The 72,089-nt window shown below is 46.0% G+C and overlaps 1 pseudogene; it reads right to left on the bottom strand.

The window, feature by feature from the left end:
• Positions 1-42,648: 42,648 nt before the first annotated feature.
• Positions 42,649-47,559, bottom strand: LOC141026824 (uncharacterized; annotated as a pseudogene).
• Between the last annotated feature and the right edge of the window lie 24,530 nt (positions 47,560-72,089).

Here is a 72,089-nt window from a genome sequence, read left to right as displayed (position 1 = left end):
GACTTTTGTTTTCATAGTTTCATTTTCTCTTTCTTGAGTCATAGGAAACACCGTATTGTTAAAGGGGGTCGAGGAAATACTAAGGAAAAATTTCCATGTGATGCTCAACTCAAAATCCTACACTTACCAATCCCTTCGAGTGAAGTCATTGGAAATGTCATACAGTTCAGTCATATTATTCAGTGACAGAGACGAAGTTCTTCTGGTCTCTGAGGAATTTGTTCTGACTGAGGAGTTAGGAATTCGCCAGTGCGGATTGCCTACACAGTGAGGAACATGATAGCCCTGAGGAATTTGACACTCAAATTTCCGACCGTTGCTGTGCCTTGTGCCGGCTGTCCCAAAATATCTACCCACCTAATGGTCATATCATTGAAGGGCATTTATGTCTTATCATGTCGGGCTGCTCCCTAGGCTATAAATAGCAGCCCCCTACAACCACTAGCTGGTTGGCTGCTCTGAGAGAAACTGACACCTGTCATTTGAGAGCATCCCATCCTCCGAGGACTTTGAGAGAAAATCATCAAGTGAGGAAAACCCAAACCCAAACACCTACAAACCCAAAGTGATTGAGCATCACTGAAGAGATCGATCCTGCGTGGATCCGATGCTTGTTACCTTTGAAGACTGTCCTTCTTCCAGACGGTTAGGCGTCATGGTCTAGAGCATCCAAGAGGAATTGTGGATCGCCGAGTGACCGAGTCTGTGAAGGTTTGGAAGTCACCTGAAGACTTACCACGAGTGATTGGGTGAGGTCTGTGTGACCTTAGCTCAAGGAGAATACGGTGAGGACTATGTGTCCTCAGGTTTAAATACCTAGCTGCTCCAACCAGACGTACAACTGAGACAGCAGTTGGAACTGGTCTACCAAATCATTGTCTTCACCAAGCTTACTCGTCCTATTTCCGCAACTCTTTCATTTCCTCAAAACTGTGTTGTGGACTTGTTCATATCTATGTTTGAAGACTTTGACTGAAGACTTTCTCAATTTCCTCAGTTCAATTTCTTCAGTCTGTTTGCCTTCATCCTGTGCTATCATGTGTTTACACTTTCTGTACTCTATGTTTGTCTTCAGTTCATCATGATGACCATGCTTGTGTTCTGTAATGCTTACTTTTGAGTACTTATTCCGCTGCAAGTAGTTCTTCGCTAAGGAATTTCCCCACCTGCAAATTCCTCAGTGAAGAATTCATAAAAATCGCCTATTCACCCCCCTCTAGTCGATATAACACACTTTCAATTGGTATCAGAGCAAGGTACTCCCTTGTTCTGTGTGATTTTGTGTAAACGCCTGGAGTTTTAGTTATGTCGACCGCAGGTATGATCAAGGTCTCTGCTGGGTGTCCTAGCTTCGATGGGACGGACTACCCCTACTGGAAGAATAAGATGCGAATGCATATTGAAGCAATTGATAACGATCTCTGGTATGTTGTGGAAAATGGTGTTCCCTCAGTCACACCTTCTCTGAATGCTGCTGATGTGAAGAGATTCAAGCAACTCGATTCTCAAGCGAAGAATATCATATGTGGCCATCTGAGCAAAGGATAGTATGGAAGAGTGAGTGCTTTGGAAACTGCTAAGCTTATCCGAGATAGGCTGTCCAAAGTCAATGAAGGAGTCTCAACACAGCGTGACTCTCGAGTTGATGTTCTTCACAATCTCTTCAACCGCTTCAAAAGACTCGACAATGAAAATGTTCAACAAACCTTCGATCGCCTCACTGACATATCAAATGAGCTTCAAGCACTTGGTCCCACTGACATCACCGACCATGATGCGGTGAAGAAATTGCTGAGATCGCTTGATTCCTCATTTGAAACTATGGCACTGATGATACAAGAGTGTGCTGATTACAAGTCACTTGATCCCGCTGATATCCTCGAGAGGCTAAATACTCATGAGTTCCGGCTTGCTGAAAAGAGAGATCTCTATGGTCTGAGCTATGGCAGATCACGTGCCCTGAAGGCCAAGGCAGTGTCTGAGTCTGAAGATGAAGATTCTGGCAGCAGCCTTGGTGATCCTGAAGAACTGAGCTATGAACTAGCATTGCTCGTGAAGAAATTTCAGAACTTCTCCAGACGTGGTTGCTTTGGAAAATGCTCAAGGAGCAATGATTCCTCATCCAGTGACTACAAGAAGAGACTGTGTCACAAATGCAGGAAACCTGGTCACTACATTCAAAATTGTCCTCAGTGGGAAAAGGAATCAAAGAAGAAGAAATACAAGGATTACAGTTCTGATGATGCAAAGAAGAAGAAGAAATCCTCAAAGTCTTCATCATCAAAATACTCAAAGTCTTCATCTCACAAGAAGAGCAGCTCCAAGAAGGCTCGGGCATTCATTGGCAAGGAAATGGACTCTGAGGCTGAATCCGAGGAACATGAGGAAGAGGAGGCATCTGAGGAGTCCGAGTCCGGTGTGGCGAGCCTAGCCCTCGCTACTGCATTCATCAGCAAGTCTATCTTCAATTCTGAAGAAAATGACCTCACCAACAAGGCTGATGAAGGCAATGATGACTATGCTCCCACCTATTGCTTCATGGCAAAGGGTGCCAAGGTACTCAAATATACCTCCTCTGAATCAAGTGAGAATGAATCTGATGAAAACCTCAAGCCCAGCTACTCTAAACTTGCTAAGATTGATGTGAAACAACAAAAGGCTTTTGAAAAGGTTCAAAACATGCTAGACAAAAGTGATGATATGTTGGGTGAAGAAATGGATCGCACTAAAACCTTGACTGAAAACCTTCAGAGACTTCAGTCTAGGTTTGACAACCTTCAGGGTCATCATAACACTCTCCTATCTGATCATGAGAAGCTTTCTTATGAATTTTTTCAAAGAAAGCAAGATCTTGAGAAGCTAAGAGTGAGTTATGAAGATCTTCAGAAGGAGCGCGATTCATTACTTGCTCAACAAATCAGCGCTGCTAAGGAAGAATTTGTTCCTCCATGTTTGAAATGCATTGAACGTGAATCTGCTAATTCTTCACCTGAATGCTCAAATGCTTCTAATGCTACAAATTCTTCAACTGTCTCTGCTATCACTAATTCCTCATCTGAGGACATTGCTAGTATCACTGATGATGCAGGGCTGAAGGAATTGTACATGACAGGCATGTACAAAAACCTCAAAGGGCATCAGACTCTTTGTGATGTGCTTAAAAAGCAGATCCTCAACAGGAACCCTAGGAAAGAGGGTATTGCCTTTGAGAGGAAACTCAATGCTGATGGTACTTATTGGAAGCCTGAGCAGTACCCCAAAACCTCATGGGTTGATGCAAAGGGACCTCCAGTTGATCCATCCAATTTATCTGGCTTTACATGTGAATCTCCTCATTCTTCTGATGAGTCATTTGACTCCAACTATAAACTGTTCAAAAATCCGAATGGTGAAGTATTTGCTAGATATGTTGGCACTAACTGCAGGAACGGTTCCCCTATGAAGAAAATCTGGGTTCCCAAAAGATGCCATGAAAATCTTCAGGTGAACATCCTCATGACACCACCTGTGAGGAATAGGAACCCCAGATCAAATTCTTCATATGGACCAAATTCTTCATATGGATCCAAGTCGTCATACAGACCAAATTCCTCACGTCGATCAAATTCCTCAAAAGGATCAAAGTCCTCATATGATTATCATCACGCTAACCCCTCTGTTTCGCAGGGAAGAGCCAAGGGCTATGAATATGAGCATTATTCTTCTAATTATTATGTTCATAAGTCTTCGAAGAATTTCTCTGCTTATTCATATGCCTATCCTAACTTCTCTTATGTGAAACGAAATGGACTGGCTTCTATGCCGCCTTTCTCGTATGGAGCTCGTAGAGTGATGAAATCTTTGCCACCCCTTCAGATGTGGGTGGTGAAGAAAAAGAACTAATCTCTTATGCAGGGTCAGGTCTCCAGACATGTGAAAACGTCTGAAGAATTTGCTGGAGACCTGAGATTGCCTGAAAGGACGCAGGCTAATCATGGAAGAAATGAACTTTCATTTCTCACGTCCTCATACTGTTTTATCTGTTCTATTGGTTGATGAAATTGATCTGATGAATTGATGTCATATTCTTCACTGATGAAATATATGAGTTCGTAAGTTGCACTAATTCATCTGCAGGATGATCAACCCAAAGCCAATGAGTGGGTCCTCGATAGTGGATGTACAAATCACATGACTGGTGACAAGAATCTATTGATGGATGTTCCCTTATCTCCATCGCATCTGAAGCATATCATCTTCGCTGACAAAGGCAAAAGTCAGGTATTGGGTCTAGGTAAAGTTGCGATCTCGAAGGATCGACACATGGACAAAGTCATGCTTGTCGAGTCCTTAGGATACAACCTCATGTCTGTCTCAATGCTTTGTGATCTAGATATGGTTGTTGTCTTTGGCAAGTATCGTTGTGTTGTGATCATGGAAGCTGACAATTCCAAAGTCTTCGAAGGCTTTAGGAGAGGAGACTTGTATATTGTTGATTTCTCTACAGGACCACAACCAGCCGTGTGCCTACTTGCAAAAGCTTCAGAAGGCTGGCTATGGCATCGACGACTTGGTCATGCAGGCATGAGGAATATGCACACACTTGCGAAGAAGAAGCATGTCATTGGCATCGAGAATGTCAAATTCCTCAAGGATCACTTATGCGGAGCCTGTGAAGCTGGAAAGATGACCAAGGCTAAGCATCCAGCGAAGACAATCATGACTACCACTCGCCCATTTGAATTTCTTCATATGGATATCTTTGGTCCTAACCATTATTCTGCAGTTTCAAATGATGCATCTCAATATGGCTTTGTTATTGTTGATGATTACTCTCTTTACACATGGGTACACATTGTTACTTACAAACATGAAGTGCAGGAAGTCTTCAAATGATTTTCCTCGAGGGCTTCAGCCAACTTTGGTGTGAAGATCAAGCACATCAGAAGTGACAATGGAACTGAGTTCAAGAATTCTGGTCTTGATGACTATCTTGATGAACTTAGTATTACTCATGAGTTATCTGCTCCTTATACTCCTTAGCAGAATGGCGTCGTGGAGCGCAAGAACATGACTCTTACTGAGATGGCTCGCACTATGCTTGATGAATACAAAATGCCTCATCGTTTCTGGATTGATGCAATTGATACTGCATGCCACATCATCAATAGATTATATCTTCACAAATTCTACAAGAAGACTGCCTATGAACTCCTCACTGACAAGAAACCCAATGTGAGTTATTTCAAAGTCTTCGGTGCTAAATGTTGGATTAGAGATCCTCATCACAACTCAAAATTTGCACCGAAAGCACATGAAGGTTTTATGCTTGGTTACGGAAAGGACTCGCACACCTACAGAGTCTTCAGCAACGTTCTTTACAAGGTTGTTGAAACTATAGATGTGCGGTTCGATGAAACTAATGGCTCGCACAGAGAGCACCTACCTTCTGTGATAGATGAACCAGCACCTGAGGAAACAATCAAGTTCAAGGCTACCGAGGATGTCATTCCTACTGACGAATCTGCTGAAGAATTCATTCCAGAACGTGAAGAACGTCTAGCTGAGGCACCTGAAGAAAATGGTGCTGAAGAAAATGCTGATCAAATTCCTCAACGACAATCAGCTCATCCTCGCGTTGCAAAAGAAGTGCAGATTGAGAAGATCATCAATGACATTGAAGCACTAGGTCCTCTCACATGCTCAAGAGCTTCACATTTGTCTAACTTTTGTGGGCGCTTTGCTTTTGTCTCTATGACAGAGCCCGCTAAGGTAGATGAAGCATTTTTGGAGCCTGAGTGGATTCAAGCTATGCAAGAAGAATTACATCAGTTCGAGCTCAACAATGTCTGGGAACTGGTCAAACGTCCAGATCCTCGCAAGCACAATATCATTGGCACAAAGTGGATCTGCCGCAACAAGCAAGATGAAAATGGCCTTGTGGTGAGAAATAAGGCACGGCTTGTAGCTCAAGGCTACACACAGGTTGACGGAATTGATTTCGATGAAACTTTTGCACCTGTTGCTAGACTTGAGGCTATTCGAATATTACTTGCTTATGCTAACCATCATGATATCATTCTATATCTAATGGATGTGAAAAGTGCATTCCTCATTGGTAAGCTTGAGGAAGAAGTATATGTTGCTCAACCCCCAGGTTTTGAAGATCCAAAGAATCCTGACAAAGTCTTCAGACTTAATAAGGCACTCTATGGCCTCAAGCAGGCCCCTCGGGCATGGTATGATACTTTGAAGAAATTCCTCATGAAGAAAGGCTTCAAACCCGGTTCACTCGAGCCTACTCTTTTCACTAAATCTTATGATGGTGAACTGTTTGTGTGCCAAATATATGTTGATGATATTATCTTTGGCTGTATTGACCAACGTTACAGTGATGAATTTGCCTATATGATGAGTGAAGAATATCAAATGTCTATGATGGGAGAATTGAAATTCTTCTTAGGTCTTCAAATTCGTCAACAGCGCATTAACATATTCATATCTCAGGAGAAATACCTCAAGGATGTATTGAGGAAATTCGGCATGCAAGATTGCAAATGGGTTAAAATTCCAATGCCCACAAATGGCCATCTATGCACTGATGAAAATGGTATTGACTTCGATATAAAAGGTATACCGCTCCATGATTGGTTCTTTATTGTACTTATGTGCATCTAGGCCAGATATTATGCTTAGTGTTTGCATGTGTGCCAGATTTCAAGCTACACCGAAGGAATCACACCATAAGGCTATGAAGCATATTCTTCGATATCTAGCTCACACACCAACACTTGGATTATGGTACCCCAAGGGCTCGGCTTTTGATTTCATTGGATATTCTGACTCTGACTATGCTGGTGATCGTGTGGACCACAAGTCAACATCTGGCACATGCCATTTCCTCGGGCGTTCTTTGGTCTGTTGGTCCTCGAAGAAACAGAACTGCGTATCACTATCTACTACTGAAGCTGAGTACATTGCTGCTGGTTCTTGCTGTGGTCAATTGTTGTGGATGAAGTAAACTCTCAAGGACTACAGCGTCAACGTGAAGAATGTGCCTCTCTTCTGTGACAATGAGAGTGCCATCAAGATTGCTCACAACCCAGTTCAGCATTCGAAGACAAAGCACATTCAGATTCGTCATCATTTTCTTCGTGATCATGTGTTGAAGGGCGACATTTCTATTGAGCATGTGAAGACTGAAGAACAGCTAGCCGATATCTTTACAAAGCCCTTGGATGAGAAGAGATTTAGCAAGTTGCGGTGTGAGCTAAATATCTTAGAATCTTCGAATGTTCTTTGAAAAGGACACTCATCCTAACACTTATGCAAAATTGATGACTTAGATGTGGAACACATGAAGAAACGTTTTTCTTCAATAAATGAGGAATAATACTCTAAGTGTGAAGAAATTAACGAACAATTGATTCACAGAGCCCTACGACAATTGTACGCGGTGTCTGAAATCATCATTCTTATACAGTTGGTCACGCCACCACCAAAAGTTGAAAATCTTCAATTTGAGTTTTTCCTCAGTTTTTGAAATTCCTCAGTTGTTCATTTTCTTCAACTTTGCATTGTCTTCACTGTTTCCGTCGTTTTTCTTCATTGACTATATATATATATATATATATATATATATATATATATGAGTTTATGTCCTATACAACATTCACTTATTGCTAATTCTTCAAGTTGCTTTTTCTGCTAAGTGAATGTGATCGGACCCTTCCCCCTCTATTCTAAACTCAACCCAATCTATTCACAAATTCTTCATGTGCGTTCTACTTGAAACTCGTTCAAAATCTTCACTGTGTCCTTGTCAGCTGAAGAATTTACGAACGGAACTTTTAACTTAACTTATCCAAAAAATTTGGTTTTGCCGCTCAAACCGTTCCGCATCCCACGAAAACACTTATCTATTCACCCACGATCTCACACGATCTCAACTTCTCAGTATGTGGGTGACACATGTCAAGCGAATGAGAAGGGTCAGGGGCACGTTCGTCCAAATTCTTCGGGCGAACAGTTTTTCACCGTGGCTATAAATAACCCTCCCATTCTTCACTTCTCCTTTACTCTGCTCGACCTCACTCCAGCTCGAGCTTCTCAAACCCTAGCGCCGCCGCTACTTCATCGTTGCCGGTGAGGAAGAGCTTCACTGCCTCGACCTCGTCGCCACCGTACTCGCGCCGACCGCGGATTTCTTCCCCCCGCCACCGCCGTATCTATCTTCCTCAGTCAAGTTAGGGTGTGGAAGATCTGAACTGACGAACTTCACATCTACACTTCCTAGTTCGTCGTGTTCTTCGTCCAGGGTAATTAAAAGTTACTTTTACTGCCCTCTTTGATTCAAATGGTTACTACAAAATCTTCAAAGGTGTTTTTCTTCAAATCTTCACACACTAAACACCTCACATGTCATCTGTCCTTGATTCATTTCTCTAAGCTACGCTTTTCTTCAAGATTCCTCAATGGTGTGGATTCTCAATCTATACAACTCTGGAACCTAAGAAAAAGAACGCTTAGTGAAATTCTTCAAGACTCATCAGGTCAAATTCCTCAAACTGGTCAGTTTTACAAAACCTTCTGAGAACGCATATGACCTCTCCAAATTCCTCACAACTATACTCTGTTCACAGGTACTCATGTCTGCTGCTGAATCACTAGGTTCTCATCAACTTAACTCATTTGCAGCGTTCCTCGAAGAAAAGTTGCATACATCTTCAGAGAATTCCATTGTTTAAATTCCTTATATGAAGAAAATGGCTGATGGAAAGAAGCCACAAAAGGGAGGAAAGAGGCCTGAGGTCAAAACTGCTTTTGAAATCCCTGATGACATATATGCGGATTACTGCACTCTGATGAGGCCAAGTTTGGAAAAGAGGACAAAAATCAGCGCAAGGTGCGCATCCAGAGGATAGAGAGGAGATGGGCAAGAGAGTGGAGGGAGTACAGGTATGTTACTCCCAAGTACATGAAGAAATTCGCTCTAAATCCTCCATGCCCAAGACCTCCGTTGGCACCTGGCCAAGAAGCAGATCCCACCAGCCTCAAGCGCGGTGAGGATTATCCTGATGAATGGGCCAAGCGCCAGGCCAAGTTGGCCAGACAAGCAAGAGAAGCAGTGAGGAAATTCAATGAAGACTCTGCTGCTACTGCCCTTGCTGAGCCCTCTACTAGCAAGCCGAAGAAGGCCATGGCAAAGAAGCATGCGCATAAGCCAAGTGCTTCACCTTCAATGCCCTCACGACTAGATTCCTCAATGCCCTCACGCGCAGATTCCTCAAAGCCCTCACGGCCAACTCCTCAAACTGCTCCTGCTCCTCCAAAGTCCTCAGCTCCTCCGCCAAAGTCTTCGGCTGCTCCGACCAAATCCTCAGCACCTGTGCATCTCGCCACGTGCCAAAGGATAGGAGGCATATCTATTGCCTTATGAGCCTCTGCAAGTTCCTCAGCCGCTCGAAGTTCCTCAGCTGGCCCCTCTCTACTGAAGAAAAAGGCCGCTGCTGGACGAGGTCCTCGACCAAGTCCTCACAAGAAGCAGGTCGCCTTCCAAGTGCCCTCTAATGATGATGAGGCTGATGATGAAGAACTAGCCGAAATCATCAGGGACAGGCAGCACAGGGCCGCTAGTGCCAAGGGAAGTGTTGTGCCTCTTTTGCTCGATCCGAAGAAGATCCTGGATTTCATTGATCTGTAGCACAAAGATCCAAACACTCCCTTGCCTGAACTGAATCTCTCTCCTGGTCAAAGTCATATGTTGTCAGCTTTTACTGCTGAAGAAAAATGGAAATTTGAGAAGGCCAGGCAGCTGAAGAAAGCTCAGTACAAGAAAGAGCGCTTTCTGAAGAAAAACGTTGTCAAGATGATAACTGACGAACTTGTGAAGATCCAGGCTGAAATCAAAGGCCTCAGCGATGACTTCAACGCTTACTATGTTGATTGGAAAGGAGCCAAGGTCAGGTTTGTAAAACTGACTGAGAAATTCACTACCAAGGTTGCAACTCCATCGCAACCAGAAATTCATCAAGACGAAGCATCTGCTCAACTGACAAAAGAGCATGCCAGCATCGCTGATGAAAATCAGGCTGCTGAAGAAAATGTGAGTTCTAGGGCTGATGACTGCATTCCAGCCGCTGAAGAAATTGCTAGTGCATCCACTAGTGGTGCCCCTGAAGAAAATGAAGAAGTCAGGGCAACTGCATCAGTTGTGCCTGAAGAAATTCAACCAAATTCCTCTGCTCCTCCTGCGCCTACCCCAACTTCAATCCTTCCATCTGCATCAGATGTGAAGAAGACCAAGGCTGCAGAGCGTGCAGCTGTGAAGAAAAGGAAGGCATCAACTTCATCAGATTCTTCAGCCCCGAAGAAGATGAAGGCATTGACTAGCTCATTTGACAACCCAATTGATGCTGTTCCTATCTCAACCATGCCATCAAAGGACCTTGTTCCTTTTGATGAAGATTATGTGATTCCAAGTGAATCCGATGAAGAGAATCCTTCTGCTGCTTCCTCAGAGCAGATGGATGAATAAATTGAAGTGGACACAATCCCTTCAACTCCAATTGTCTCCTCGCCCATGCCTCAGTTCACTGCTGAAGAGGTCGGCGTTGAGGAATTGGATGAACACAACTCTGACGTGGATGTTGCGAGTACTACTCCATTGATGAATGATGACTTTTGGGATAGTCAGCACCCCAGCTCTCAACTGTTCACGCCATTGCAGCGAATCCCTCAGTCCCCAGCACATACTGTTCTAATGGGCTCTGAAGAAACTCACCGTACTTCATCTGTTCATGAAGAAATTCCGGCCACTAGTGCTGAAGAAACTGCTGTTGCTGAATCATTGAAGACACAGACTGCCACTGAAGAGGAACCAGAAATTCCTCAGCCTGAAGAACCTGAGATTGCGATTCCTGAGGTTGTGATGCAACTGACTGACACTCCTCAACCCAAACCAAAGGATCCATTCTCCAGGAAACAAAAATTCAAGACTGATGATTTCTTCGGCGAGCGTGTATTCTTCACGGATTACCACCCCTATGACTCTGCTCGCATTAGGAAGAGGCGTTTCTGGACTGCCAGCCAGGAAAATTTCTATTCCTCAGTGTTGTTCAACAAAGACAAAGTCTTCGATCATGAGCACATTCCTCACGTGGATATGGAATCTCTGCCATGCTTCGTGCCAGTCCTCAGTGTTCTTCACGACACTGGTCTGTTAAATTTCTGCACTGATATCTGTGATTGGAATGAAGAACTCATTGTTCAGTTTTATACAACGCTGCACATCACCGGAGACTCTGAAGATGTGAATTCCTGGGTGTTGGACTGGATGTCTGAAAAGACTCACTATAAGGCACCAGCTACTGAATTGCTTCGTGCTTTGCCTCTCAGTCCTCCCCATGAAGCTGCTCGTTGCTTGTACCAAGAGCCTGAGCTTACTGCTCACTATATGCAAGTGCTGATGAAGCCATTGAAGCCAGGTCAGGCCCCAAGAACCAAATTCCCCATGAAGGAATTGCTATATGTGCCTCGGACTGTCTATCGCATTTTGACGAAGACATTGAGTCCCATCAAGGGCCATGACTCGAATGAAGAAGAAGTCGTTGGTATCATGAAGAATCTGCTTTTCAATATCATGCATGGCGTTCTGGTCAAGTTCCATGATTTCTTCATGAGGACTCTGGCCAATGTCGCAATGTCACCATTTGAGTTGAAGCCTTATGCTCCGTGGATTATGAGATTCTTTAGAACAAGGTCTTCACTCAACTACAAAACTGATACACTGAACCATTGCAGCTACTTGCCCCCGATTGAAGTCCTCAAACTGACATATTCTTCAGCTGATGACAAGGGCAAGGCCTCTGCTATTATTGATGAAGGCATTCATCAATTGGATGGTCAATTTCGCAAGGCTGCATCTTACTCCACCAATAATGACTCTGCCACTCATGACTCTGCCGCCAACGCATCCAAGCAAAATCCTCAAGGCACAGCTCCTAGGTTGATGACTGATCGTCAGTTTCTCCTCAGTCTTCACCAGAAAGTTGATCGCAATCACAAATGGGTCAAGCATCAGTTTGGTTCAATTCTTGACAACATGACTGCTACCCACAATGCAGTGAAGAAAAACCATTACTACATCCATGAAACCTTCAACCGTACCTGGGCTGTTCTGTCTCACATCTATAGCGAAGAAGATCTGAGGAAAATGGGCCTCAAGGAAGATTTTGACTGGTCTGCACCCCCACCGAAGAAATACAAGAAGGTCAAGGTTCCTTCCTTGGTGGCCAGCTCATATTCTTCATCACGCGACACCGACGAGCATGAAGACTTGGACGACACTACGGCAGGCCCAACATCAACAAATGACCCCACCAACGCCGACGCTCCTTCAACAACTTGATACTCTTCAGGGGCGTTAGTCCTCATTTTCAATCCTTTTGGTCATTCGATGACAAAGGGGGAGAAATTTGAGTTAGTCTTCAAGAGGGTCTATCTATATGGGCGTTTTTTTGCTAAGTTACAACTCCCGTTCTTTTGAAGACTTTGCTGGATTGAGTTGTAAACTTAAACTCTATGGTGGTCTGATACTTTTGCTGTGTTTTTCTGCATTCTTATTCCTTGCAAATGTTAATGCATGCATGCTGAATTACATCAGTCACCATATTTCATCATGCATTTCAAATTCTTAATATATTATGTCAAATGCGTGTATGAATTACAAGATATAGGGGGAGATCTCCATGATTCTACTCTTCAAGTGTGCATTGCTTCAAAAGCAAATTCCTCACTATGCACATATTCAGGGGGAGTTCTTCTATATCATGCAATCAAATTCATCAATTTCAGTATTTACACTTCATATGTTTATCCCCGTTGAAAACTTAACCTATATTGTCATCAATCACCAAAAAGGGGGAGATTGTAAGTGCATCTAGTGCCCCTTAGTGATTTTGGTGTATTGAGGACTTATAGGTTAAGGGACTAATGTCTTTATGAGTGTACACAGGTCTATAAGTCTATGAGGAGTTTGATATTTACAGAGAAAATCGACCCCTAAAAATGAAGTTCTTCACCTGAAGACTTTGGATTTCTGAAGACTTTGAAAGTGAAGAAATTGGTGTGACCTTGAAGATTTGGTATTCATTCGAGGAACATGAAGCGTGAAGACTTTTGTTTTCGTAGTTTCATTTTCTCTTTCTTGAGTCATAGGAAACACCGTACTGTTAAAGGGGGTCGAGGAAATACCAAGGAAAAATTTCCATGTGATGCTCAACTCAAAATCCTACACCTACCAATCCCTTCGAGTGAAGCCATTGGAAATCTCATACAGTTCCGTCATATCGTTCAGTGACAGAGACGAAGTTCTTCTAGTCTCTGAGGAATTTGTTCTGACTGAGGAGTTAGGAATTCGCCAGTGTGAATTGCCTACATAGTGAGGAACATGATAGCCCTGATGAATTTGACACTCAAATTTCCGACTGTTGCTGTGCCTTGTGCCAGCTGTCCCAAAATATCTACCCATCTAACGGTCATATCATTGAAGGGCATTTATGTCTTATCATGTCGGGCTGCTCCCTAGGCTATAAATAGCCGCCCCCCAACAACCACTAGTTGGTTGGTTGCTCTGAGAGAAACTGACACTTGTCATTTGAGAGCATCCCATCCTCCGAGGACTTTGAGCGAAAATCATCAAATGAGGAAAACCCAAACCCAAACACCTACAAACCCAAAGTGATTGAGCATGACTGAAGAGATTGATCATGCGTGGATCCGACACTTGTTACCTTTCAAGACTGTGCTTCTTCCAGACGGTTAGGCGTCATGGTCTAGAGCATCCAAGAGGAATTGTGGATCGCCGAGTGACCGAGTCTGTGAAGGATTGGAAGTCACCTGTAGACTTACCACGAGTGATTGGGCGAGGTCTGTGCAGCCTTAGCTCAAGGAGAATACGGTGAGGACTGTGTGTCCGGGACTGTGTGTCCTCAGGTTTAAATACCCAGCCGCTCCAACCAGACGTACAACTGAGACAACAGTTGGAACTGGTCTTCCAAATCATTATCTTCACCAAGCTTACTGGTTCTATTTGCTCAACTCTTTCATTTCCTCAAAACTGTGTTGTGCACTTGTTCATATCTGTGTTTGAAGACTTTGACTGAAGACTTTCTCAATTTCCTCAGTTCAATTTCTTCAGTCTGTTTCTCTTCATCCTGTGCTATCCTGTGTTTACGCTTTCTGTACTCTATGCTTGTCTTCATTTCATCATGATGAACATGCTTGTGTTCTGTAATGCTTACTTTTGAGTACTTATTCCGCTGCAAGTAGTTCTTCGCTAAGGAATGTCCTCACCTGCAAATTCCTTAGTGAAGAATTCAGAAAAATCGCCTATTCACCCCCCCTCTAGTCGATATAACGCACTTTTAGCACTTATTCGGCCTCATCCTGCTACTCGGCCTTGTTTGAGGGATCCACGACCTCCGAGCATTGGCATCTCGTGTGGAAATCTGGAGCAACCCTGCCGGTGAAGTTCTTCTTGTACTGATGACCCACAAGTATAGGGGATCAATTGTAGGTCTTTTCGATAAGTAAGAGTGTCGAACCCAACTAGGAGCAGAAGGAAATGACAAGTAGTTTTCAGTAAGGTAATGTCTGCAAGTGTTGAAATTGTAAGAAGCGTAGTAGTTTGATAGCAAAATAATTTGTAATGAGCAAGTAACGATAGTAGTAACAAAAGTGCAGCAAGGTAGAGCAATCCTTTTGAGGCAAAGGACGGGCCAAAACGGTCTCTTATGATAAGCAAAGCGTTCTTGAGGGTACACGGGAATTTCATCTAGTCACTTTCATCATGTTGGTTTGATTTGTGTTCGCTACTTTGATAATTTGATATTTGGGTGGACCGGTGCTTAGGTGTTGTTCTTACTTGAACAAACCTCCTACATATGACTAACCCTCCCGCAAGCATCCGCAACTATGAGAAAAGTATTAAGAAAAAATAGGGGCAAGCACCACATGTTGAAGGATCTATGACAATATGACTTCTATGTGAATATAAACAAACATAAATCATTAAGTTGTCTTCCTTGTCCAACATCAACAATTTTGGCATATAATATTTTGATGAGGGCTCACAATCACAAAAGATTTCTAGGATAGTATATTTATATGTGAATCTTCTCTTCCCTTATTAATTCTTTCATGAGTTGCATCGTTGACTAATGCTATGTTTGTCAATCTCTAATAAATTTTCTACATATACTTTTCCTTATGTGGTGCCATCACCTACCATAGGATTAGTATATGATCTATTGATTTGTTTCCCTTTCTTTTATTCATTCACTTTTTCTTTCTTCTTTCTTTTCTTTATTTGCAACAAGAAGGTAAAGAAAGCAAAAACTGATACTAAACATTATTATATAACTTGCACACGATTACAATGGTAGATCAGTAAGCAAACTCTCGAAAAGAAATGATTGAACTAAACTTTATTTCATCTAAAGCAAAAAGATCAAACTAAGATAAGTAAACGCAAAAAGATAGTGGGATGATACGATACCGGGGAACCTCCCCCAAGCTTGGCGGAAGCCAAGGGGAGTGCCCATACCCAATACTCAATTCTACTTTGGTGGTGAAGAAGATGGTGATGGTGATGAAGAAGAGGTCTTATCCTTCTTCCTCAGCTTACGCTTGAGGATAGAATTTTCCTCATTCAACTCTCCGATCTCCTGTTCAAGCTCTAGTACCTTTTTGCATAATTCCTGCTTCTTTTCTTGCAAAAGGCAAAAGGGAATAAACTGAACCTTAGGCCTGTTTGGTTTGTCCCGGAGGCTTGACTTCTTGAATTCCACATGCATGTCCCCAGGTTGAGGCAGCGGGGTTTCGTCTTCATCTGAGCTCGTCTCCTCCTCTTCCCTAGAATAATAGCCTTCCTCCTCCTCCGTAGTCCAGCCATAGTGTTCCACATCCCCATAGGACTTGGGGTTTGCGATGAAATCAACAACATAGCTCTCACCCTCAGAGTCTTGGGATGACATATTTCAGATCTGTCAAGAAAACAGCAAGAAAAGAGAACAGAGGATTTCTCCGCGATACGGTGGTTAACAGGTTCGGGAAGTATATATAGATTTTTTATCTTAGAGTGTCACAACCCTAGAATTTGCTTGTAGCTAATTACATGAGTGAGCATCTTGCATCATGTCTATATTCTGAAAGTTGAATTGAGGTTAGTTGAAACCCTCATAAATAAGTTTAGAAATAAACAACCTTAAAATCTCATCAAAGAAGGCCAAGAAAATGTTCCTGTTAAACCGTGAAAAATATTGGCAAGAATAAAATTCAAATCAATATTTTTGGAGGCTTCAAAATATTTATTTTGGGCCTTTGATTTAAATCATAAAATATTTGAATTGGATTAATTTCTGTTATAAAAGAAATACATGTCCAATAATCATGAAACTTTATGAGTGACTCTGGTATTATATCTACAGACCACATGAATATTTTTAGGAGCAACAAAAGTGGTTTAGTATTTTTGCTAAATCAGAAAACAAAGACAGAAATAGAAAATTGAAACAAATTAGTAAAGAGAGAGAGAGAGAGAGAGTGGACTTACCTGACGCAGCCCACCTAGCGGCCCAGCTGCGGCCCAACACTATAGAGGGCCCAGCTCACCTCCGCACCGCATCGTCTACCTCCTACCAGTAGGAGCAGGGGCGCGTGGTCGCTGTGCGCGCGCCAGCTCCTGCTTCCACCGCGACGCCCGGCTCTTCTGAACGCGCCACGGGACGCCCAGAGACCTCTCTCCCCTCCCCCTCACTCGCTGCTCTCTCTCCCTCCTCTGTTTTCTCTCGCACGCAGCCACCGAGCGGAGCTCGTCGCCGACATCCACTGCCACCACAGCCATTGGCCCTCCCTAGTCAAGCCAGCGTGACCAAGAGAACCGCCTCGGCTCCGTCTTCCTCCTCGATGCCCCACGCAACCGGGAACACGCTGCAGTGCCTACATCGCCCTCTTCTTCAACCTTGGTCCGCCGAGATTACCGGCGACCTCCTGCCATCACCAGCCCTTTCCCGAGCTCGCCGAGGCCACCGCTGCACTCGCCGTGAGCTCCTCTTCCTTCTCCCCCTATCCACGTCACTCGAGCTGCCCCCTAACCTCGTTGGCCATCACGAACGAGAGCTCGGCTCCGCCGGCCATGCTGCCGCCGTGGCCACAGACGCGTATGCTCGAAACCGAGTGTGTCACCGTGCTCATCACATCACCAGGAGGCGGTAGCACCCGGCCGTTCGCTCTGCCGTGCCCCACAGCACCATTCCCAACCTTGTCCGAACTCCGGCGGCCGCAAAAGGGCTCGCGGCCGTCAGCTCCGTCCACCCCAGCCCCTTCCGCTTGCACTGCTAGTTGCGCACGAGCCTCAGCTGCGCGTAGCAACAATCCGCCGTCCAAACGGTCGCCTGTGGGCGATTTCCGACGCGCTCCGCCGTGTTTGGACTCGCCGGCGTCGAGTCACCAGTGGGTTTGACCCCGCTGACCAGGGGTTTGACTCCCCTCTGGGTCACTGACGTGTGGGCCCAGGTCTCTAACTAAATTAGGTTTAGTGTTAACCCAGTGCTAATTAACCTTGTTAATTAGATGTGAGGCTTGACGTGTGGGACCCAGCCGTCAGGTTTGACCTGGGCTGGCGCTGTTGACCTGCTGACATCACGCTGCCGTCAGGCTGACATAGTAAATCATTTTCTGGATTAATTTAATTCAGGAAATTTCAGAAATAATTAAAACTTCTAAAAAACATATAAACTAATCTATAACTCAGATTGAAAAGATTTATATATGAAAAATGATCAGAAAAATCTAATCTTTCCATCTGTACCATTTCCATGCATGTTAGAACAACTCCTAGCTACTGAATTGGACAAATCAAATAAGTGGCATTTGAATATTCACATATGGATTTGAATTTGAATCTTTGATTCAAACCAACTTCATTTAATCTGGTTGCTAGTTGCATTAGCTCAAATCACATCATATTGCCATGTCATGATCTTGCATCACATTGTTGCATTGAATTGATTGTGTTTTTTCTCTGTTGCCGGTGTTTGTCACCTCTCAGTAGACGATGTTCCGACGATGAGTTCGATGACACCGATGAAGAGCTATACTATCTTTAGAAGTGCCAGGCAAGCTGCTATGGATGGCGTCCCGTAGGGAGACGGGAGCGGATCCATAGTGGTGTGTTGATTGGTGAATACGTGGACTCGTGTGCACCACCTCAAAAGAGTTACCAGCAGTCGTAGTTTAGGATATCCACTAAGTCAAAACTGACTTGCTGCAGTTAAACCCCACCATCCCTTTGTTGATACTGATGCATATGTAGCTAGTTCTGATGTAAGTCTTGCTGGGTACATTTGTACTCACGTTTGCTTAATTTATGTTTTTGCAGATAGACTTCAGTCTCACTATTAGTTCCGCGTGGACTTCGACGTTTAGCTTTTTACCTCAGCTACGATATTGTACCCTTTGGAGGATCTTGTAGCTAGTCAGGCTTCTCAGCCCTTTTCATTTGTAGTTATCTGTGCTCAAACATGTTATGCTTCCGTTGTTTGTATGCTCTGAATGTTGGGTCATGAGGCCCATGTTTGTAATGCTTGGCTCCTCGGAGCCTATTGAATAAACACTTTGAGTCATAGATTCTTGTTGTGATGCCATGTTGTATTTGCACATGTCGGGCATATTGTGTGTATGTTATCGAAATGCTTGGTATGTGTGGGATCCGACAACCTACTTGTTTATTCTTGCACTAGTAGAAAAAGGGTCAAATGTTCGGCTCATTAGTCACGGTTTGTATTTGAGCCGGCAGTAATGTGACCATTAGTGCCGGTTCCAATGGCTAGACGGGCTGCTCTCATTAGTATCGGTTCGTGCCGAACTTTTAGCACCAGTTTGTGCCACGAGCCGGTAGTAAAGAGAGTGGTGGCAGGATGTTGTCAGTCTGGGGCCTCTCCAACACCTTTAGTACCGGTTCGTGCCTCGAACCGGTACTAAAGGTCGTCCTATATAAACCCTTCATCCACCCGCGCTCTGTTCTTCCCCCTTTCCCCTCTCCTCTCTGTAACACCCCAAAAATTTGACCTTGTTTTATTGATTAAAATTTTGCCAGGATATTAAATTTTTATTTCTCTGGATTTATCTTTGATTTCAGAAACCCCTCTGCACTTTAATATTGTGGGTTTTTACCTCAAGAGGAAACTTTCCAAAAATATTCTTGGACTTGTACGCCCTCTTTATAAAAACAAATTATTTATCAGTGGATTTATTTGCATAATTATTTTTCATGAGATTTATTCTTTTAAAATGATCTTTCATAAATTTGGAGCCCCTTTTTTGCACTGCAACCATTTGATAAATGCTTTTAAAATTTTCACCAAAATTTGGGGATATCATGTGAGGTTCCCACATCACTTTTATGCAAAAATATCTTTTGGTTATTGGAGATTTTGAGCTCTACATCAATTATTCAAATCTGGTCCAGTAGGTATTTTTGCACTACAACCTACTTCATTCTGCTCCAGTTTGGTGATTTGTACTGCAACCCTAATTTATTTTGCTCTGGTGCCCATGACCTTTTTCCTACTTATGGTCCTCCCTACCAAACCCTTAAGTCCAGGAGATTGGACCCATTGGAGTATTTTTGGTACATGCAATGATAGCCTTTAGTTTCTGCCCAAAACTGGTTTTCTCAAAATCTTACACTAACAAATTTCTGTTTTTGCCAAACTAACCTTACCACTTTCTTTATTTCCTAAAGAGACTAGGATCTGGAGATTTTTGCCACCCCAAGAGTTGCCTAGATGCCCATGGCATTCTGTCGAACACCCTGTGTGCAGGGACAGTTTTGGCATGATTTCTAGTTTGCATTGTGAGCTTGAGCCCCTGACCCATCCAGCATGTCCACTAACCTCCTAGCTATCCCTAACCCTGGCCTGTTAGCTGCCAGCCCCACCCAAGCTCTGTAGCACGCGCTGGCATTTCGTCGAGCACCTAGTGTGCGTGCTCTGGGCGCGGCCAGAGCGCGCGTTTTGCACGTGCGTGCGCACGGGTCGCCGCGTCGCACCCCGGCCCTTGCTCGCCTGCAGAGCCGCGCCATGCACTCGCCCACTCACCAGTAACCTCCAAGCCGCACTGGCGCCCTACAGCGCCGCCGTCAGAGCTCCCTTGGCGGCACGCCGGCGTCAGCAGCGGGCTCTGCCGTGGACGGCGCCGCCCAAGCCACCTGCGCGCGCCAGCTGCCCCCTGGGAACAGCGCGAGCTTATCCGCAAGCCGTCGGCACGCGCTCGTCGCCGCCACGTAGCCGTGCAACCACAGTACAGCGGTCGCCGGTGATCTTATCCTCGGCCGCCACGGGACCAAACTCGAGCGCCTATTTAAGGGGACCCCGAGCTCAACCTAGCACTCAAGCAACCTCATTCCAACCTCATAGCCCACAGCCAGCAATCGACGGGGAGGGGCCTTCTTCCTCGTCTCCGGCCCGTTCGGCCGCCGCCGAGCTCCGGTGCAATACGTCGCAGCCAGGCCCTCCCCCGCCCATCCAACGCCACCAAACGTCTCCCCATAGTCTTGTGGAGCTGCCTAGCGCATCAGCCTCGACCAAGGACCACCACAGCCCGAAGCTCACTTTGCTCCCGAACCGCCGTCCGCCGCGGAGCTCGCCGCCGGTGACTTCCTCCGTCCCCACCTGCCTAGCGCCCACCGGGAGGACCGCCCCGGTCTGGCGGATCCATCCCCGCCCTCAGGTGCCCTCGGGGAGCTGCCGTTCGCCGACGGCGATCGCCGGAGCCCCGCCCCGTTCGGGCAGAGAGAACGGAGGGAGAGGAAGACCAGTCAAACCTGACCAGTGGGCCCCCTGGACCCACTGTCAGTGACCCGCGCGCCCGTCCTCTCTGGTTAAGTGAAAGCGCAAAATCCCGAGTACGTCTCCTCTGCTTCGAAAGTGTAGTCTCCCCCGAAGCGTTTTCCTTTTTCTGATTTTATTAAAACAGAACTTTGACTAATCTTTGACTAGCTATAACTTTTAAAATAAAACTCCAAATGAGTTGATTCTTTTTCCTACCTCTCTCAAATTTCATCTAGTTTTTTTTAAGTTTTTTTAATATTTGGGACAACTTTTTGTACTGTTTTTGAAATATGTGTTATTTGAATATTTTCTCAAAATAGGATTTTGGAGTAAAGGCAACCTTCAAAAGTGCACCCCCACATGCATACACTTGAAGGCAAGCATCCTGAACCCTGGCTTAATAGTTTTGGATGTTGTTGATACAGTTACAACATCACCTTGACTTGGAGCATACGCTATTTATTGTGACGATAAGATCATACGCATGATTGCATAATGGAGATTTCTTTGCTGTTATAAATGGATATGCTGGTGATAGTGATCATCCTCGTAAGCTTCTCATGCATACCGGAAGGAAGACGGGAAAGTCGCGGTCTTGGGTAGACACGAGCTTGTCCCTAGTTCCTCGTTGAGACGAGTAAGTCCGGTATGGCATGGTGAGGCTTGATGAGTGGTGAGCTTATCTGTTATTGAAAATATTTTTGTTATGCTAATCATGCAGGGAACACTTGAACCTCCTGAGTCGGCCTTAGATCGAGTCTTGTCCAGTAACCCCCACACTTGCTTCGTACTACCACTTGTCCCTGCCATAGGTAGGGTACGGTTCAGTAAGTTGTCAACCCCTTTGTAGCACACACCGTACAGAGAGGCCGTGATGAGGGTCCCATGGCCATGGATTAAAGCCAGTCATCCGGTCCAGGGGCATGGGTGTTTCGGTTGTAGCCGAAGGGGTAGCTCCCCTAGTTTGCGCGCGGTATAAATTTTGTGATCCCATGCTACGTCGAGGTTGTAGCCTCCCCACTTAGAGTTTCGCTTGACAGGTGTCGTGAGTGATTCCAGACACAGATAAGTTAAGCTGGTGTGTGCAGGTCAGGCGTGTTTTCAATCAAAAGACCATAGACGGAATTAGTCCCGATGGACTACAGAAATCCGTTACCCGTGGGTAAAGGGTACCCCCTCTGCAGAGATTATACATCTATTCGAATAGCCGTGTCCATGGTTAAGGACTACAGTCTGGGACAGGTCAAGTGTCGGTCTTAGTGTCGGTCTTCGGAGGAAAAACTGTTAAACCAGAACTTGGATCATGACTTGTGACTTGTGACGATTATGATTACTATTATTGTGGACTAACCATTTACTTTATTTGTATTATTGAGTATCCCTGGGATGGTTCTACCTCCTGGATACCCACTGCAACTATTCTATTATAAGCCCTTTATGTGGTGTCGCATAGACGCCCGACTGCGGCATGCCTGCTATTTTCTTTATGTTGTAAGCCCTTTATGCGGTGTCGCTCAGACGCCCGACTATGGCATGCTTGTTATTTCTTTTAGTTATAAGCCCTTTATGTGGTGTCGCATAGACGCCCGACTGTGGCATGCGTATTATTTCTTTTATTTATAAGCCCCTTATGTGGTGTCGCTCAGACGCCCGACTGAGGCATGATTTATTTTACTTTCCTTTCGAGGCGTCACTTTAGACACTCGATCGGTGCATTCTATGTCTACTCCCGTAATACATTTTTAACTTACATGCGTGCATCATGAATATTTTGTTTATCTCGTGACTGACGTTATGGTCATAAAATATTTCAGAACATGATTATCTCTTATTATATTATACCCGTGTTCTTGATGTTTGCGAGTACATTCAAACGTACTCACTGGCTTGTCCCTGGCTATTGTCTTGGCCAGATTTATTGCGTGGAGAAGAGCGTTACGACGACGGCCCCGGAACCTACGCAGTGTTGGCAGCAGCCTCGCGAAGATAGGAGTTATCCTGGTCAGCTGTTCTTGTGGGAAATGGAGTCCCATAGACGCAGATGAACCACAAACCGCTTCCGCCATCAACCACTAGAAACCAAGTGTTGTACTCATAGGCCACAATGGTCTTGTACTTCATATTTTGTGCTTTGCTTGGAATTCTTGTATCAAGTTGGTGCCTCATCAGCTAACAGTAATCCTGGGGCTGGTGAGCACAAGGGCCATTTTCTGGAGAATTAATATCCCGAAAATCCGGTCCTGACACTCTCTATTCTTCCCTTCTTCCTCGAGCTCATCACACATTTTGCCCAAATTTTGTCAAGATTTGAAGGCCCCCATCCATTCAAATGATCACAAAGGTTAGCAACTTTGTCCTTTCATCTCTCATTGCTAGATTAGCTCTTACAATGGTTTATATAGTGATTAATTTGTGGGTTTTAGTAATTTGGGAGGAATTATATGTGGTAGTATTTGATTTATATGCAATTTGAGGTCAAAATAACAGTTAGTTTGCATATGTAGGTGTGGTTTACTTAGTGCCTTCTAAATCTCCGCCGTAACCACCGTCGATCGCCCGCACCGTCCCGTCGCCGGCCCCACCTTGTGGTGAGCCTATTGTTCTTATCTTTTTTATATAAAATTTTTATGTTTGTGTGATTTGGATATATAGTTACTCGTATAATTATCTTACCCGTACGTTGTTTATTATACATAGTGCCATGGTTTTGAAATCTATCCCCGTCGGCCCTCGTCTGTGTTATGATTCGGATGTGGTGTATTCTCTTTTAAAACTATTTGTTGGATCTTGTGTTTATGACAAATTATGCCCATCAAGTTGACATAGATATTTTTATCTAGTAGGTATGTGAATCGGAAATTCCAACCGACCCTATTGTCGAGAGGTTAAATTTTGTTGAAAGAGAAAACGAGTATTTGAAAGAAAAATTGAAAATAATTGAGGGGGAGAAGTTGAAATTGGAGTTGCATGTTTCCGATGTCGTCGATGATCACTAGATCAAGATGGAGAAAATGCGCTTGAAGATTAGAAATATTAGAAAATATGCCATTGATAGTGAGGCTTGGTATCATTATGCTGTTGGATCAATTGTTACCTTAGTTGCGATCTTGATCGCATTTGTTGTTGCATTTAAATGCTTTAACTAGAGAGTTATTTGTTTGTTGCATTTAAGTGTTGTATGAACTTGTATTATTTTGGTTTTTTCGGTGTTGTGTAATGAAGATGAGCCGACAATGGATGTATGATGATCGATGCTCTCCCGAGTTCATTAATGGTGTGCATAATTTTCTGCTTGCAACTGAGGCAAACAAGCGGGCGGATGGTTTTATGCCTTGTCCATGTGCAGGCTGTAAGAATGATCACAATTACTCTAACTCAAGAACCATTCACATCCACCTGTTTGAGTCCGGTTTCATGCCCCACTATAATTTTTGGACCAAGCACGGAGAAAGAGGGGTTATGATGGTAGACAATGAAGAAGAAGAGGACGACGATAGCTATCCTGGCCATGGGTTCCCTGAATACGATGATACAACAATGGGGGAAGAAGCTGAGCCGGCAATGGGGGAAGAAGCTGAGCGGGCAATGCGGGAAGAAGTTGAAGAAGAGGCATCAGATGAGCCCGCTGATGATCTAAGTCGGGCCATTGCCGATGCAAAGATAAACTGCGCAAGTGAAAGGGATAAGAAGAAGTTGTTGTACCCGAATTGCAAAGCTGACAAGAAAAAGTTGGGCACCACACTGGAATTGCTGCAATGGAAGGCAGAGAATGGTGTATATGACAAGGGATTTGGAAAGTTGCTGGTAATGATAAAGAATATGCTTCCAAAGGACAACGAATTGCCCGAGAGTACGTATGAAGCAAAGAAGGTTGTCTGCCCTCTAGGGTTAGAGGTGCAGAAGATACATGCATGCCCTAATGACTGCATAATCTCTTCATCATTTTCTGAAAATTTCTGAAATTTTTAGTAACTCAAAACAAAAGTGAACTAAACTCAACAAAATTGATAGCAACTACTCCCGCAAGTGCCTAGAGACTATATCATGCATTAGAACTACTTGGGACCATATAAATTTGACATGCAAGCTCAAGAACAGGTTCACCTAGGCAGCAAAAATTTGCAATGAATGAAGCACTAGAACAAAGAATAATTGGACCATTGGAGGAGTCACATAGCGAAGAACAATCCCCCAAAGTAGTTTTGTGAGTGGAGCTTTGAGCAAGGAGATCGAAAATCGCAGCAAAACGAGCTAGAACACGAGTTTGAGTTGTGTGGTGATTTTTTCTGGAGGAAGACGAAGTGTGTGGGTGCTGGAATAAGTGGAGGGGGCCACGTGGGGCCCACAAGGCAGGGGGCGCGCCCAAGGGGGTGGGCGCGCCCTGGACCCTCGTGGCCAGGTGGTTCCCCCCTCTGGTGTGTTCTGAGTGCCAAATTCTTAAATATTCTACCAAAAATCATATTTCAATTTCAGGGCATTTGGAGAACTTTTATTTTCGGGGTATTTTTGTATTGCACGGATAATTCAGAAAACAGACAAAAAAATACTATTTTTTCTTTATTAAAACTAAATAACAGAAAGTAAAAGGAGGGTACAGAAGGTACAGTTGTGCTTTGTAACTTAATCCATCTCATGCTAATCAAAAGGAATCCACTAACAAGGTTGATCAAGTCTTGTTAACAAACTCATTCCGAATCGCATGAAACCGGAGAAATTTCGAATAACACTAAGTTACCTCAACGGGGATATGCACGTCCCCAACAATAAGAATATCATATTTCTTCTTGACAGTAGGAAGAGGAAATTCAAAACCTCCAATAGTAATCGATGGAATTTTTCCAATAGAGTTGCTACTGTGGACTTTAGGTTGTTTCCTCGGAAAGTGTACCGTATGCTCATTACCGTTAACATGAAAAGTGACATTGTCTTTGTTGCAATCAATAACAGCCCCTGCAGTATTCAAAAAGGGTCTACTAAGGATAATCGACATACTATCATCCTTGGGAATATCAAGAATAACAAAGTCCGTTAAAATAGTAACGTTTGCAACCACAACAGGCACATCCTCACAAATACCAACATGTATAGCAGTTGATTTATCGGCCATTTGCAAAGATATTTCAGTAGGTGTCAACTTATTCAAATCAACTCTACGATATAAAGAGAGAGGCAAAACACTAACACCGGCTCCAAGATCACATAAAGCAGTTTTAACATAGTTTCTTTTAATGGAGCATGGTATAGTTGGTACTCCGGGATCTCCTAACTTCTTTGGTATTCCACCCTTAAAAGTATAATTAGCAAGCATGGTGGAAATTTCAGCTTCCAGTATCTTTGTTTTATTTGTAACAATATCCTTCATGTACTTAGCACAAGGATTCATTTTAAGCATATTAGTCAAACGCATACGCAAAAAGATAGGTCTAATCATTTCAGCAAAGCGCTCAAAATCCTCATCATCCTTTTTCTTGGATGGTTTAGGAGGAAAAGGCATGGGCTTCTGAACCCATGGTTCTCTTTCTTTACCGTGCTTCCTAGCAACGAAGTCTCTCTTATCATAACGTTGATTCTTTGATTGTGGGTTATCAAGATCAACAGCAGGTTCAATCTCTACATCATTGTTATTGCTAGGTTGAGCATCAACATGAACATCATCATTAATATTATCACTAGGTTTGTGTTCATCACCAGATTTGGTTTCACCATCAGAAATAGAAATATCATTGGGATTCTCGGGTGTGTCAACAATAGGTTCACTAGAAGCATGCAAAGTCCTATCATTTTTCTTTTTCTTCCTCTTAGAAGGACTAGGTGCATCAACATTTGTTCTCTAAGAATCTTGCGCAATTCTCTTAGGATGGCCCTCAGGATACAAAGGTTCCTGAGTCATTTTACCCCCTCTAGTCATAACTCTAACTGCATTATCATTTTTCTTACTATTTAATTCATTGAGCAAATCATTTTGAGATTTAGGGACTTGTTCTACTTGAGTGGTGACCATAGAAGCATGTTTACTAATAAGTTTAAGTTCACCCTTAACTCTAGACATATAATCACTCAAGTGTTCAATCATAGAAGCATTGTGTTTCAATTGTCTACCAACATAAGCATTGAAGTTTTCTTCTTTAACAATAAAATTATCAAACTCATCTAAGCATTGGCTAGCAGACTTATAACAAGGAATATCACCTTCATCAAATCTATAGAGAGAATTTACCTTTACTACCTGTGTCGGGTTACCAAGACCATGTATTTCTCCAATAGGTGGTAAATTCTTAACATCCTCAGCTTTAATACCTTTTTCTTTCATAGATTTCTTTGCCTCTTGCATAACTTCAGGACTGAGAAATAGAATACCCCTCTTCTTCGGGGTTGGCTTAGGAGTTGGTTCAGGAAGTGTCCAATTATTTTCATTAGTCAACATATTATTCAATAGCAATTCAGCTTGATCAGCAGTTCTTTCCCTGAAAACACAACAAGCATCACTATCTAGGTGGTCTCTCGAAGCATCGGTTAGTCCATTATAAAAGATATCAAGTATTTCACTTTTCTTCAGAGGATGATCAGGCAAAGCATTAAGAAATTGGAGAAAACTCCCCCAAGCTTGTGGGATACTCTCTTCTTCAATTTGCACAAAATTATATATTTCCCTTAAAGCTACTTGTTTCTTATGAGCGGGGAAATATTTAGCAGAGAAGTAATAAATCATATCCTGGGAAGTACACACACAACCAGGATCAAGAGAATTAAACCACATTTTAGCATCACCCTTTAATGAGAACGGAAATAATTTAAGGATATACACTACTAGGGAAAACCCTAGCAGTAGCGCGGGTATTTTGCCTATTAGTAGCGCAGGATGACGCGCTACTGATAAGGCACTACAGCTAACGTGTAGCAGTAGCGCCTGTCGTCCCACGCTACTGCTATACATGGCTAGCAGTAGCGCGCTTTAGTGCAGAGCGCTGCTGTTAATATCTGCAGCGCTTTTTAGCAGGAAGCGCTACTGGTAAGGGAGCGCTACTGCTAACTTTGTTCCCCTCGCTACTGCTAGTTTTATTAGTTTCTTTTTTTTTGCATATTTGTTTTGTATTTGAATAGGCTTTATACAATAATCTTTAGCATATCATACACGTACAAATGTAATCATAGCATATACATACAAATAGTCTCATCAAATCATGTCATCATCATAATCAGCATCCAACACAAAGTGGTCTCTCATCATCATCTAAAAAATAGTGATACAAGTCTCGATTACTTGCAACTACATCGTCATCCATCTAAACAATGATATACGCGAGAAGAGCTATCACTTTGAGTGAGAGCGGAACTATACAGAACATGAGTTCGTATCCCTCTCTCGCATTAGCGTGAACCTAAACTAACTACTGCCTGTCGCTCGGAAACCGGAAACCGGTACACCTGGGCCTGACATTCCGGCCACTCGTCGTATACTCCTGGCGTAGCACTTCTTCGCCAACGATGATCTATACACCTGCATCGTCACATGAGTCTATGATATGCAACATATATAGTTGAGCAACGGAAAGAGACAGACTTGGCAAAAATAGAAGCAACGTATCATAAGCATAAATAACAAAGTTCATCGTACCCAAAATGCCCTAACTAGAGTGATCTTCGCTAGTCGAGAAGAACGGTTTAATTACATCACAAATAAAGTTTCGTCGTGCATAACTCAAAGTTTCATCATACAGATAGTATGGACTAAACGGACACATTGTCATATATCGACAATCACTCCAACATGTCGTGCCATCCATCCAAGTCAGGGAGATAGTCCCCGAGCTTAGTGAAAGGCTTCAGATCGAGACGCTAAGCGGCTACGCGTGTTCGGACGTCTTCCCGCGACATTTTTCCTTCTTCGTAGAACATCCCAGTTTTTCCGACGACCTCCTTCATGATGATTTGGGCAAGTTCGCGCTGGATGTGATAGAACTCAGCTCGAAGTCGATGATCCTCAATATCTCCTAAGTTCTTTGCCCATTGTAGAATATGGGCATCGCCGGATCTAGGTGACATGTGAAGGTTCTGGTGATCCCGTCTGTACTCCAGCATGTGGTGTAGTTCATAGAATTCATCATTAAGAGAATCACTCGGTTGGTGGATGCAGCAGAAGTCGGTCTTATGGCCGAAGGCGGGCCTGCCGTCCCTTTTCTTCTTGTCCTTGACCTCTCCACCCCGTGCACCGTAGTAAAACATAGCACTGTCAACAACAGACTTGATGTGGGTGTAATCCTTTTTGTTAATGTTCTTCGACGAGTCCAAGTAAAGAGCGTGGGAGTATCGAGGGTAGAGGATGATGAGGACAGCGCGCCCGCCGCTGCGCAAAGTAAGTACACCTCAAATTAATTAGCCTCCACCGTGCAAATGAATGATTGAAATCAAAGAAGGTTATCCGCGCGGATGACTTACAGGGGATGATAAGGCATGAGAATCGCCTCCTTGTCCTTATTGGCGAGCATGAAATTGGCGATGTGTTCCCTCGCGTATTCACGTTGCTCTGCGCAGACTCCCAAGAAGCCCTCGTGCATGAAGTACGGGTCAGCGACACAGATATGAGGTATCTGCTCAACCCCGATGAGGTAGTTCATGTGCAAGGCATAAAGGCGGACAAACGTAAAATCCAGCTTCTTCAACTGAAACATGTCGAAGATGTAATCGAATCGAAGGAAGAACTTCTCCGCTGGGAATGTGTCGACGTACGACAATTGCCGCGGCACGTTAACCACGTAGAGTGGGTATCCTGGATTTTTTGAGGCGATGAGGCCTTTCTCTATCCGCAGCACATCGTCATGAAGTCTCCTTAAATCACCAAATCTGGCCCCTAGCACTGCTTTAGGTAGGATTAGTTGACCGGGGATATACCATTTTGCCGCACCGGGGATATCTATGCGGTCTTGAACCCGAGGCTGCTGAGGCGGCTGGATCATAGAAGCAGCTTTTTTGCCTTTCCTCAGTCTCTACCTAGACTTCTTTACTACCGGTAGGTTGTCTATAATACATTCAGACTCTGGAGGCGGCAATTCAGGCACCGACTGATGACGCTCAAACCCTAAGTAGGCGCCAGTATTGACATACTATTGAGTGTCATCCTCATCTATGGAGACGTCACCAGCGACTAATGGAGCCTCTTCCTCACCCCCTCCGCTATCACCCAGCACGACAGCCGACGCTAATTGGGTAGGTGAGGTGTTGATGTTCATACCTAACTGTGTGCTCGTGGGTGTGCTCCCGGCCGCCTCCAGACGAAGCAGACTCTTTGCCACAACAGGACCCAGCCATTGCAACAATCACCAAGCCGCCGCGGGGTCTCGTCGTCATCCCCCACTAGTACCAGAGGAGCCAAATTCTCATGGCCCGGTTTGACCTAGGCCACGGAAACCTTGAAGACGTCCGGGGGGATCGGCCGGCTGTGGAACAATGGTTCCTTCGGCTCCATTATCGTCGCCTTCCCCACATCCACCTTCTGGTCGCCGATGGTGTACAATATGGTGCACGGGGATTCGTCGTCCTGCAAAGAAAAGTCTGCGACATGAGACATCCGAAAGGCAACGAAAACGGGAGATTATACATTTACTGAAGGGGGCCGGTGTGACAGATACCATGAGGGCGTCGAGTTCAGCCAAAGATGAAGCACCGCCAAGCACGTCCTGTGCGGGAGCCGGTGCCGGAGCAGGTGCAGGAGCCGGTGCGGGAGCAGGTGCAGGTGCAGGTGCTGGTGCAACGCTAGTCGAGCTGCTCCCGAAGAAGTCAGCAAGGGGAAAGTCCGCTGCATTTTTTTTTGGATTTTTCCTGCTCCAATTGAAAATGGCCGGAACCAAGGTAGTAGACATATCTACAAGCACTTGTTTTGCGGCAGCTACCGCTTTTGCGACTGTCTCAGATGATTTCTTCTCAACCGCAACCTCAACATTCTTGTCGATGTTTTCTTCAGTTAACCTCCGTCTTTCCTTTCTATCCTCTGTGGTATCACGGTAGTACTTCTTCCACCTGGCACCGTCTCCGACACCGTGCACGCGCCCATACGATGGTCGAGTCTCCACCGGGAGTCCTTTCAATATGTTCAACGCCCGGTTGAATGGAGTGTCCCACTTGGGCCTCGCCAACGCCTTAGATGGCGAGTCGCTTTCGGCCGCAATCCTGTGCTGCTCTCTCTAGAAAAGGCACAAGGATCATTTACAAATATGACTAACGTGCTGTCGAATTGATCAGAAACTAAAATTACCAGCAGTCTCATGAACTCCGTCATGACCGCGTTTGTCTCGAAAACCTTCTTCACTGGGTCCCAATGGTGCCGGGCCCTGAGGACGTCACGCTCCTGCGGGACGGTGAACTCCGCCAAGGGATATGGGATGCCCAGACTCACGGCTTTCGCATCCTCCTTGGCCCATATGGACCTCTTCCCGCCGTAACCACGGCTTCCAAGGTGGTGGCACCCAATGTTCCTCTGTTGAAGCCCCTTCATGTACTTCGACTTTTTTTGGCAGCTTCGGCCTCGCAAGCCGCCTTGAATATTTGAAAGTGCTCTGCCGTGATTGTCGGATTATTCTTTACAATCTCGGAGTACGGTTCCTTTTTGTTGGCGATCCGATATTTCACCCTTGATTTCCAGGCGGCCAACGCGCCGCTAAACTTGGTCATGGCATGCTTGTTTATCTTCTTCATTACCGGGTCCTAATCTGGATCTTTATAATCCTTTTCATTCCGGCCCGGGAACAAGAATATCTGGTGCAGCTTCTTTAGGAGGGAGGGCCTCATATTATCTATCTTCTCTAGTTTCTCATCGTTAATGGTGGCGGTTGTCCGTATGATGCAGCCTATTTGATTGCCGTAGCACGGGCGCGCTTCCTCGGGCGCGTTTGGCTCAAAATTGTCGTCATCCACCTCCGTGACCACCAGTCTAGTAGTCCTGAGCTTGTTAGGAAGCCGTTGTCTCTTTGCTTTTGGTTCTATACCAGCTCAGCTAGTCTCGGCGTCGGTCTCAGTCTTAGCGCCGGTCTCGATGCTGGTCTCAGTTTCAGTGCCGGTCTCGATATCGGTCTCACTCTCTGATGTGACAGGTGGACCCAGCAACATCAACTCTTGATCGTTGGCTTCCCTCAAAAATTCTTCTGCCGCCAGGTAGACGTTGTCGCAGTCACCAGAACCCTATCCTCCATCCTTGCTAGCCATGTTTCCTACGATTAAATCTAGTCAATTAATTCTAGACCTAAAAAAATGAATAATGACATAAAAAGGCCTATGCTTTGCAGGAACGTTGACTCCTTCCCAGTGTGGCAAATCCTGGGCACTCGATATGTCCTAGTTTGTAGCACAAGTCATGCATAAATTCACGGAAAATTTCGGCATGACTTTTGCTAAAAAGTGGACAAATCGAGAACCTGAAATTTGCCGGAATGGAAATGAATCAACATTCCGGCAAAACATAGGCCACTGGCTTCATTCCCTGGAAACAACAAAGCCACTTGGGCACAATCGAACCACTTCAATGAAAAGATATAACATGAGCAAACACTATTGAGGAATTTGCATATAACATGGCCACTTCAATGAAAAGATATAATCAACAATAATGGAATATGCAAATGAACATCAATGACATATATCATATAACAACAATCTTGTTTTTTGTTTACATAGCAACAATTAGTTTAACCAAGTTTTTGAAAAGAAAAACAATTCTGTTTTTTGTTTATAGCTAAATGCCATAGCTACTATTTTTTATTTATAGCTAAATACTTTTGTTTTTTGTCTAAAGCTAAAAGTCTAGGAACTCCATTTTCTCTAACCCTTCTGACCTCACCAAAATTTCCACAGCAAGACCTTAGTACCTACACCCAATTTCTTCAAAAAAAATCTTCAAAAATATTCAGGTCCATAGTCCAAATAATTCAAATTTCATTTGAATGAAATTTGGAACAGATTCAGGTCCATAGTCCAAATAATTTTTTATAGCTAAGTGTTTTTTGTTTATAGCCTCTATTAATTTAAATCTAAATGCTACTATTATTTACATACCCTCTATTAATTTAAAGCTAAATGGAATTACTGTTTAGGCATTTTCATAATAATTTGCCCTAGCTAATTTCCTAAAAAAAATTGCCAATAATTTTTCCTAAATGCTAAAAAATGCCTACTGCCCTAAACAAATCTAGGGTTCATATGAACACCTAGGGTTCATATGAACATCAACACAGCATCAACATATATATGAATTGCCCTAGCAGAGAGAGAGAGAGGGGGGGTAGGGGAGAGGAGAGTCAGAGCCTTACGGTCGGCGGCAAGGGCAGGCTCTGGCTTGGGCGGCGGCGGTGAGGTCGAGGGCGGTGGCGACGAGCTCGAGGGAGGTGACGGTGAGGTCGACGACGGCCTCGGGCGGCGGCGCTGTGGTCGAAGGCCGCCTCAGGCGGCGGCGGTGTGGTCGAAGGCGGCAGGGCGACGGCGGCGATGGAGCAATTGGGGGAGAGGGGTAGTGGAGGGGGAAGGACTTAGCGAAATTTTGAGCCCGCGCGGCCGGGGTTAAGTCAAACTAGCAGTAGCGCGTTTTGCTGAAACACGCTATAGCTAAGTTAGCTATAGCGATTTCCAGCAAAACGCACTACAGCTATTCCTTTCTTTTTTATTTTTATTTTTCTTTTGTTTTCTTTACATTTTCTTTTTTTCATTTCTCCTTTTTCTATTTCTTTCATTTTCATTTACTTTTCTACTTATTTTTCTATTTGTTTTCTTTTTCATAGCAGTAGCGCTCTACAGCATAAACGCGCTACTACAAAGTTCTTAGCAGTAGCGTGCTTCTGGAAGAACCGCTACTACTATTCCTAGCCTACCGGCACCAGCGAGGGAATTATAGTAGTAGCGCTTTTCCGCGCAGACGCGCTACTGCTACAACAATGGTTGTAGCGTGCTTTTGTAATAAGCGCTACTAATAAGTAGCAATACCGCCGTGTTTTGACCAGCGCTACTGCTATACCTCTGTGTATAAGGTTTTCCCTAGTACTGATAGTAGTAACGAATTTTCTCCTCAAAAGTGAATAGGGTGGCTATATCATTTAATTTAGTAAGATGTGCCACAACAGTTTCAGATTCATAGCCATAAAAAGGATCAGATTCAACCAAAGTAATTATCTCAGGATCAACAGAGAAATTATAATCCTTATCAGAAATACAGATAGGTGAAGTAGCAAAAGCAGGGTCATATTTCATTCTAGCATTCAAAGATTTTTCTTTCAGGTTAGCTAATAATTTCTTAAGATCATATCTATCATTGCAAGCAAGAAAATCTCTAGCAGTTTCTTCATCCATAACATAACCCTCAGGCACAACAAGCAATTCATATCTAGGGGGAGAGTCTTCATGATCACTTTCATCAATATTACCAGTTTCAATAATTTCATTCTCTCTAGCCGTAGCAAATTGTTCATCAAGAAATTCACCTAGTGGCACAATATTATCAAGCATAGAAGTAGTTTCATCATAAGTATCATGCATATCAGAAGTGGCATAATCAATAACATGCGACATATCAGAACAAATAGCAAAAGCATGTTTAGGTGTCGCAAGTTTACTCAAAACAGAAGGCGAATCAAGTGCAGAGCTAGATGGCAGTTCCTTACCTCCCCTCGTAGTTGAGGGATAAATCTTGGTTTTCCCATCTTTCAAGTTCCTCATAGTGATCAACAGATATAAATTCCAGGTGACTCAAAGAATAGAGCTATGCTCCCCGGCAACGGCGCCAGAAAATAGTCTTGATAACCCACAAGTATAGGGGATCGCAACAGTTTTAGAGGGTAGAGTATTCAACCCAAATTTATTGATTCGACACCAGGGGATCCAAAGAATATTCTCAAGTATTAGCAGTTGAGTTGTCAATTCAACCACACCTGGAAGACTTAATATCTGCAGCAAAGTATTTAGTAGCAAAGTAGTATGGAAGTAACGGTAACGGTGGCAAAAGTAACAGTAGCAATTTTGTAGTAATTGTAACAGTGGCAACGGTAAAGTAACAAAGCTAAGATCAATATGTGAAAAGCTCGTAGGCATTGGATCGGTGATGGATGATTATGTCGGATGCGATTCCTCATGCAATAGTTATAACATAGGGTGACACAGAACTAGCTCCAGTTCATCAATGTAACATAGGCATGTATTCCGGATATAGGCATACGTGCTTATGGAAAAGAACATGCATGACATCTTTTGTGCTACCCTCCCGTGGCAGCGGGGTCCTATTGGAAACTAAGGGATATTAAGGCCTCCTTTTAATATAGTACCGGACCAAAGAATTAACACTTAGTGAATACATGAACTCCTCAAACTACGATCATCACCGGGAGTGGTTCCGATTATTGTCACTTTAGGGTTACCGGATCATAACACATAGTAGGTGACTAATGACTTGCAAGATAGAATCAAGAACTCGCATATATTCATGAAAACATAATAGGTTCAGATCTGAAATCATGGCACTCGGGCCCTAGTGAGAAGCAATAAGCATAGCAAAGTCATAGCAACATCAATCTCAGAACATAATGGATACTAGGGATCAAACCCTAACAAAACTAACTCGATTACATGATAAATCCCATCCAACCCATCACCGTCCAGCAAGCCTACGATGGAATTACTCACGCACGGCGGTGAGCATCATCAAATTGGTGATTCCCCTCTCCGGAGCCCCGAACGGACACCAGATCAGCCCTCCCGAGAGAGTTTAGGGCTTGGCGGCGGCTCCGTATCGTAAAACACGATGAATCCTTCTCTCTGATTCTTTTCTCCCCGAACGTGAATATATAGAGTTGGAGTTGAGTTCATTGGAGCACTAGGGGTCCCATGAGGCAGGGGGCGCGCCCCCCACCCTCGTGGACAGGGTGTGGGCCCCCTGGTCTTGATTCTTTTGCCAGTATTTTTTATAGATTCCAAAATTATTCTCCGTGAAGTTTCAGGTCATTCCGAGAACTTTTATTTCTGCACAAAAATAACACCATGGCAATTCTGCTGAAAAAAGCGTCAGTCCGGGTTAGTTCCATTCAAATCATACAAGGTAGAGTCCAAAACAAGGGCAAAAGTGTTTGGAGAAGTAGATAGGATGGAGACGTATCAGTCAGCCTTCTCCGCCGCCTCAGCAATCGCGGAAGAGAGCCGCCGCAGCTATGGTGCGTAGCGGTATGAGTCGAGGTAGTACAGGAGGTACATGCGGAGGCAAGCGATATAAATATGGTCCAAGCCTCACTCCTCTTCCTCAGAGGCCATACAACATGACCGAGGAGCAAAACACAGCCATGGTGAAGGCCCGAGTGGATGCCCATTTTGGACTGAAACCGCCACCGCCGCCAAAGGAGAAACCACAAACACAGCCATAGTGAAAGGCTTGGGAGCTGGTTTTGCTTACTAGCTAGCTAGATGTTAATAATTAAGTCTATAGGGTTTAGGGTAGTTGATTAGTGTTATGCACATGCCTGCTTAATTAAGACATGCAAACGTGTGTGCATGCAGTTACCACTGGATCTTGCTAATCATTAAAGTTGAAGAAGGAACAGTTGAAGTACTAGACTCACTACTTAAAAAAGAAAGTGACTTCACTATCTTGAATGGGATAGTCGACAGGAAATTTCAATCATTATTAACTATATCTCGGCCTATTTAGTTCGTCATTTCCTGATATATATATATATATATATATATATATATATATATATATATATATATGAACTATTTAATAACCCCTTTATTCATTTTGTTTGCCGGTGGGCAGGGCTTGGGCAAAGTTCATCAACGTGACTCTAGGCAAATGGCGAAAAGAGCTGTTTTGGTTTCGACCCAAGGTAAGTAATTAAGTAGTACTAGCTAGCTACCATCTCTTTAATTCTTGTTTCAATACCATCAATTAATTATCATGCTTGATTAATTATTATCTGATTAAATTCTATTCTTGTAAAGGCCCTGAAGCAGGTGCCAGGGACTGAAGTGTGTGCATACTACGTTTGCGAGAACATTCGCATGATGGCGTCCGAAAGGAGCAAATTTGATAGACAGTAATGGGTACGTGTGCCAGAACACTATTCACAATTTTTACATGAGTATCGATATCTAGTCACACAACTAATACACATGCATATTGATCTCCTTCTTAACAGTTCAAAGACGTGCGGGAGCAGCTCCTACCAACGGAGCGCATACGAGCACTTCAAGAGGAAATAGCGGGATTTTTGCTCGACCAGGTCATAGATCCCAAAGGAAAATACCATTACTCGCTACCGCCCCCATGAACAACTCCCAATTGTCATCGTGCCACGAAGGCACCAAGGCAACATGTAGGAGAAATTGTATATATACCTAATTGTGTGTGTGTCTATATATATATATATACATGTGTATGTTTGAATAACGGTGGTTGTGAGACATTCCATGAAATATATATATGATCGGTTCTACGAGAAATTCTATTTATATATATGCGTAACGTGTACAATATGTAGTATCGTAAAATACCATCAAACGAAAAAGAATTAAATGCAAAACACAAAATTAAAGGAAAAAGAAATCATGAATCAAAAACCCCCAAACATTTTAGTACCGGTTGGTGTTACCAACCGGTACTAAAGGGCTCCCCGCCCCCGGCGCTGGCTCGTGCCACGTGGTGGCCCATTAGCGGCGGTTCATGGAGAACCGGTACTAAAGGGGGGGACCTTTAGTCCCCACCCTTTAGTGCCGGTTACAGAACCGGCACTAAAGGCCTTTACTAAACGGTGCTATAGCCCGGTTCTGCACTAGTGTTGGTTGCCTTTCTTACCAGGAAATGTCTCCAGGTGCTTCCACTGAGCCATGGTAGCTTGCTACTGCTCCGGAACACTTAGGATGGCTGGCATGTGTCCTTCTTCGTACCTGTGTCTGTCCCTTTGGAGAAATATCACGCGTTGTTCCTTTAAGTCCTTGTAGCTTGCTACGACTTGGGTTCATACGTTGATGATCGACACGTTCGTTGCTGGGTCATGTATGCATGTCCCTGTAAGTTAGTGCCACTTTGGATTCACGACTAGTCATGTCGGCCTGGGTTCTCTATCATATGGACGCTAGCGACACTATCATATACGTGAGCCAAAAGGCGCAAGCGGTCCCAGGCCAGGTAAGATGGCACCCGTGGGGATACCGTGCGTGAGGCCGCAAAGTGATATGATGTGTTACATGCTATATCGGTGTGACTTAGGATTGGGGTCCTTACAGCTTTGGTATCAGAGCCTGACTGCCTGTAGGATTACCAAGCCAAACTGGTCGAAGTTGAGTCTAGAAATTCTTTAGTTATATAAGGGAATTGATTGTGGTAGGGAATGTAAGGCTCTTTTTACTCCTTATACCATATGCCCTTCTGATCCGAGTCATCATATCTTTCCTACATGGTTAAGGAACTAGGCTTCTCATCTTTCTATCAGGATCATGTGTTACTAATCTGTAGACTTATAGGATTGATGGTTTCAGGCCTCAGTTCAGTTCCTAGTACTTCTGTATGTTGACAGTTGATCTCGGAACCTTGATATTGTGATTTTGAGTGCTTATGCCACCATCTTTGCAGGATGTCTCAAATCTTTTTGAGCATTTACAGCCGTTATGCTGTCCGAGTCATCCCAGGTTTCTTATAGTCTGATGCATTTGCAAATCCTTCCTCCCAGTTCCCGGTGTCCTTTTGGGTCAGATTAAGCACACAAAACGGTCTGTTGAGGTACTCCATTGCCTTGACATATATGTTGGAGCTATTATTATGACCCTAGGCATCCTAGAGAACCACCCAGTAATCTAGCCATGTTTTATGTTCCCAGTGTGATGATTCTGGCCATCATTTTCAAAAGCATCTCCTGATGCCATTTAGTTAGTAGGCATTCTATTTTTGGGTTTTGAACCCAAGATTCCCTCTAATAATTCATGTTGATAGTGTTTGCTAGTTCCTTTAGGATATTAGTAACCTTTGTTATAGTATTTGAGGTCTGTGGTATATCGTTCTTCCAATACCATGAACCATTATGGCAGAAGTCCTTTTGCACCAAAAGATCACAACCAGAGTTCTCTTGATGAGTTCCCCATTCTATATTGCGACTCTGCCAGTCCTACCTCTCTGCATGGATTATCCGTAAGAAACCTGTTGAACTTGGTTCGACATATTAATCTATGCATCCACAACTCAGAAAGTTATATGCTCAGTTGAGTTGTCTCTCTTTAGTTGTCTTCTGGCATCCGTCTATCAATTGATAGTCGCGGGTATATCATTGCATTCGTTCATCAAAGTCTAATATTCTTGTGGTCCGTCAGGCCATTCTATTTTGGAATGACTAGAGAAACAAACTCCAGTACCTTATCCATTTCTTGGATTGGGTCAAAGTAGTTGTATTCCGTAGATCAAATGCCAATCTAGCTTTTGTTCTGTTCTACCTTGGAGTATTACCGTCTTTATGTCAAGAATGTCATTGAAATTGCACAACCTTTTATGAGTTCTTTATGTAGTGATACTTCTCGCCATCATTATTCATTCTTCGGTCCCCGTGTTGTTGTAACCGGAATGCCGACAAGTGAACTGTGATGTGTGAAATCAATACTCCTAGCAACCCCGTTGCTTGGTAGTAAATGGACAATAATCTCATTCTTAGCAAGTTAGTTATTGAATTATCATTCTAAGAGTGATTGTGCTACATAGTCCTTATTTCTGGTGCACTCTTCGATCAATGAGTTAGGCTTGTATCAAACCCTCGTTCTTTTGATCATATCATCCTGCCCTGAAAAGCAAGATTGTTCTCGAGCTTAGTAGCATATCGGTGGTTCGTGATCTTCCGAATATCTTCTCAGAAGTATTACCAGGTTGTTCCCTGACCGTTATGTTGAGTTCGTGATCAAGTTGGTTTCTTGTAAACTACCCCTTCTCCACGATTCTGTGTTGGATACCCCTGAGCTAGTTGGTTAAGCTAAACAACAACTTGGAGATTTGGAAGATAAAAGCTTGCCTAACTTAGTTCGTTCCGGAGGGATATCCTTGTGTTTGTGCGTGTCGAAGAAAGATTATACATCGATTGATCTCAGTGACCAATTGTTGGATCTATTGTCTTGTCCAAACTTTGATTTGAGTGTGGGCTATCCTCAAATCAAATCAGAACCAACGATGTTCGTCATGTTGTCTTACTCATGGTTGCTTCCTCGAGCATACACCATTATATCTTTTGGGTATGACCAATGCTTTCACCTTGTTCACATAATTGTGGAATTCCATTTACATGGAAACCTGGATGAATTGTTGTTGAGCCCATCGAAAACATTCCTATATTCTCCATGATTTGTTGGACATTAAGCTAGTGTTGGAAACTTTTATAAGCATTATCTTCATGTTCTGTTCATGAAGCATATGTTCGGATGAAAGAAGTGACTTCCTCTAATACATGTGCATTTGATGCAAGTTGCCGTCGTGAATTCGAGAAATTCAATGTTGCTTCCTCTGGAATCTTCTCAAGTCAGTCATGCATGTGTGAAGTATACTTTGGTTTGTGAGATTAGCTACCTCCATTCCACATGTATTTTCCTAGCACACCAAGCCACTGATTGATTTGTTCAAGGAGAAGAAGTTTCTACTTAAGAGCTAGACTTACGCAAGGACTTCAATATCCCCGATGATGGTTCCCCACCTGAACTCGGTAGTGTTTTATTATAAGACTACTACGTGGTCATGCTTGTCTTGGACAACGTGTTCACAGGTTTGTAGCAGAACTAGCTCATGTTTTGGAGCTTGCTAACGTAGTTCATTTCCCGAGAATCTTGCAACGTCATCTCGTCGGTTTGTGTTGCAAACTTTCTTTACAGACATGCCGAGTCTGAAGTATCCTGTTACCAACCAGATCTGAACCTCAGCCAGGTATGATGGTTGGAAAATCCCCAACATTTGCATTTTGTTCCCAGCTTGCACCGCCATTGTGCCAATTTCCCATGGGCTGCCCCTCTCAGTAATTGATGTCTAGGATCATCTTCAAAAGTGGACTTACCATGGGTCCCATCCATTTCCGATGATAAGCAAAAATGATCCATTGCGTTGTCTTCAATAGGGTAGTTCACATCATCCATTCTAGTATGAGTATGCCATTCTTCCGAACTCCTTCAAATGATCGATTGAGATTTGCCTTATACTGGTATAGAGAGTTTCAATGATCTAAATATCAAAAGTAATTCTTTTGCCACTTAAAGGAATATTCTACGAGTCACCTTCCCTGAGGTGCCTCATTATGGAATTAGGGCAATTAGCTCCTCGCTACCTTGACCCCGCCCACCATCTTCTTTAAGCATGGAATGGTTGCCTACCAATTTGAACCCTTGTCATCTACTTCTTCCATTTCTCCTGGTGTGTGTTTTGTGTATCAACTCAAGAGGTGTTCTTATGTCTCATTTCGTGAGTTGGTCGTGAGTTGCTCGATCTCCAAGAAGATCGATTCCCGTAGAGTTTCCTTTTGTCGTTATAGTGTTGGCATGAATGTCTCGAAAGCAAAGATGTCAAGACCAAGATGATGCAATGAATCAACATCTTTGAGAACAACAATTGGGTCATGAAGATTGTGTTAGTTTGTGTCCCCTTTTTTCTTCTTACCTCACGTCTTGAATCTCGGGAAGCAATTCTTGTTTAGTGGGGGTGAGTTGTCACGGCCATAAAATTCGCTTGTAGCTAATTACATGAGTGAGCATCTTGCATCATGTCTATATTCTGAAAGTTGAATTGAGGTTAGTTGAAACCCTCAGAAATAAGTTCAGAAATAACCAACATTAGAATCTCATCAAAGAAGCCCAAGAAAATGTTCCTGTTAAACCTTGAAAAATATTGGCAAGAATAAAATTCAAACCAATATTTTTGGAGGCTTCAAAATATTTATTTTGGGGCTTTGATTTAAATCATAAACTATTTGAATTGGATTAATTTCTGATATAAAACAAATACATGTCCAATAATCCTGAAACTTTATGAGTGACTCTGGTATTATATCTACAGAACACATGAATATTTTCAGGAGCAACAAAAGTGGTTTAGTATTTTTGCTAAAGAAAACAAAGACAGAAATAGAAAACAGAAACAAATTAGTAAAGAGAGAGAGAGAGTGGACTTACCTGACGCAGCCCACCTAGCGGCCCAGCTGCGGCCGAGCACTGTAGAGAGCCCAGCCCACCTCCTCACCGCATCGTCTACCTCCTGCTAGTAGGAGCAGATGCGCGTGGTTGCTGCGCGCGCGCCAGCTCCTGCTTCCACCGCGACGCCCGGCTCTTCTGAACGTGCCACGGAGATGCCCAGAGACCTCTCTCCCCTCCCCCTCACTCGCTGCTCTCTCCCCACTACTAGGAAAAAGGCTACCCGTAGCGTTGGTTTTTGGTTAGTAGTAGCGCGGGTCACCGCACTACTACTATCGCACTACAGCTAACAAGTTAGTAGTAGCGCAGCTGTACCCACGCTACTACTACTTTTTCTTTTGAAAAACAGCTTGAACTTTATTAATTAGAAATAATAGTTACATCGTCTATCAGAAGAGTTACAAGATTTTCCATGGGCTCCTCTATCCAATCCCTAGTCATGGAACATTTTGCTAATCTAGCAAGCTCATGAGCTACTTTGTTCGCTTCTCGATTACAATGTTCAAAACTGGTTTGTGGAAAATCACAGGCCATAAAAAAACAATCCTCAAAAATTGCCGCCGCTGCTCCCGCAGACTCTCCACCGTTCTTCATTGTGTAAATGACATCCATATTATCAGAATTGATAATGAGACGATTGCAGCCCTTTTTGTGCCAATAGTAAACCAAACCTGAGTGCTAACGCCTCCGCTGTCAGAGCATCCGCATAGTACTGAATCTTCCAGTTACCACCTACTATGAAATTCCCTTTGTCATCTCTGATAACAGCACCCGCTGTGCCCCGTAGCTGATCATGATCAAAAGAAGCATCCACATTCAATTTAACAAACCCCATGGGAGGTCTGCGCCATCCTTCATTCTTTCTCTTTGCTTTAGGTGAGTGGGCATTTACATAATTCACTGTTATAGCCCTAATCCCCATGGAGGTTTGAGACGCCTCTTGAGACTTACCCTCATGGACTAGTTTCCGTCTATTCCACCATAAATACCAAGAAGCTATAGCGATTAGTTCCCCTGCATTCCGGGAGCCCAAGATAGGTAATTCATGATCAGGCATAAGGAGTAAGAATTCAAGGACTGCCTCTCCAGCACGGTCAATGACGCAGGATTTTTTTACCACTTCATACAACCCCAAATATTCCCACAATTCTTTTGCCTTCTGGCACAGAAATAATATATGTTTCGTGTCCTCTTGCCCATCCAAACATGCTGGGCATATTGGCTGAGTTTTTATATGTCTGTTGGCCAGTGTAACGCGACACGGTAGAGTCCCGTGGGGCGTCCGCCAAATAAAATTTTTAACCTTCGCCGGACAAGCTAATTTCCAGATCTTACCCCAAATAGGATTGACCTTACTTCTACCCATGCCATCTGAGTATTCCAATTTCCTCCCATGCTGCTTTTTCCATTCCTCCACATACGCTGTTCGTACAGTGTATAAACCGTTTTTTGTATAGCTCCATGCAATAAAGTCTGACATATTGTGCATAGGGATCGGGATCGCTAGGACTCTACGGGCATCAATTGGCCACAAAGTTTGTCTCACCAAATCTTCATCCCAACAATTTGTGATTGGGCCAATAAGATCAGAAACTTTCGTCAGGAGATTCCCCCTTCTCGGTGTAATAATTTTCCTATCTGCACAATTTGGGATCCATGCATCTCTCCATATGTCAATCTTTTCTCATGTTCCGACTCTCAATATATAGCCATTCCTGAGTGAAACCACTCCTGCCATAATACTTTTCCACGTAAAAGAGGAGCCCTTTTTTAATACCGCGCTCCTCAAATCGCCCTCCGGGAAATATTTTGCCTTAGGATTGTTGGACATAACGATTCAGGATTTCCAAGAGGCGCCATGCTTTTTTCGCTAACAAAGCCAGGTTAAAACAGTGTATATCACGGAAACCCATTCCACCTTGGTCTTTTGGAACACACATCTTCCACCACGCCATCCAGTGCATCCTTTTCTTATTGTCCTCATCACCCCACCAGAATTGCGACATCGCGTCTATGATTCCTTTGCAAATCTTTTTAGGAATTTTAAAGACGGACATTGCATATGTTGGGATAGCTTGAACAACAGACTTAAGCAAAATTTCCTTTCCACCAGCCGATAACAACTTTTCTTTCCATCCACTAATCTTCATAATAATACGATCAATCAAGAACTGGAAACAATCGCTTTTATCCATGCCCACATTAGCAAGTAGTCCAAAATATTTATCGTTAAGTGCCTCAGTCATAATATTTAAAATTGTACAGATTTGCACTTTGTCCTCCACTTTTGTATTGGGACTAAAAAATATACTGGATTTTTTGACACTCACCATTTGCCCCGAGGCGGCATGGGAAGAGTCCAGAACTGCTTTAAGGGCCTCCGCATTCGCAGCATTTGCTCGCATGAGGATCAAAGAATCATCCGCAAATAATAGATTGGAAACTGAAGGGGCTTCCCTGCTAACCTTTATACCGGAAATATTTCCCCTCTCCTCCGCATTTGCTAAAAGGGCAGTCAGGCCCTCCGTACATAACAGGAATAGGTAGGGGGAGAGGGGGTCCCCCTGGCTTAGCCCTCTGGTGGGTTTGAAGTTATCAGTCTCATCTGCATTAAACCGAACCCTGTACTCCACAGAGGACACACATTGCATAATCAAGTTCACCCAGTTTTCTTTGAAACCCAGCTTCCCCAAAATTGCTTTTAAGAAAGACCATTCCACTCGGTCGTAAGTTTTGTGCATGTCCAACTTGATAGCACACAGCCCCTCCCTCCCTATTCTTTTCTTCTTAATTGTGTGGAAACACTCATATGCTACTAAAATATTATCTGTGATCAGTCTCCCAGGAACAAAAGCACTCTGAGTTGGGCTGATAATATCTGACAGAATTAATTTCAAACGCGATGCAATCATTTTTGAAATAACCTTATACACCACATTGCATAAGCTAATAGGTCTAAATTGAGTAACCTTTTCCGGGGAGTTAACCTTTGGGATCATGACAATTGCGGTATCATTCCATCCTGCCGGTATTGAACATGTATTCACCGCCTGGAGGACCTCTTTTGTCAGGTCCTCTCCCAACATAGACCAAAATCTCTTATAAAAGAATAGCATGTAGACCATCTGGACCCGGTGCTTTTAAATCACCAATGTCAAATAAGGCTTTCCTAACTTCCTATGCCGTATATGGGGCCATGATGTCCCTATTCATTTCATCTGTCACTTTTCGTTTGACAAGAGAGAGAACTTCCGGGTCTGGTTGAGAGACTTCTGATGTGAAGAGAGTTGAAAAATACCTTTTGATATAATCCTTCATTTCCGTACCTTGCACCCAGACTACGCATCCCCAAGCAATTTTTTAATCTGATTCCTTTTCTTTCTTGCTGTTGCCGCATTATGAAAAAGAGAAGTGTTGCAGTCCCCATGCAATAACCAATTTGCACGACAATGCTGTACCCAGTAAATCTCCTCTTGTTCTAGCAAATTTTCAATGAGGACCAAAATCTCCTTTTGCCGTGCTTGGGAATCCACATTCATAGGACCCTTTCATATCTTTTCCAACTCTTTTTTGAGCTTTTTTTATTCTTTGTTTTGGGCCTCTTAAAACCTCACGGTCCCAAATATGTAAATCTGACTGAACCGCACGAGTACGATCAGCAAGCTTTGTCCCAATACCCATCATTTTTGCCTTTTCCCATGCTGTACGAACAATTTCACCGACCGTCTCTTCCTTGAGCCATCGAGCTTCAAACTGTTTTACTCGTCCCCTTGGGGCATTAAAAATATTTCCGTCAAAATATTTTGTATCCAATACGAGTGGACGATGATCAGAATGAACATGTTCCTCATTAATAATCGCGGCCCGAGGGAATTTGTTCGCCCATTCCACATTGCACACGGCACGGTCAAGTCTCTCTCTAGTATCGCCTCTCCTCCAAGTGAAAGGGTAACCGATACAGCCCATATCCTCGAGGCCACACTCTCCTAAACAATTTCGAAAATCTCTCATCATAGCATTTGGTCTCACATTTCCACCCTCTTTTTCTGACGATAGTAATATTTCACTAAAATCCCCTAAGATCACCCAGGGGTGATGACCCAGATTATGTAAATTCCGAATATTATCCCATGATAACTTGCGTTCAGTCCAAACCGGATGAGCATAAAAACCTGTGAGCCGCCAATGTACATCTTCATCATTCATAAAAAGAATATCAATAAAATGAGACGACACATAGTTCGAAACAACTTTATTCGACTTATTATAATACAAGACTAGGCCACCAGCCCGGCCATCACTCTCCACTACAATCATCGAATCAAAAGATAAAAAACAACGCAGCTCATCGGCTTTACATTTATTCAAGTGCGACTCAGAGAGAAAAATCAAATCAGCCTTGGTGCGGTGTTGGAGCTCCAAGAGCTCAGGAACTGCCGTGGGGGAGAGCATACCACGACAGTTCCATCCTAGGATCCTCATTTGGCCCGGCGGTCCTCCTCCTCGGAGGCCGCCGATGCGCCATCATCTCCAACTGATTCCCTCCTCTGTTGCACGTAAGCCTCCTCCTCCTATGTTTCCTTTGCTACATGTGTGGCTATCCCATCACCATCCCTCATAGTTTCAACTCTACCCATACAAACTCTTTTAGAAGAAACACTGATCTCACCATACAGCACACGTTCATAGCTATCCATTTCCCTCTGAAAAGAAAATTTTTGGTCACTCCCTGTTGGTGGTACCCCAAATGGGTTACCCCTCTTTTTCCCTATGGTCTCTTTTCGAGCACTCTCAGCTTTCTCATCCCCTCCCTTATTTTTACCTTTCTTCTCCTTTCTCTTTGTGTGGCCCAGCATAGGATTCTTTTTTGCAGCAAAAGTAAACATTGCAGATTCCTTTGCCGTAGCCTCGCGGCCACAGCTCCTTTAAGTGCCTCCAGCACACCAGGCGCGAACACAACCTGATTTTGCATGTTAAGAGAACCAGCCGCATCAGGTACAGCACTAGCTGCACCCCTCGAGTGGATCCCCTGGCCCTCCTGGCCAGCAGGACACTCTACATGGACAGCAGTAGTAGCTATCACTTGTTTAGTTTGGGGCGTTCCCAAAAGCAGCCGCACATGACCATCCTGGCCTTGGTGCGAAAGGAGTGTAGTAGCGCCCAGGTATGCAGCCTGGTTCTCCTGACCAGGGACTCCACTTCCCAGGGATAGCAGCGACGCCACAGAGGCTCGGCCCTCCTGGCCGAGCTGCAGCGCTCCCGTGGTGGAAGCCCCCCTTGCCGCTAGGCCCTGGCTCTGGCCCTCCTGGCCAAGACCGGCGCATACGAGCGGCCCTCGAGCCAGGTCCACCTGACCCGTAGCCGAGGACGCCGGCAGAGGAGGCACATGACCCCGACACTCCTGGCCGAGTGAGTGCCCCCCGTGGCCTGGTCCCCCAGTCGGCAAGATCGTCGTCTTCGTAGACGACACGGCAGCTTTCTCCTTCAGAGTGAGATCACCTACAGCTTTGGTCACTTTGACCACCATTCCTTCGGTGGCCTTGGATGTGTTGTTCTTCCTGTAGCCTGTGTACTATTTGAACCATTACTTAGTAGTAGCGCGGGTGGAATCACACTACTACTATTTGAACCATTGCTACTACTAATGAAATAGTAGTAGCGCGTCCAGAATACCAGGGCTACTAGTATTTTGATACTAGTAGCGCACATTTTTTTTCCAACGCTACTAGTAACTAATTAGGGATTAAAAAAATAAAAACAGAAAATGCTGCAGTACAGAAAATAGTCTAGGAAAGCAACTCAAATCCAACACTCAGATAGGATTTTGGAGCGTATTGTGAAGAACATTAATTGCAACTCAAATCATCAATGGTAACAGCATTTAGTGGACACCTGACAAGGCTACACATATATTGGCACAATGTGACAGTTGTCCTCATGATACAGAAAATCTACCAAGGCGTCGAGGTCCTTCACCTCAGCAACCTCCAAACGGTGGCGTCGTGGTCCTCCACCTCGACGACCTCCGAACGGTGGCGTCGATGCCTTCCACCTCGGCGACCTCCGGCGTCGCAATCACCTAGACAATCATCTGTGTGACGCGGTCGTCGGACTTTATGGCAAAGTCTGTCTCCGAGTGGTTGAAGAGCACGATGCCCACCGGGTCTCGGTAGTCCCTGTCGATCACCCATGCGCACACGTCGGGAAAGTGAAAATGTGTTAGTTCACGTCCTTGTGCAGACCTAGTAGGGTATTTTCTTCATTTATCAGTCTCTTTTAATCTATTATGAATATTCGGAATAGAAAGACACCTACTAAATGCATACCCTAGCAATATGTGTTCATGCTATCTTGTTGTCTTGGTGCATACAAGAAATTAATACTTGTGTATTTGAGCTATACTAGCACATATGCCCGTGTGTTGCAACGGAAGAAAAAATTGACAACATACACTACTGGAATTCTGGGCAACGCCGAGTGCCACGGACACTCGACAAAGGGCCGAAAACCGCCGACAAAACCTTTGCCGAGTGTCACCCTCGGCGAAAGCCACCCGGCGTACACCTTTTCGGCAAACAGGATTTTGCCGAGAGCCAGAACACGGGCACTCGGCAAAGACTTTGCCGAGAGCCAAACAGTACCACTCGGCAAAATAAAGTAGCTAACGGATAGCAGACGGTGTCGGCGGTTCCTGACACGTGGGACCAGGGGAACAGGCCGAGGGCCTTCTTTGCCGAGTGCCACTCTCTGCAAACAGAGCCAGTCGGTGGCTGACACGTGTCAGCTCCTAACATGTGGGACCAGGCGAACAGGCCGAGGGCCACCTTTGCGAGAGCCACTCTCGGCAAAGCCACCCAGTAGGTGGCTGACACGTGTCAGCTCCTGACATGTGGGACCAGGCGAATAGGCCGAGGGCCAACTTTGCCGAGAGCCACTCTCGCCAAAGCCACCCAGTAGGTGGCTGACACGTGTCAGCTCCTGACATGTGGGACCAGGCGAACAGGCCGAAGGCCATCTTTGCCGAGAGCCACTCTCGGCAAAGCCACCTAGTAGTGGCTGACACGTGTCAGCTCCTTACATGTGGGACCAGGCGAACAAGCCGAGGGCCAACTTTGCCGAGAGCCACTCTCGGCAAAGAGAACCACTAGGAGGCTGACACGTGTCACCTCCTGACATGTGGGACCATGAGAGCAGGCCGAGGGCCAACTTTCCTGAGAGCCAACCTCGGCAATCCTTTTCCCTTTACCGAGAGCCCTCTCGGTAAAGTTGTCAGGGGCACCACAGGTTATTATCCTTTACCGAGAGGCCTCTCGGTAAAGGTGTCAGGTTCTACTGGTTGGTACATGTTTACCGACAGGCCTCTCGGTAAAGGGTGCATTCTGGTCCAGTTTCACAGTCATTGCCGAGAGCCACCCTCGGTATTGGTGTGCCCAGGAGCCTTTTTTCCTGTTTCTGTTTCTTTCCTGCAGCAAAACATATACAGCAGCAGCATATAGTTCATCACACATAGAACATGTCACATATAGGCATCATTGAACAAAAGAAGCAATGATTCTGAAAAGCATTCCACATAAAAGCAATAGTGCATAAAAGGTGAAATAGTAGTGAAGACACTCGACTACCACAAGTTTACAAGTCTCAAGATGCAAGAGTTCTCAACATACAAGGATCAGTTTCAAACATAACATAACATGAAGTTTACGCGACTTTGGAGATCGGAGTGATAACATCAACATTAGAAGGCATCATTCCCTTTGCTGCCCCAACTCCATCAACCGGAGTGATAACATCAACATTAGAAGGCATCAATCCCTTTGCTGCCCCAACTCCACCAACTTGAGGTGGAACTACCGGAACATTGTTCGACCCTTGTGATGGGTTGAGCTATGATGGATTGACCCAATAGTGAGATGAATGCATATGGTAATGCCGAAAATGGTGATAGAAATAGTTTGAACGAAACTCACAATGTTCCACTCTGGCGTTGGTGGCATCTCTGGCACTGGTTGGCCTTGCATGGAATAAAGATTGGCCACCATATGTTGTAAAGACTTCACTAGATCATCTTGTGCCTTCAGCTTGGCCCGGTTTTCATCTCGTTCTTTCTCGGTGTCAATCAGTCGAGTCTACAGTATGGCAATGCAAATGTCATTCATGTTGAAATGCAAATATGCAGCACCATGAAGGATCAATGAAGAAGCACTGACCTGAATATCCTCAGTAATGCTCACGGAATGTGGTACGTGATGCTCTACGGTAGGAGTAGAGCCAGTACTCATAGCATGGAGCGTGTTGACTCCCGGAAGGGAGGAGGTTATGACAGAATTGAGGTGAACCGCCATCCGGCCATTCGGTCTACCGCCTGCCGCGGCAATGGCCACAAGAGGGTCAAACGGTAGCGCGTCAGGCCCGTACGTCTCCTACAATTTTTTGGTGTAGTTCTCTCCATCTGACCGGGCTTTAGAGCTGATCCAGTCCCTCTCCGGGTGGAGAGGGTCCTTGTCCTGGTCGCCTTTGGTACGTTTGATGGTCCATGCCTCGAAGTAAGTGATATCCTTGCTAGTGTCTTCTTTCTGCAAAAGAAAGCGATCCAAACAATCAAGGGAATGCTCACAAATGAAAGAGAACATGATGAAAAGGACGTGGTTGCCTACATGTTTTGAGACGACACCTGGGATGGTGAGGTTGCCTTGACGGTGTCCTCGACCCCCCATCAACTTACACCGTTCAGATATTACTTTGTGTTCATCCTGCCACCCTGGATCTGTCCACCGTTCGACGATCTTCTCCCATCACGGACGTTTGTCAGCGCACCACCGAGGAATCACCTGTAAATTAAACAAATACATCTTAGTAAGGATTCTAATTTTGCGGTAATGTAGGGAATAGCAAGCATCCGTCGTCACTTGCCTTGAAGTAATTGTCCCGTGAAAGATGCGTCCCTCGAGCCTCCTGTTTGGAAATCCTATGGTTGAGATAGTCCGCGTGATACTTGACCACTAACCGGACGCGCTCCTCATAGTGCATGTCGTGGACTAGTTTCTTGGCAATATTCTCAGCCACCACATTTGCAGGATCCTTCTGACCCTCAACGCATGTATAGAAATCCTACAAACATGCATACATGTGAGAAGGGTTAAATCATGACTATGGCAAAGTTAAACCTTTTGGTATTGACATTTAGGTGTTTGAAAGGACTTACCCAGAAATCGTTGACCACTCGCATGGCTCTGTTATCATAAACCCTCTGACACATATCCAGGAAATCCGGTGCAAGTTTGTAGTGATCCCATGACCAAGCTGGCTCAATGATACCGTTCGCAAAGTGACCAGTCCAGGATAAATTAACCTACAAAGACCCCCAATGATGCCACTCGGCGACCATGCCAGACGCCTCTCACCACCTTTTACTAAGCTTCTGCACTTCGAAGAGTGAAGTCATATTATATGCGAGGAAATGACAAAAGGTACAATTTATATGGGATGAGTCGAGATAACCACTTACTTCTCTCCCATTTGTTTAATCAACACGTCTCTATGCACATATGGACGTCTTGGAAGCTTCAAAGGACCACGCAGCCACACTTTCCCTCCGGAAGTAGTGCTGATAGTCGAACCGCTCTGTTGCGAACCGCTCACATCGTGGTGCTCTGTCACCCATGAGGGTCCATGCCCACCCTCAGAAACCTAACGAACAACCAGCCTCCTCTCGGCGGCGTCGTCCTCCACCACCTCCTCCTCCTCATCCTCCAGCACCTCCTCCGCAAAATCCTCCTCGTCCTTCTCCTCACATGCCTCATCCCCATCCTCTGTTTCCTCCTCCTGAGCACGGTGAAGCACTGCATCAGAGGGCCGAGGAGAAGAAAGAGGTGCTCTACTCTGGGCTGCTTTACGTACTACTCCTCCTGCCTCACATACTCCCCCTCCTCGTCTGCCTCCTCGTCTGCCTCCTCCTCCTGCCTCACCTACTCCGCCTCCTCGTCCGCCTCCTCCTCCTGCCTCACCTACTCCCCCTCCTCTTCCGCCTCCTCCTCCTGCCTCACCTACTCCCCCTCCTCGTCCGCCTCCTCGTCCGCGTCCTCCTCCTGCCTCACCTACTCCCCCTCCTCGTCCGCCTCCTCCTCCTGCCTCACCTACTCCTCCCCCGCGTGGTACTCGACCTTGTTTCACACATTTTGCCGGACGGGTGTCTAGACCCGCCAATCCTTTGGCCTTCTTGGCGGTTGTGGCAACCTATGAAGGAGCGGCCACCGCTTTCACCGGTCGAGCAGGTTGATCATTGTACAGATCATTCACTTTTTTCAAACTTTCCTTTGGAATCTTCTTGCTACCTGTCATGTTTCAATCACCTGATACGAAGAAGAACAAACCAGTTAGTACAGATGATACAACTTGATGTAAATACAATAAATATATCACATATGAAGAATAAATGGAATTTTCACAATAATACATAGAGTTGTTGCACACACGAATACATAGAGTTGTTGCACACACGAATACATAGAGTTGTTACACACACGAATACATAGAGTTGTGACACACATACATAGAGTTCTCACACGATTACATGGAGTTGTTAGAAATAAGGGTCAATATTAGGTGCAACATTTGGATCAGGGCTTTCATCATCGCTATCACGCCCTAACCCTCGAAGTCTTCAGGGGGGCCCTCATCCTCATCTAGCCCCATGTGCCATCGCATAAGTAATGCCAAATCTCGAGGGTCAGAAACATCCTCGTATTCGTCCTCTTCATTATCTACTTCCATGTCATCCATGGCCTCATGTTCCATAGCATCATATTCGCGATGCACGCCATCATCTTCCTTTGCATCATCTTCGTCTTCGTCAGTGTCTGCTTCTTGAAAGAACTCTCCCTCGTATGTGTTAGGGTTTATATGGTAATCGTCCTTGTTTGGGGTAGGTACCTTGATACGCGGGGGTACCTTGTACACGACATCCCACTTCAAGAGATCGATATATTCCGTAGATGTGCACGTGTATGGGAGAAAAAACACTTGTGTAGCCTGTTGAGCCATAATATAGACATCATTTCCTGCATATTTCGATGCTCGTTCAACTTCGACAAAGCCAATACTAGGGGTTCATCTCACTTTCTCAGGATTGAGCCAGCTGCATCAGAATATGATGGGCTTCACTCCTTGTAAACCACAATACTGCAACTCATAAATTTCTTCGATGGTTCCATAGTAGTGACGTCCATCTGTCCCTAGACAATAGACCGCACTATTTATTAACCTTCGGTTGGGCCTCTCACGCGTGTGTTTATCAGTGTGGAAGCGATACCCATTCATGTCGTAAGCCTTAAATGACTTGGCCTCGTATTCAAAACCTTTGGCTACTTCTCTCACTTTGGCGTCCATATCAACCTCCTGATATGCCTACAAGATTAATAGGAGATTGTCTGGTTCATTAGTGGAAGCATTACAGGCAAGTAAGATCAACTTGAAGTAACATAAAGTTAGAAAAAGTTACTTTTCTTGAGAACCAAGAAATGAAACTGCCATCAGCATTGGTATCTTCAAGAAGGTCTGCTGATTCTTCGTCGCTAGGAGGCCGTGGTAGCTTCCAGAATTCGTTCTTGAATTCCCTGGCAATAGGAAGAATTCGAGTTAGAACTCAAGACTAGTGAGTAGTTGTCAATAAAGGTGTTCTACACTTACTTTATGTACGGTTGCACTTCTTCCATGTTGGTCAAGACATAGATCATAATAGTCGACCACTAAGTAGGTGAAATGTTCTTGGGCTTCGGTTCACTTGCTTTGCCACCTTGGCCTTCGAAGAGGCTAAGGTCAGAAACATTACTGGTGGGTTCTTCATTGTAACGAGGAGCTAGATTTAACCTAGTCTGAATACTGTCATGATAGTACTTTGTCGTGGTCGTGGCCACCTACTCGTTCAGGTATGCCTTGGCTGTGGAGGCTTCTATGCGGGCTTTATTCTTACATTTCCCACGAAGATGCTTGAACTCCCGTTCAGGTGCATACTGCCATCGGAACTGCACAGGTCCTCCCATTCTAGCCTCATACGCGAGATGTAAGATCATATGTTTCATCGGATTAAAGAAACCTGGCGGAAATATCATCTCTAACTTGCATAGCAACTCAGGTGCTTATTCCTCCAACATTGCAACCACTTCATAATCTAGTTCTTTGGCACAAAGCTGACGGAAGTAGCTCAACTCCACCAGCACTCGCCAAATATCCTCTCTGACATACCCTCGAATCATCACAGGCATTATCCGCTCAAGCCATACATGGTAGTCATGACTCTTGAGGCCTCCTATTCGCTTTGTAGCCATATTCATTCCCCTCATGATATTAGCTGCATATCCATCAGGGAAGTACAAGTTGTTCACAATCGATTGGAAAATTTCCTTCCTTTGGGGCATTGAAGGGGTGAAAGGGGCTGGTGGCTTCTTCCAAGAATTACCTTTTGCACGAGGCACCAAATTTAATTTTGGCCTGTTGCATAGTTTGGCTTGATCGATCCTAGCCTGAATGTTATCCTTTGACTTCTCGGTGTCGAGGAGCGTGCCGAGTAAGGCCTCCGCAATATTCTTTTCAGTGTGCATTACATCAATGTTGTGTGGAAGTAGAAGATCTTTAAAGTAAGGGAGCCTCCATAAGCTTGGAATGTGAGTCCACTGGTGTGTCTCTCCATATCCCACAAAACCTTTCCCATCGAGCTTTTCCTCGAGAGCATCTAACTCATCCTTAAGCTGGGCACCGGTCATTATAGGTGGTGGCAGGTCATCAACAATAACACCTTTTTGGAAGTGCATAGTGTCTTGCCTGTATGGGTGATCAAGACGAAGGAACTGCCGATGTTGGTCAAAGCATACATACTTGTGACCCTTAGCCAGCCAAATGAAAGTCACACGCTGTTGACACACTGGCCACGGCCACTTCCCCTTTACACACCAACCACAAAATATCACACGTGCTGGTAGGTCATGTAGCAATGTGTGGTACCAGATATGCATATTGAAGTGCTTCTTTGAAACGGCATCGTATGTCCGGACCCCGTTGTTCCAAGCAACAAGTAAGTCGTCCACCAATGGCTCCATATACACACTCATATGCTTCCCGAGATAGTTAGGACCTGGAATTATCAACGTCAGGAACATGTGATGTTGTTGCATGCAAATGCCAAGGGGCAGATTCAGGGGGATAACATATACTGGCCAACAACTGTAGATGGCAGCCATCAAACCATATGGATTGAACCCGTCGGTTGTTATCCCAACAACTACACTCTTCCAGTCATCTGTTTTCTTATGAATTTCAACAAATTTCTTCCATGATTCACCATCCCGTGGATGTTGAATCTTTTTGTATTCTACATCTTCCCTTCGGCGGTCCATCTCATATATTGGGCAGTTTCCTCGGTCATATAAAGCCTCTGGATCCTTTCTGTGAATGAAAGATATCGAAGGATATTGACGGCAATTGTGAGCTGCCTCTTGCTACCATCATCATCTATTACCTCAATATACCTAGAGGATTTGCACTTGACACAATAATTCGTATCTTTATGTTCATTTCTAAATAACATGCATCCGTTTGGACGAGCATGTATTTGCTCATACGGCATCTTAAGTGAACCGAGGATTTTGTTCGACTCGTACATGTTCTTTGGCAATATATTTCTTTAGGCAACAGGATAGCAATAACTGACAATAACTCATTGAAGCAAATTATGCTCATGTTATGGTTTGCCTTCAGGGCCATTAGACGTGCAATGCCATCTAGTTGAGTAACCTCTGTATGGGCGTGAAGGGGTTTTTGTGCCGCAAACAAAGCTGCATGATACTCTTCAGGGCTTTCCGGTGGCACCTCGGAGTTCGGCTCCTGCCGCGGATTTGCACGGCGGATGTCATCTAACAGGTTTTCAATCCGAGTATCATATTCGCTGGTGCGTTGTCGCACCACCTCCGCCCTAGACTGTTCTGTCTCACCGTGAAAGATCCACCGGTAATAGCCTGGCGTAAACCCATATTTGCCTAAGTGTTTACTCATAGTAATCCTATCTCTTTCAGTCTGGTTATCACATTCCGTGCATGGGCACCAAATTCCACGAACTGGCGTTTCTCCAGCAAATACTAATTCCAGGAAATCATTGGTCTTCGACCTCCACTCAGGGGTCATACCCTCCATGCTGGGATGTCCGGTGTACATCCACTCACGTTCTTCCATCCTCTGATATAAAGTGAAACACACACATAATTTTTTTATATAACAAGTGGTTCCATCAAGTTTTACGACATGCACTGAGCTATGTAATAGGTAAAGATAGGCCCTAATCCCACCCGAGAGTGTGTAGGCTAGGTCCGCTTTCATGACGTACTCCGACCCAAGACAAAATTTTGGCAGCACCTCCCCGCTGTTCTCCAAATACACGTCTCAGCAATAAGCCAAGAGGATGTGTATCTAGAGAACAACAAGGAGACACTGTCGAAATTCTGTCTCGGATCTAAGTACATCATGAAAACGACCCGCCTACACATCCTCGAGTTGTCCATGGAAAACGTGGACAATTCAAAAGAGTTGAGGTTATAAATATGCAAAGACTTGCATATTTATAGATACAACCCTTCCGAACGGGAGACACCTAGGTTACGCGACTATTTAGGTGATCTACAAATAATGAAAACCTACACATGAACGGGAAGAGATTACCCTTGAAGCGTGCAATGGAATTCACTCTCTCTATTGTCAAAATAGATGCATGTCCTGCATGAAAGAATGAAGTTGTGTCAATCATATGTCAAACACACAAACATCAATAACACTCACTCACACACCCCCCACACACAAACACACTCACATATCCATACACACACATCACACACTCACTCACACACACACACACACACACACACACATCAATAGCACCCCTCTCCCACACACACACACTCACATACACCATTCATTATATATGCACATATATACACACCTAAATATAAAAAAATCATTCATTATATATGCACACATAGACCAACATCACTCACTGACACACACACATACAAATCACACACTCACACACATTATTCCCTATGCATATATATACACCTTTTGTTGTATTGGAGAGGGGGAAACCCCTTTTATTTGAAAAAACGAGATTGAGCAGGGGCTCACCAACGGGACAGGGGGCGGCAGGGGAGGTGGATGCGGGACGAGGTAGAGCTCAGTAGAGGGGATGTCGCGCCGGTGGTGCTCGGTGAAGCTTGGCCGAGATGGTGGCGGTGGACGATCTCGGTGGAGGTGGCGGTGGGGGGGCTCGGTGGAGGTGGAGGGGTCGGGAGAGGCACTCCCGGTGGCGGCAGCGGCGGCACAGCTCGCCGGATGGGGCGGCAGCACTAAGGGGCGGCGGCAGACAGAGGGGTAGGGGGCGAGTGAAATAGAGAGAGAAGAGATGAGTGAGCGCGCGCGAGGGGGAAATTTTGCATAAGTCGCCGCGGGAAACATTTCCGAGAGCCAACTTTTAGCGACACTCGGTAAAAGTCTTAACCTAGATCTCTGGGGCTTTTCCAAGAGCCGCACCGACAGAAGTTACCGAGGGTAGTCCAGCAGCACTCGGCAATGGCCGCATTTTCCGAGAGGAACTCTCGGTAAAGCATCCTTCTTGTGCATTCTCCATAATATGAATTATACTTTTTTTTTTGTTTTATTCCATGCTTGGCAAACAAACATAGCACATCATAATTACCGTCTTGTGTTTTCTTTTTCAAATGATGGGCCTCGCCCGGTTCTAGAGACCGGCACCCCTCCGGTGGCCCCGACAGTCCAGGGCGTTCATCGGCACCGAGAGGGTGTAGTCCAGGGTGAATAACTGCTTCTCCATGTTAGTGCATGTCATCGCGAGATGACAGACCAAGTCTAGGCCAAAGCCACAGCAAGATCCCATCCGTGTAGACCCGACGCGTCCGTTTCCCCCCTCCAAGTGCCGGCGGCGGGGCCGTCCGTGAGGGGGGCACACCCCGGAGACGCGGGCCGGGCGATTGCAACCGCCACAACACTTCCAGACTTGTGAGAGGCCGCCTACGCAAGATTTGGCGGCTGTGCTAGCCCCCGGAGGCCGCCGGCCACAGTCGTAGACACGCGAAGAGCAATCCGCGGAGAGGGGAGTGTTCGGATACTTCTCCATCACCAAAAATTACGAAAAATTACCATTAGTCCTATAGCACATGTGCCCACGTCGTGTAAAAAACGCATGATTTTATCACGCTCTGAGTATTTAATAATATTCACACCGCACCATTACCGCAGAACGTCCACTACTGTGTCATCGCCGTCCGTGAGGGGGGCCACACCCCGGAGACGCGTGCCGCCTCGTCGGACATGCCACCACACCGTACAACATGTACGAGGGCCCGGTGCGATGCTCCAGTGGCATTGCTACACCCCAGGGCCCCCGTCCCGCCTAACCCTGTAGCGTTTGACCACAGGATCTAGCCCTTTGACTTTGCACAGACGGGCTTTGAATAGTGGAACTCTCCACCCAGTTGTGTTAGATCAGCCCATAGGAACACTTTGGAGCAACATCCGGGCCAAAGCCACAGCAAGACCCCATCCGTGTAGACCCGACGCGTCCGCTCACCCCTCTAGGTGTCGGCTGCGGCGCCATCCGTGAGGGGGGGCACACCCCGGAGACGCGGACCGGGCGTTTGCAACCGCCACAACACTTCCAGACCATTGAGAGGCCGCCTACGCAAGATTTAGCGGCATGTGCTAGCCCCCGGAGGCCGCCGGCCACAGTCGTAGACACGCCAAGAGCTATCCGCGGAGAGGGAAGTGTTCAGATACTTCTTCATCACCAAAAACTATCAAAAATTACCATCAGTCCTATAGCACATGTGCCCACGTCGTGTAAAAAACTCATGATTTTATCGCGCTCCGAGTATTTAATAATATTCACGCCGCATCGTTACCGCAGAACGTCTACTACTGTGTCATCGCCGTCCGTGAGGGGGGCCACACCCCAGAGACGCGTGCCGCCTCTTCGGACATGCCACCACACCGTACAGCATGTATGAGGGCCCGGTGCGATGCTCCAGTGGCATTGCTACCACCCCCCAGGGCCCCCGTCCCGCCTAACCCTGTAGCGTTTGACCACGGGATCTAGCCCTTTGACTTTGCACAGACGGGCTTTGACCGGTGGAACTCTCCACCCGGTTGTGTTAGGTCAGACCATAGGAACACTTTGGAGCAACATCCGGGCCAAAGCCACAGCAAGACCCCATCCGTGTAGACCCGACACGTCCGTTTCCCCCCTCCAGGTGCCGGCGGCGGCGCCGTTCGTGAGGGGGGCACACCCCGAAGACGCGTGCCGGGCGTTTGCAACCACCACAACACTTCCAGACTTGTGAGAGGCCGCCTACGCAAGATTTGGCAGCATGTGCTAGCCCCCGGAGGCCGCAGGCCATAGTCGTAGACACGCGAAGAGGAATCCGCAGAGAGGGAAGTGTTCAGATACTTCTCCATCACCAAAAATTACGAAAAATTACCATCAGTCCTATAGCACATGTACCCACGTCGTGTAAAAAACTCATGATTTTATCGTGCTCCGAGTATTTAATAATATTCACACCACATCGTTAGCGCAGAACGTCTACTACTGTGTCATCACCGTCCGTGGGGGGGCCACACCCCGGAGACGCGTGCCGCCTCTTCGGACATGCCACCACACCGTACGGCATGTATGAGGGCCCGGTGCGATGCTCCAGTGGCATTGCTACCCCCCAGGGCCCCCATCCTGCCTAACCCTGTAGCGTTTGACCACGGGATCTAGCCCTTTGACTTTGCACGGACGGGTTTTGACCAGTGGAACTCTCCACCCGGTTGTGTTAGGTCAGCCCATAGGAACACTTTGGAGCAACATCCGGGCCAAAGCCACAGCAAGACCCCATCCCTGTAGAACCGACGCGTCCGTTTCCCCCCTCCAGGTGCCGGCGGCGGCGCCGTCCGTGAGGGGGGCACACCCCGGAGACGCGTGCCGGGCGTTTGCAACCACCACATCACTTCCAGACTTGTGAGAGGCCGCCTACACAAGATTTGGCATGTGCTAGCCCCCGGAGGCCGCCGACCATTGTCGTAGACACGCGAAGAGCAATCCGCGGAGAGGTAAGTGTTCAGATACTTCTCCATCACCAAAAATTATGAAAAATTACCATCAGTCCTATAGCACATGTGCCCACGTCGTGTAAAAAACTCATAATTTTATCGCGCTCCGAGTATTTAATAATATTCACACCGCATCGTTACCGCAGAACGTCTACTACTGTGACATCGCCGTCCATCAGGGGGGCCACACCCCGGAGACGCGTGCCGCCTCTTTGGACATGCCACCACTCCGTACGACATGTATGAGGGCCCGGTGCGATGTTCCGGTGGCATTGCTACCCCCCCCCCTCAGGGCCCCCGTCTCGCCTAACCCTGTAGCGTTTGACCACGGGATCTAGCCCTTTCACTTTGCACGGACGGGCTTTGACCAGTGGAACTCTCCACCCGGTTGTGTTAGGTCAGCCCATAGGAACACTTTGGAGCAACATCCGGGCCAAAGCCACAGCAAGACCCCATCCGTGTAGACCCGACGCGTCCGTTTCCCCCTCCAGGTGCCGGCGGCGCCGTCCGTGAGGGGGCACACCCCGGAGACGCTTGCCGGGCGTTTGCAACCTTGACAGCACTTCCAGACTTGTGAGAGGCCGCCTACGCAAGATTTGGCGGCATGTGCTAGCCCCCGGAGGCCGCCGGCCACAGTCGTAGACACGCGAAGAGCAATCCACGGAGAGGGAAGTGTTCAGATACTTTTCCATCACCAAAAATTATGAAAAATTACCATCAGTCCTATAGCACATGTGCCCACATCGTGTAAAAAATTCATGATTTTATCGTGCTCCGAGTATTTAATAATATTCACACCGCATCATTACCGCAGAACGTCTGCTACTGTGTCATCGCCGTCCGTGAGGGGGGCCACACCCCGGAGACGCGTACCGCCTCTTCGGACATGCCACCACACCGTACGGCATGTATGAGGGCCCGGTGCGATGCTCCGGTGGCATTGCTACCCCCCAGGGCCCTCGTCCTGCCTAACCCTATAGCGTTTGACCACGGGATCTAGCCCGTTGACTTTTCACGGACGGGTTTTGACCAGTGGAACTCTCCACCCGGTTGTGTTAGGTCAACCCATAGGAACACTTTGGAGCAACATCCGGGCCAAAGCCACAGCAAGACCCCATCCCTGTAGAACCGACGCGTCCGTTTCCCCCCTCCAGGTGCCGGCGGCGGCGCCGTCCGTGAGGGGGGCACACCCCGGAGACGCGTGCCGGGCGTTTGCAACCACCACATCACTTCCAGACTTGTGAGAGGCCGCCTACACAAGATTTGGCATGTGCTAGCCCCCGGAGGCCGCCGACCATTGTCGTAGACACGCGAAGAGCAATCCGCGGAGAGGTAAGTGTTCAGATACTTCTCCATCACCAAAAATTATGAAAAATTACCATCAGTCCTATAGCACATGTGCCCACGTCGTGTAAAAAACTCATAATTTTATCGCGCTCCGAGTATTTAATAATATTCACACCGCATCGTTACCGCAGAACGTCTACTACTGTGACATCGCCGTCCATCAGGGGGGCCACACCCCGGAGACGCGTGCCGCCTCTTTGGACATGCCACCACTCCGTACGACATGTATGAGGGCCCGGTGCGATGTTCCGGTGGCATTGCTACCCCCCCCTCAGGGCCCCCGTCTCGCCTAACCCTGTAGCGTTTGACCACGGGATCTAGCCCTTTCACTTTGCACGGACGGGCTTTGACCAGTGGAACTCTCCACCCGGTTGTGTTAGGTCAGCCCATAGGAACACTTTGGAGCAACATCCGGGCCAAAGCCACAGCAAGACCCCATCCGTGTAGACCCGACGCGTCCGTTTCCCCCTCCAGGTGCCGGCGGCGCCGTCCGTGAGGGGGCACACCCCGGAGACGCTTGCCGGGCGTTTGCAACCTTGACAGCACTTCCAGACTTGTGAGAGGCCGCCTACGCAAGATTTGGCGGCATGTGCTAGCCCCCGGAGGCCGCCGGCCACAGTCGTAGACACGCGAAGAGCAATCCACGGAGAGGGAAGTGTTCAGATACTTTTCCATCACCAAAAATTATGAAAAATTACCATCAGTCCTATAGCACATGTGCCCACATCGTGTAAAAAATTCATGATTTTATCGCGCTCCGAGTATTTAATAATATTCACACCGCATCATTACCGCAGAACGTCTGCTACTGTGTCATCGCCGTCCGTGAGGGGGGCCACACCCCGGAGACGCGTACCGCCTCTTCGGACATGCCACCACACCGTACGGCATGTATGAGGGCCCGGTGCGATGCTCCGGTGGCATTGCTACCCCCCAGGGCCCTCGTCCTGCCTAACCCTATAGCGTTTGACCACGGGATCTAGCCCGTTGACTTTTCACGGACGGGCTTTGACCAGTGGAACTCTCCACCCGGTTGTGTTAGGTCAACCCATAGGAACACTTTGGAGCAACATCCGGGCCAAAGCCACAGCAAGACCCCATCCCTGTAGAACCGACGCGTCCGTTTCCCCCCTCCAGGTGCCGGCGGCGGCGCCGTCCGTGAGGGGGGCACACCCCGGAGACGCGTGCCGGGCGTTTGCAACCACCACATCACTTCCAGACTTGTGAGAGGCCGCCTACACAAGATTTGGCATGTGCTAGCCCCCGGAGGCCGCCGACCATTGTCGTAGACACGCGAAGAGCAATCCGCGGAGAGGTAAGTGTTCAGATACTTCTCCATCACCAAAAATTATGAAAAATTACCATCAGTCCTATAGCACATGTGCCCACGTCGTGTAAAAAACTCATAATTTTATCGCGCTCCGAGTATTTAATAATATTCACACCGCATCGTTACCGCAGAACGTCTACTACTGTGACATCGCCGTCCATCAGGGGGGCCACACCCCGGAGACGCGTGCCGCCTCTTTGGACATGCCACCACTCCGTACGACATGTATGAGGGCCCGGTGCGATGTTCCGGTGGCATTGCTACCCCCCCCCCTCAGGGCCCCCGTCTCGCCTAACCCTGTAGCGTTTGACCACGGGATCTAGCCCTTTCACTTTGCACGGACGGGCTTTGACCAGTGGAACTCTCCACCCGGTTGTGTTAGGTCAGCCCATAGGAACACTTTGGAGCAACATCCGGGCCAAAGCCACAGCAAGACCCCATCCGTGTAGACCCGACGCGTCCGTTTCCCCCTCCAGGTGCCGGCGGCGCCGTCCGTGAGGGGGCACACCCTGGAGACGCTTGCCGGGCGTTTGCAACCTTGACAGCACTTCCAGACTTGTGAGAGGCCGCCTACGCAAGATTTGGCGGCATGTGCTAGCCCCCGGAGGCCGCCGGCCACAGTCGTAGACACGCGAAGAGCAATCCACGGAGAGGGAAGTGTTCAGATACTTTTCCATCACCAAAAATTATGAAAAATTACCATCAGTCCTATAGCACATGTGCCCACATCGTGTAAAAAATTCATGATTTTATCGCGCTCCGAGTATTTAATAATATTCACACCGCATCATTACCGCAGAACGTCTACTACTGTGTCATCGCCGTCCGTGAGGGGGGCCACACCCCGGAGACGCGTACCGCCTCTTCGGACATGCCACCACACCGTACGGCATGTATGAGGGCCCGGTGCGATGCTCCGGTGGCATTGCTACCCCCCAGGGCCCTCGTCCTGCCTAACCCTATAGCGTTTGACCACGGGATCTAGCCCGTTGACTTTTCACGGACGGGCTTTGACCAGTGGAACTCTCCACCCGGTTGTGTTAGGTCAACCCATAGGAACACTTTGGAGCAACATCCGGGCCAAAGCCACAGCAAGACCCCATCCGTGTAGACCCGACGCGTCCGTTTGCCCCCTCCAGGTGCCGGCGGCGGCGCCGTCCGTGAGGGGGGGCACACCCCGGAGACGCGGGCCGGGCGCTTGCAACCGCCACAACACTTCCAGACTTGTGAGAGGCCGCCGACACAAGATTTGGTGGCATGTGCTAGCCCCCGGAGGCCGCCGGCCATAGTCGTAGACACGCGAAGAGCAATCCGCGGAGACGGAAGTGTTCAGATACTTCTCCATCACCAAAAAACTATGAAAAATTACCATCAGTCCTATAGCACATGTGCCCACGTCGTGTAAAAAACTCATGATTTTATCGCGCTCCGAGTATTGAATAATATATACGCCGCATCGTTACCGCAGAACGTCTACTACTGTGTCATCGCCGTCCGTGAGGGGGGCCACACCCAGAGACGCGTGCCGCCTCTTTGGACATGCCACCACACCGTACGACATGTATGAGGGCCTGGTGCGATGCTCCAGTGGCATTGCTACCCCCCCCCAACGGTCAACAACTGCTTCTTCTGGTGCTGCTCTGGCAGGGGAGCACGAGCTTGAGCACCCTCTTCCAGCTCCAGTCGCCTCCCAGCCCCAGGCATCTCTGCCTCACCTGCTGCTGGCTCTCCGCATAACTCCCAAACCAAAAAAATGGGGAACGTCGGACCTAGGCCAGAACATCGCACGCGGCAATTCGAGGCTACCTTGGATTGAAGATTTGCAGGTCCGCTCCATCCACTTGGCCATCTCCGCCGAGGTCGTGGTGGATGGATCTGACCTACACGGTCGATTTCCCTCCCACTTGCCTTGTCTTCTCGAGTGATGAGATGGGGGAAGGAGGAGACGGTGTGGGAGGCGGCCATGGAAGAGATGGATCCACGAGCCAAAGGAGACAAAGTGTGGGGATGGTGGCCGGCTGCGATGGGGAAGAGGGCGCACCATGGCCCAGGATCTGGATCGGAGTCGAGGGAGGAAGGGGAGGGACAGAGAACGTGACGAGAGATAGGGGGATAAGGGAGTGAAGGAGGTGTGGTGCGCTTAGTTGTAGCGGATGCCGGTTAACCGCGCTATCACTAAGTTCGCAGTGGTAGCGCGGTCTTCGGATCCTACGATTGCTATTAAGTGTTTATTTATAGTAGCAGCGCGATGTTGCATATCCGTGCTACTACTATCGACTTAGTAGTAGCGCGGTTTTTACACCCTACGCTACTACTATGGCTTATCCTGAAGGCATGACGAGAACCACTTAGTAGTAGCGCTGGGACGTTAGACCCACGCTACTACTATTCTCTAGTAGCAGCGCCGGCCCATTACCCCACACTACTGGTAAGTTGCTGTATATAAGGTTTTTCCTAAGAGTGCTCCCCTCCTCTATTTTCTCTCGCACGCAGCCACCAAGCGGAGCTTGTAGCCGCCGTCCACTGCCACTGCGGCCACTGGCCCTCCCTAGTCAAGCCAGCGTGACCAAGAGAACCGCCTTAGCCCCGTCTTCCTCCTCGACACCCCATGCAACCGGGGACGCGCTGCAGCGCCTGCATCGCCCTCTTCTTCAACATCAGTCCGCCGAGATCGCCGGTGTCCTCCTGCTATCACCAGCCCTTCCCCGAGCTCGCCGAGGCCACCGCTGCACTCGCCGTGAGCTCCTCTTCCTTCTCCCCCTATCCACGTCGCTCGAGCTGCCCCCTAACCTCGTTGGCCATCACGGCTGAGAGCTCGGCCGCCGGCCATGTCGCCGCCGTGGCCACAGACGCGTAAGCTCGAAACCGAGCGCGTCACCGTGCTCATCACATCACCAGGAGGTTGTAGCACCCGGCCGTTCGCTCCGCCATGCCCCACAGCACCATTCCCAACCTCGTCTGAACTCCAGCGGCCGCAAAAGCGCTCGCCGCCGTCAGCTCCGTCCACCCCAGCCCCTTCTGCTTGCACTGCTAGTTGCGCACGAGCCTCAGCTGCGCGTAGCACCAATCCGCCGTCCAAATGGTCGCCTATGGGCGATTTCCGACGTGCTCCGTCGTGTCTGGACTCGTCGGCGTCGAGTCGCCGGTGGGTTTGACCCCGCTGACCAGGGGTTTGACTCCCCTCTGGGTCACTGACGTGTGGGCCCAGGCCTCTAACTAAATTAGATTTAGTGCTAACCCAGTGCTAATTAACCCTGTTAATTATTGTGAGGCTGGCGTGTGGGACCCAGCCGTCAGGTTTGACCTGGGCTGGCGCTGTTGACCTGCTGATGTCACACTGTCGTCAGGGTGATGCAGTAAATCATTTCTGGATTAATTTTATTCAGGAAATTTCAGAAATTAGTTATAACTTCTAAAAATCATAGAAAGTAATCTGTAACTCAGATTGAAAAGATTTATATATGAAAAATGATCAGAAAAATCCAATCTTTCAATCTGTACCACTTCCATGCATGTTAGAACAACTCCTAGCTGCTGAATTGGACAAATCAAATAAGTGGCATTTGAATATTCACATATGGAGTTGAATTTGAATCTTTGATTCAAACCAACTTCATTTAATCTGGTTGCTAGTTGCATTAGCTCAAATCAAATCATATTGCCATGTCATGATCTTGCATCATATTGTTGCATTGCATTGATTGTGTTCTTTCTCTGTTGCCGGTGTGTGTCCCCTCTCAGTAGACGACGTTCTGACAATGAGTTCGATGACACCGATGAAGAGCTATACTATCTTCAGAAGTGCGAGGCAAGCAAACCCCCCTTGTTCATTTCGATACAATCCTTCTCTCTGCTCTTGCTCTCCTTTATTGCATTAGGACAATAACGTTTAAACTGTTACCTTTTCTCGGTAGTTGAACCCATTCCTTTGGATGACCTGTCATTGTCACCAAATGGCTAAACCATCCTAGCATGCTAATGTTGGGGAACGTAGTAATAATTCAAAATTTTCCTACATGTCACCAAGATCAATCTAGGAGATGCTAGAAACGAGAGAGAGGGAGTGCATCTTCATACCCTTGAAGTCGCTAAGCGGAAGCGTTACAAGAACGCGGTTGATGGAGTCGTACTCACGGCGATTCAAATCGCGGAAGATCCAATCTAGCGCCGAACGGACGGCGCCTCCGCGTTCAACACACGTACAGCACGGGGACGTCTCCTCCTTCTTGATCCAGCAAGGGGAGAGGAGAAGTTGAGGGAAAGTTTCGGCAGCACGACGGCGTGGTGGTGGTGGAGCTCGTGGTTCTCTGGCAGGGCTTCGCCAAGCACTATGGAGGATGAGGAGGTGTTGGAGGAGGGAGGGGCTGCGCCTGGGGAAGGGGTGCGGCTGGCCTCTCTCTCCCTCACTATATATAGGGGGAAGGGGGAGGAGGACGCACCCTAAGGGAGGGGCGGTGGCCACAGGGGAAACCCTAGATGGGTTTGGGCGCCCCCACCCCTAGGAAACTTGCCCCCCAAGCCGGGAGGGGTGGCTGCCCTAGGGGAGGCGCCCCCACCTCTCCATGTTACGTGAGATGGGGTGGGAGGGGCGCACAGCCCCTTAGTGGGCTGATGTGCCCCCTCCCATTGGCCCACAAGGCCCCCCAACGCTTGCCGGGGCCTCCGAAACCCCTTTCGAACATGTTGGTCATCACCCGGTACCCCCGGAACAATTCCGGACTCCAATACCCTTCGTCCAATATATCGATCTTCGCCTCCGGACCATTCCGGAGTTCCTCGTCACGTCCGGGATCTCATCCGGGACTCCGAACAACCTTCGGTAATCACATACTATTTCCCATAACAACTCTAGCGTCACCGAACCTTAAGTGTGTAGACCCTATGGGTTCGGGAACCATGCAGACATGACTGAGACGTTCTCCGGCCAATAACCAACAGCGGGATCTGGATACCCATGTTGGCTCCCACATGTTCCACGATGATCTCATCGGATGAACCACGATGTCGGGGATTCAATCAATCCCGTATTCAATTCCCTTTGTCTATCGATATGTTACTTGCCCGAGATTCGATCGTCGGTATCCCCATACCTCGTTCAATCTCGTTACCGGCAAGTCTCTTTACTTGTTCCATAACGCATGATCCCGTGACTAACTCCTTAGTCGCATTGAGCTCATTATGATGATGCATTACCGAGTGGGCCCAGAGATACCTCTCCGTCATACAGAGTGACAAATGCCAGTCTCGATTCGTGCCAACCCAACAGACACTTTCGGAGATACCTGTAGTACACCTTTATAGCCACCCAGTTACATTGTGACGTTTGATACACCCAAAGCATTCCTACAGTATCCGGGAGTTGCACAATCTCATGGTCTAAGGAAATGATACTTGACATTAGAAAAGCTCTAGCAAACGAACTACACGATCTTGTGCTATGCTTAGGATTGGGTCTTGTCCATCACATCATTCTCCTAATGATGTGATCTCGTTATCAACGACACCCAATGTCCATGGCGAGGAAACCATGACCATCAATTGATCAACGAGCTAGTCAACTAGAGGCTTACTAGGGACATGTTGTGGTCTATGTATTCACACATGTATTACCGTTTCCGGTCAATACAATTATAGCATGAACAAGGAAATATAATAATAACCATTTTATTATTGCCTCTAGGGCATATTTCCAACAGTCTCCCACTTGCACTAGTGTCAATAATCTAGTTCACAACGCCATGTGATCAACACTCATAGTTCACATCACCATGTGACTAACACCCAAGAGTTTACTAGAGTCAATAATCTAGTTCAGATCGCCATGTGATTAACACCCAGGAGTTTACTAGAGTCAATAATCTAGTTCACATCACCATGTGATTAACACTCAATGAGGTCTAGGGTTTGATCATGTTATGCTTACGAGAGAGGTTTTAGTCAACGGGTCTGCAACATTCAGATCCGTGTGTTCTTCACAAATCTCTATTTCATATTGTAGATGTTGCTACTATGCTCCACTTGGAGCTATTCCAAATGGTTGCTCCACTATACGTATCCGGTTTGCTACTCAGAGTCATCCGGATATGTATTAAAGCTTGCATCGACGTAACCCTTTACGCCGAACTCTTCATCACCTCCATAATCGAGAAAACATTTCCTTATTCCCAAGGACAATTTTGACTACTGTCCAATGATCCACTCCTGGATCATTCTTATACCCCCTTGCCAGACATGTGGCAAGGCACATCGTCGTACACAACATGGCATATCGTATACAGCCTATGCCTAAGGCATAGGGGACAACTTTCGTCCTTTCTCTTTCTTCTGCCGTGGTCGAGCTTCAAGTCTCAACTTCACACCTTACAACTCAGGCAAGAACTCCTTCTTTGACTGACCCATCTTGAACTCCTTCAAGATCATGTCAAGGTATGTGCTCTGTGAAAGTCTTATCAGGTGTCTTGATCAATCTCTATAGATCTTGATACCCAACATGTAAGCAGTTTTACAGAGGTCTTCCTTCGAAAAACTCCATTCAAACAACCCTTTATGCTTTCCAGAAATTCTACATCATTTCTGATCAACAATATGTCATCCACATATATTTATCAAAATGTTGTAGTGCTCCCACTCACTTTCTTGCAAATACAAGTTTCTTGCAAACTTTGTATAAACTCAAATGCTTTGATCACCTCATCAAAGCGTATGTTCCAACTCCGAGATGCTAGCTCCAGTCCATAGAAGGACCGCTGGAGTTTGCATACCTTTTAGCATCCTTAGGATCAACAAAACCTTCTGGTTGTATCACATACAGCCTTTCCTCATGGAAACCGTTAAGGAAACTTTGTTTTGAAATCCATCTGCCAGATTTCGTAAATGAAAATGCAGCAACTGCTAACATAATTCCAACAGACTTTAGCATCGCTATGATTGAGAAAGTCTCATCACAGTCAATTCCTTGAACTTGTCGGAAACTTCTTTGAGACAAGTCGAGATTCATAAATGGTGACATTACCATCAGCGTCTGTCTTCTTCTTAAAGATCCATTTACTCTCAATGGCTTGCCGATCATCGAGCAAGTCCACCAAAGTCCATACTTTGTTCTCATACATGGATCCTATCTCGGATTTCATGGCTTCCGGCCATTTGTTGGAATCCGGGCCCACCATCGCTTCTCCATAGCTCATAGGTTCATCGTTGTCCAATAACATGACCTTTAAGACAGGGTTACCACTCAGAAGTTGTACACACCCTTGTTGACCTATGAGGTTCGATAGTACCTTGATCTGAAGCTCCATGATCATCATCATTAGCTTTCTCTTCAACTGAGGTAGGTGCCACAGAAACATCTTTCTGTGCTGCGCCACTCTCTGGTTGAAGTAAAGGTTCAACAACCTCATCAAGTTCTATCTTCCTCCCACTCAATTCTTTCGAGAGAAACTCTTTCTCGAGAAAGGACCTATTCCTAGCGACAAACACTTTGCCCTCAGATCTGAGATAGAAGGTATACCCAATCGTCTTGTTTGGGTATTCTATGAAGACACAATTTTCCGCTTTGGGTTTAAGCTTTTCTGGCCGAAGCCTATCGACATAAGCATCGTACCCCCAAACCTTAAGAAACAACAACTTAGGTTTCTTGCCAAACCATAGTTCATACGGTGTCGTCTCCACAGACTTAGATGGTGCCCTATTTAAAGTGAATGTTATTGTCTCTAATGCATAAACCCCAAAATGATAGCGGTAGATCGGTAAGAGATATCATAGATTGCACCATATCCAATAGGGTGCGATTACGACGTACGGACACACCATTACGCTATGGTGTTCCAGGTGGCGTCAACTGTGAAACGATTCCACCATGTCTTTAGTGATTGCCAAACTCATAACTCAGATACTCTCCCCTTGATCATATCGTAGGAAATTGATCTTCTTGTTATGATGATTCTCAACTTCACTCTGAAATTGCTTGAACTTTTCAAACGTTTCAGACTTATGCTTCATTAAGTAAATATACCCATATCTACTCAATTCATCGGTGAAGGTGAGAAAATAACGATATCTACTACGTGCGTCAACACTCATTGGACCGCACACATCAGCATGTGTGATTTCCAACAAGTCACTTCCCCGTTCCATTGTTCCAGAAAACGGGGTTTTAGTCATCGTGCCTATGAGGCATGGTTCGCATGTGTCAGGTGGTTCAAAATCAAGTGACTCCAAAAGTCCATTAGCATGGAGGTTCTTCATGCGCTTTACACCAATATGACATAAGCGACAGTGCCACAAGAAAGTGGTACTATCATTATCAACTCTACATCTTTTGGCATCAATGTTATGAACATGTGTATCACTACGACCGAGATTCAATAAACCATTCACATTGGGTGCATGACCATAGAAGGTATTATTCATGTAAACAGAATAACCATTATTCTCTGACGTAAATGAATAGCCGTATTGCAATAAACATGATCGAATCATGTTCATGCTCAACGCAGACACCAATGCAAACAACATTTATCTGGGTTCAATACTAATCGCGAAGGTAGAGGGAGTGTGTGATGGTGATCATATCCTCCTTGGAAACACTTCCAACACACATCGTCACCTCGCCCTTAGCTAGTCTCTGTTTATTCCGTAGCTTTTGTTTCGAGTTACCAATATTAGCAACTGAACCGGTATCTAATACCCATGTGCTACTAGGAGTACTAGTAAGGTACACATCAATAACACATATATCAAATATACTTTTGTTGAAGTTGCCAGCCTTCTTATCTACCAAGTATTTGAGGTAGTTCTGCTACTAGTGACCGTTCCCCTAATAGAAGCACTTCGTCTCGGGTTTGGGTTCTTGGGTTTCTTACTAGAGTGGCAACTGGCTTGCCATTCATGAAGTTTCCCTTCTTGCCCTTGCCCTTCTTTGAAACTAGTGGTCTTGTTAACCATCAACACTTCATGCTCCTTCTTGACTTCTACCTTTACGGCCTTAAGCACGACGAATAGCTCCGGGATCAACTTCCCTTGCATGTTATAGTTCACCACGAAGCTCTAGTTAGCTTGGTGATAGTGACTGGAGAACTCCGTCAATCACATCTCTTATCTGGAAGATTAACTCCCACTTGGTTCAAGCGATTAAAGTACCCAGACATTCTGAGCACATGCTCACTGGCTGAGCTATTCTCCTCCATCTTGTAGGCAAAGATCTGGCAAGAGGTCTCAAACCTCTCAACACGGGC

Source organism: Aegilops tauschii, chromosome 7 (genome assembly GCF_002575655.3).
Source record: "Aegilops tauschii subsp. strangulata cultivar AL8/78 chromosome 7, Aet v6.0, whole genome shotgun sequence".
Lineage (NCBI taxonomy): Eukaryota > Viridiplantae > Streptophyta > Magnoliopsida > Poales > Poaceae > Aegilops > Aegilops tauschii.
The sequence above is the reverse complement of the archived record's forward strand: the minus strand, read 5'-3'. Positions and strand labels throughout refer to the sequence as shown.